This window comes from Emys orbicularis, chromosome 2 (assembly GCF_028017835.1).
Source record: "Emys orbicularis isolate rEmyOrb1 chromosome 2, rEmyOrb1.hap1, whole genome shotgun sequence".
Classification (NCBI taxonomy): domain Eukaryota; kingdom Metazoa; phylum Chordata; order Testudines; family Emydidae; genus Emys; species Emys orbicularis.
This window is the reverse complement of record NC_088684.1, coordinates 73,722,734-73,794,822: the sequence shown is the minus strand read 5'-3', so window position 1 is coordinate 73,794,822 and position 72,089 is coordinate 73,722,734. Positions and strand designations below refer to the sequence as shown.

Sequence of the window (72,089 nt, the reverse complement as noted above, 5' to 3'; positions counted from 1 at the left end):
ACAGATATGTTGGAGAGGGGATAGTCTACTGATCCAGCACATCCCAGGCAATGGAAAGCATGAAAGGAGGACCTTCTGTGGGCTTGTCTTCATTGCTAATAAATCTGCATGTCTTACTTCAGGGTAACTAATGTGAGTGAGCTATCCTGAGGTAAAAGGACAGTGAAGAATAGACACTTTAGTTTTACTATGAGGTAAACTCACTGATTTCAGCCATATACCCACATGTGGGATTGACCTCAGCAAGTTTACCTCATGTGCCTTGTCTTCACTGTGTTTTTACATTGGGAAAGCTCATACACATTTGTTACTATGCGGCGGAAAACAGAGCTGTTTTAACAGCGAAGACAAAGCCCTGTGCTGATAGTACAGAGGGATATATCTGAGGGCTTGTCTTCACTGCAGAGTTAACTTGAGTTATAAATGCAGTGTTGTCTCTAACTCATATCCCATTCATACACAAAAACCTTAACTCAAGCGTGGTGATGCTTTTTAACTCAAATTGGCTGACCCACAAGGGGTTCCTGGCTATAGCTCCAGTTAGTACAACTTGTCAGCTGCTGTAACAACCACTCAGTACTGCTAATACAATAGGCTGTTTAGCTCAAGTCTTATTTTGCAGTGTGGCAGCTCTCACTCAAGCTAGGCTAACTCAAGAGGAGTTAACTCGAGTGTAAATAACTTGAGCTTAGTCTGCAGTGAAGACATAGCCTGGGTGAGGTAAAAAAAGTGTTTTAATCCCCATTTGTCAGATGAGTAAACTGAGGCACTGAGCAGTAAAAGGATATATTTTCAGTTGGGTTAAATCCCAGACCCCTTCTTGCTGACACAATTTGCTCCCATACTTTTGTACCCTCACAATGAATTGAAGATGCAAATACCTCTATTTGATTGCAAGTACATATTAGGCAGTGTTACAAATATTCAGATTATTCCAATATTCAGAATATTCAGTTGAATTGAAAGTGATGTTTCATCATGTCAACAAAAATTTGGTGAAGGGAGGCCATTCTTTTGAAAATCTATGCCTAATGAATTGGCCAAGGTCATAAAGGAAGAGCTGGGGTTTCATGATCCCACAAGTCATTTTTTCTTTTTTCCGTGTTGTACCAGGATTAATTAAGTGGATATAAAGGAGACATTTCTTGTTCCTTAGTGGTGGCAAGTATTGTCTGAAATACCTTCACCCAATGCCTCCAATCAGCCCTTCTTTCTTTCCAGTCCATATGCTGCCCCACATATGGAGAGGTTTTTTTTCAGCTGTGCACATCATGTCTTCAGAAACATTGGTACATTTACAGTAGCTCACTGACAATCACTGAAGCTGGTGCGTGGTTAGGTGCCAGCCTAAACCCCTACACTCCATGAGAGGGCAGGTGCCCTGACGACAGGTGTTCTGATAGGGAAAGGTTAGCTTGAGCTTAGGGCTGTGGTTCCCTAACTGACCAAGGGATATGCTAAGTCAATCAGTCAAGTGGCCTGCTCCAGCTCCCATTGAAGTCAATGTAAGTTTTGCCACTGGCTTCACAGCAGGATGAGGTCTTTAATCAGGGGCATCATTTCAGAAAAATCTGGGGGTGGGGAGAGGGCAAAGTTGTGTCAGCATATAGAATATTATATGTGATTATATTATATCCAGCAAAGTTTGGGGACAAAAAGTGGAAGAGACAATGGAGCATACTGACTTTTGAAAAGTCAGAGTGGGGGCGGAGGGAGGAGAGTTATCAAACCAGTGTTGGGGATAGGGGGACAACTGCCTACTTGCCTCAGCAAATATTTCCCCTGGATTTAATATTGTTAATATCACAATTTCATTTTATCTGTCTATTCTTTTGGTATCGACATACTGGCTTTCTAGCTGCCCCAAAGCAGCAATGAGCTGACAATAGGGTACACACAAATACATATAGTACAGTTGCATTGGTGACCTGCCCCACATGGACTCATACAATTCTGCATTAGAGGCACCTAAGCCTGAGTTGTAAAATTGTCAATGTTAATTTATGCATTTCCTAGCACTTGTGTTTGTGTCAAAACCTTTCACCTGGTCTAAACATTGTTGTGCATTTATTTAATTTGTTTTTTCAAAAAAGACATAAATCTTTTATGAGTTGTGAAGCCAGACACATAGTTAGGCACAGGTGTTCCATGGATATTAAAAATGCATTATTATTATTGTCATCAAAAGCTGTTCTAAAGTTATATACTGTGGGTATTTCAGATTTTTTTTTAAAATTACAAAGCAACCAGCTTAATAGTCTAGTAGTATACCATTTTAAAAAAATCAACATTTATTTCCTATGGTAGGTTAATTTACTATGCTATTTTTAGTTCAATAATTATATATCTAGCACAATAACCATGAAACAGTCACATACCATAGTGTGGTAAATTATCACTACTTGTATGTTTGTTTTATAACAGCCACCACTTAGTACAATGTGAGGCCAGAGAGGCTGAGACATGTTTGAGGCTGAAGCTCAATTCCTTGCGATGATGCTGACAGGTTCAGAGCAATGGGGAAACAGTGTGTCTGATTCTCCTCTGCTACCCGTTTTACACAGTGTAGTACAGTAATTCCTGATTTACACTGGTGTGAGTGACAGGAGAATAAGTTGAATTGAGGTCAGCTGCTGGGAAGGAAGCAGCTTGAGTTCCTCTGTAATGATCCCTCTGGTTGAAGTAAGAAGCCTGGAGGGAGCTCCCTTCAGACCATCTCAGCTAGGAAGACTGGTCCAAATAAGGTAGGAGAGATTAGGAAAGGAGAAAATGGGGGGATTTTTTGGCCTTTGCAGACCTCTCTTCAAAAAGTACAAAAGGAAATTGGAGAGTTCATTGAACTCTGGTCACATTTCACTTTTACAACGGTGAGTACTTTAGTTCAGTTAGGACAAGAACTGATTAAAACAGATATTATGACTTATTTATATGGCACCAAAAGTGTTGTAAATTATATTATTTTATTTAGGTTTTTGACATGTTTTGTGAAAAGTGGCTGAATGACATAAAGAAGCCAGGTACTTACCTGGCCCTTGCGCCACAGCATCTGAGCACCTCGGAAACATTAATGATTTGATCCCCCTGATATCACTCCGAGGCAGGGGGAAGTACTCCATTTTACAGATGGAGAACTGAGACATATACTGGGCAAGGCCATGATTTTCAAAATGCTGAGTCATTTGGGTGCTCAACTTGAGACACCTTAAAGGGGCCTGATTTTCAGAAGATAAGTGATTGTTTTCTGAAATCAATTCCCTTTAAGAAGTCACAAGCTGGACTAAAAACGGAGGCATCTACCCCTATTGGTCACTTTTGAAAAAATCTTGTCCTCCATGACTTACCCAAGGTCACCATGAAGTTTGTCAGAGTTGGATACTGAACACAGATTTACTGAGTCCCAGTTTACTGCTTTAACCACATGACCATCCTTCATCTCTTTGTGATAAGGGAGCTTCTCCTGAACTCTTTTCCTCATGAAGCCATATTAAATCTATAACTTTAGGGAAGCCACCTAGTAAATAATAATGGGGGTGGAATGAGGAAAAATGTGTTTTGTATGCAGCCAAGAGGTAGTTGGAACCATTTTGTAACACCAGATAACTGTGAAGAACACCTAACATATTGTGGAATAAAACTCTCACCCCTTGAGGCTATCCCTTTATGCAATGAGCCTGTTAGATCTCACAAACTAAGATGGCTAGGTATTTGATTAAAAGAACTTCCAGGAACAGATAGGTGTTGCTCAAGTTAATATTGGTGACTCATGAGGTGGCAGTGTTTCCTCTGCTTTAGCATGGTGGAAGGGTCATTGTGCTGATGATCCGAAGAAGTGGGCTGTAGCCCACGAAAGCTTATGCTCAAATAAATTTGTTAGTCTCTAAGGTGCCACAAGTACTCCTGTTCTTTGTGCTGATGGAGATGCTGACTTTTTAACGAGACATAAAACCAACGTCCCTGCTACAGGTGGTCAATAAATAGCCCATGAGACATTTTATAATAGTAGAGGCCCTGGTCAAGTTCCAGCTCAGGTTGCTCCCTACATTTGAGTCCCATTTCTTCACAATTCAACCAACTCACCTTCTTGCATGTTTCATCTCCTTCAATTCCTAACCCCTCATTTCCCATATTTGATCCATATCTCTCCACATCTGAGCCCTCTCTACCCATAATCTCCATATTTTATCTCCTCACCCTTCCAGTGTGGTATGGGCTCTCTTCTCCTTCCTCAGCCCCACTGGTTCTGTTGCTGTTCCTTTCCTCCCATGCACAAGAGACACCTCTCCTTGCAAGGTTGGCTGCTACTATGGAGACAGCAGACAACCCTGCAGGTAGACCTGCGCTGCATCAGCTGAGGGGCCAGAGAGCAGTATTCATCAGTGATCTGTTGCTCATACTGCTTGTGTAACAGAAACCCAGTTTCTTTTTATGATTAAAATGAGTAAGTTACACTTCTTAGCACATTTTTACAATCTCCTCTTTGTCAATAGGATTTAGGCCATTGTAGCTACAAGTCTTTTAGGTATTGTGGTTTTGACAATCTGTGCAATGAGTTATGTTTTATTTTTGCTGTAATGCACCGAGGCAATATGTAACATATCAAACTCATTTTTTAAAGATGTTTTAAGTCACCAAAACGTTTGCAAAAGTAAAAAAGAAAGCGTGTGTAAACCTAACTCATGTTTTGTGCATTAAAACTACTTTTTGGAACACACAGATGTCCTGTCCTACAAAATAAAAACCAAATAGGAGCAGAGTTCATGGACAGTAACTCTTGTTTGAGTTGGAGACATCTCTTTAGACATGTTTATTATCAGTTTGTACTGACTCAACTTCAGGTTTAACAGCAAAATAAAAAGCTGTCTCGTTTAAAGGAAGATGTAACTCATTTCATGAACAGAACTCTATCCAACCACAAACAGCTGCTTCCATATGTTGCTATTAACAGGACATATTCTTTGTTAAGTGGCATCTTTAAGATTAAGTTGTGTGCTGAAAATAAACATAACAAAAGAGTGAAATGATTGAGGAGAATACTGACCTTCTCCAGGAGAAGATACATTTAGTTTTACTTGGTGACGAATCTGCATGACCCAGACAGGGTGTACTAATATTGGCTACCATTACATTGTGTGATATTTTTGAGGAACTAAATAAATGTCTCTGATAAAGGAGAAAAGTAACTTTGGCCCCATCTACACTGGTTTTAAACCAAATATAATATAGGCTAGAACACATTTTTTTAAATTAGTTTTTCTAACATAGTTTGGACCTGACCCTGCTCTCTGGACAAACTGTTAGAAACTGTTGTAATTGGAACCCTGTGTTAGCGAAGTTGAAATACAGTTTCTTATGGTATCATCATGTTCCCTTTGAAGTTTGAGTTTTGCCTTGACTTCAATGGGAGTAGGATCAGGCCACTAGGATTCAATCCATTAAGGTGCTAAGCATGCTGGCTTGATCTGCCGAACCACTTAAACACATGCTTAATTTTGACTAGGGTTTGAGGGTCTGTGCAAATCATGCCAAACTTTGATACTAACTTTGATACTGATGTATTTTTTTGCTTTATATCTATCATGATGAGAGAGAGAATGTGAATCTTTCCCCATAGTTACATACACCCCAGAGTTAAATGTTAGCTGTGGATATTGTATTTATTGATCTTTCTTCTACTCCTAAAGAATTCAAAAATAAAATGATGATTTGCGTGGTATAGAACAATCTGATTTAGGCTTCTTAAGCCCTTGGTTCCAGGATTTTGCTGTCTCCCTTACAATCTGATTCTAGTGATTGGTAGTATACTACTTCCTACCATGTGTCCATACTACTATCTTATTATGAGTCTATGTACCGTCTTCAATGGGCTTTGGATCAGACCCTTGGAAGATGGTACTTTTCATGTAATGCTCTTTGATTATAAAACTGGTATATAATTAAGTCTCTTCAATACGTATATCTTTTAATTTAACATAACTTGCAGTAATTTTTTTTCAAATTTTAAATGGTTTAAAGGACAATGAGCCATTTTTCATTTGGAGTCCTATAAAAATGGAAGATTATTGTTCTTCATCAACATATGAAACTCTATTGATGCCAGTATAGCCATAGTCAAGGCCGGATTAAGGCATAAGCACTGTATGCCTGTGCCTAGGGTCCAAGCCCCGGAGTCATGTGGTGACATGAGAATCTGAGCTTTCATTTAATATACACAATGTATTTTTCACCCTCATGGATGCAATGAAATGTAACTGACACCTGCCCGAGTTTGCAGAAAGCATGAAAGACCTTCAAGAGGTGTGAACTGCTCCATTTGGCTACACTCTGAAACTGCTGCCAAGGGGGACTGAGGCCACAGCATATGACAGGGCCATGAGACACCCTAAGCCAGTGGTGGGCAACCTGCGGCCCGTGGGCCACATGCGTCCCATCAGGGTAATCTGTTGGTGGGCTGCCAGACCATTTGTTTACATTTGCACGGCTGCCTGCAGCTTCCAGTGGCCACAGTTCTCCGTTCCTGGCCAATGGGAGCTACGGGAAGCGGCGGCCAGGCCCGTACCGCATCCCGCAGCTCCCAGTGGCCTGGAACTGCGAACCGTGGCCACTGGGAGCAAATGCAAATGTAAATAAATGGTCTGGCAGCCCACCAGCAGATTACCTTGCCCACCACTGCCCTAAGCGGAGTGTGCCTAGGTCACCTTAATTTGCCTTAGATAGAATATTCTGTTATTTCTAAAAGTATCAAAAGCAGCATATTTCAATGGACATTAGCTTTTATTCGACCACAATTATGTCGGTTTCCTAATTATGTCTCTTTTTTTACCCTGTCATCTCACTGCAATCAAATATATCCAGTTTGCATTCAGGCCTTTAGAATTCAGGACACGCTTTTTAGACTTTCGTTTATAAACTGAAGTGGGGAGAGGAGAGCCAAAATGTTAATAACTACTGTCATGTTTGTGTCCACTAGCTTTCACACAACCCCCTGCCTCCTCTCAGTTGTACTGGATAAAGCAGGGATGTGACATTTAAAAATCTACTTTTGGGGATGTTATTGGAAGAACTAAAATCCATGTTATGAATCACTTGCCAAAGCTACCAGAAGTAAACACATCCTTAATGTAGACTAGTACATCTTCACTTAAAACTCGTTTCCCACATCCCCTTTCCCCCCTTTCTTCCCCTCACCTCCCAGTTTCAACTTAGCCTAAGGCACTAAAATCTGTAAGCAGGGAGGGGGGCTCCTTAAACATGTTGTATATGAGATTATGTGACTTTATCATCTCTGTGCCTCATTTACAGTGAGACTTAGCAGCTGCTTCACAACCATGTGATACATTGAGCTTTGTATAATAGTTCACTTGAAGGTCTTTGCACAGTTCAGACATGTCAGCTGAGTAACTTCAAGCAGTGCAGGGACTTGTAATTAGACTGGCCTGAGGCTGCTATCCTTTCTGAGGGGGCTTTGTTTCCTCCTGCTTATCCAATTGGAGTCCTGTTTCCAGAGAATCTCTATCAGAATGCTCTAATAGAGGGTTGGTTGAGCGGGGGGGAACACGAAAAGTATGTCAGGAACTGAAAACAGGTATGAGAGCTCAAGCCTAGACAGAGGCCTCATTAGTCATTTTAACACACAACGTGCAGCACCTTGCCTCTTTGTTAGAGAGAGCAACAGGTAAATAAAGAGTCCCACTGTCTCAGTGTACTTTGCCTCAGAGTGGTTATATGCCAGTCTGTTTCCAAAGCAAATAATTCCGCAGGACTGCCATTAATGATTTTCCTCCCATCAAGTAAGCACTTGATGCAAAATTCTTGGACAGGATGTCTGTACAGTATCTATACCACTTTCCTGAATTTCATAAAATCTATGAGCAGAACACTCTATATAAATGAATAAGGATTACTTACAACAGAGTTTTTCTACAGGAATAATTTCTTGTCAGGCTGCCGTTTTCACAATCCTAGCTCTGTCAGAACTCCAGGTTCTCTAAATTAAAGAAAAAAATCTGTTCTGTGGATTATGATAAGTGAATGCATTTTTTCTGTTAAAAAGAGTCAGTATCTTTCATATTATCCACAATGTATCAATAATGACAATTGGGAGAGAAAACTATCATTGTTACTATTAAATAATAATGATCCAAATAGGTAACACAAATGTAGTCACTCTCATGCATAATAATTTCCCAACATACCTATTTAAAAATAGCACACAAATGCATTTTTGAAAGGGTGAGGGTTATTTTTGGTCAGAGGAATAAACACATTAATTATCGAAATAGTTATTTTAAATTACAGCATCACTTCCAAGCGATTTTGTAGCGTGTCCGCAAGTTCCCATCTAATTCTGACCAGACAATTTTTAAGGGATAGCATGAGGAAATTTGGAAGAATTAGTGTATGTCTAATATTCCTATATAACTTTTCCACTTCTACCATGCACTGAAGTGGGGGAAAAAAGGGAAATAGAGACTTTATACAGATACAGGTAAACACAACCTCATCCATCATTGCTTTGCAAAACTACTTCAAGTATAAGAGAATATTAAACTGCTAATCAGTCTGAAAAATTGCTAAAGCCTCTGTTCCAGAGACAAGATCACTGTTTTATCTCTTAAAAAGCTTACTTTTTTGGTGTGTGTTATAATTCTTTACAAGTGTAAGGTGGCACTCTGGCTTTGCCTGTCATTCTAGTTTCTGGGCTCTGTAATAAATCTAAATCAGTAGGCAAGAGATGACAGGTTTTAATGTCGGGAAGCATGTTTACCTGTTATTGCACCATATGGACATGCTTCACTCAGGAAAAATATTTCCAGCACCCAGACTCACCACTAAATAAGAAAGCAGTTTTATATACAGAGAGGGAGAGCAGCAGCATTGTTTTTGACTGTTCTTCAACATACAGAATAGCCCTCATTTCCTTCTGTCCCATACAAATTTACTAGACTTTGGGCCTGGTTGTACAATCCCTCTGACTATTTATACAAGTGCTGTTACCAACACTGAGTGAGGGTTGCACAATCAGGTTGGTAGGATGGTCACATTTTAAATAAATCTAAGGGATAAACTGTAGCTTTTAAGTAGGCTTAAAAGGATTCAATTTTTATCAGTAAATATCAGGGAACTTTGATTTCACCATACACACGCAAACCAATGCAAACAGCTTTCCACTGATAACAATCAAAATGTATAGATGGGCGCACAGTAAGAAGAATGCTGCTTGAGAACTTATTGGAGTTTAATTTAAGGATATTTACTTTGCATATTTTGAGATGTGATGTTGACAGTTTGTGTTTGAATGGTTATAGAGCTTTAACTTTTTGAATCTCAGCGTCTACTATCATTAAGTAATTATAGTCTGAATTTAAATTGATAAAAATGCTTAAAAATAAACATCGATATTTTCCATCAACATTAAAAAAAAAATCGAATTCTGCCAAGCCTCCTTCTACAACATGGTGCTGGATGGAGTCGCACCATCCCAGAAGAATAATGAAAACAGATAGTGACTCAAAGAGGCATAATCTCTTTCTCTGCTGCTCCTTACACACAGGAAGAGAGTAGATTTTTTTTCTTTCCAGTAAGATGGAGGAGATTGCGCCCCCCACCATGGGCTGCTGCAGAGGCAGGGTGGGGAACGGCACATCTGCGTCACTGCACATCTTCCCTGCCCTCTTTTCAGCATCTTGATTCCCAGGAAGAAGCATGAGTGAGGAGCACTCAGACACCCAGAGACTCACACACCTAGAGCCTGATTTTCAGGGGTATCAAACACCCATTGCTCCCATCTGCTTCATTTGTAATTGTAGGTGCTCAACACCTTCAAAAGCCAGGCTCCTTATGTCTCAAGTTAAGAATGAGACCCCCACTGGTATACACATTTGAAAATATTGTCCAAAAGGAATCAGCTTAGAGCTAGACTCGAACTCCAAACTCCTATTCCCAGGCTCATTCCACTAAGCACTGTAAATAACTGCACAAAGTAATTTATAAATTGAAGTTTTTTATAGGTAAAAAGAACCAAAAGAAACGAACAAACCAAAGGTATAGACTTGAAAATGTCCCAGAAATCAGGGATGAGTAGCCCTCTAAAGAATATGAGATTAGGATCAGTTCAGATAAGCACCCAGAACCTATGGATACTTATCCACACTTTACCCCAACTTGCTGAAATTCTAGTTTGCAAACCAGGACTAGCAATTGGGGGGGGGGGGATCCCTTTTTGTTTCTGTTGCTAAATTCCACTTCTGGAATAAGAAAATGCAGAGCTTAACAGAAATTAAAAATGGTCTGACAAAGAAACGAACTGAAGTTTCTGATCCTTAAAATATTAGAATCAAATTGTGATCCATGGGAGTTCTGGAAAATGGCTCAGGGAGGTTCTATTTTAGCCATAGTAATTTGCCCATTCCAAGGAGAACCCTAAAATAGAACCTCCCTGAGCCATCTTCCAGAACTTACATGGAGTCTGCTCTGAACTTTTTTTTTTAAGCTTTGAAAAGTCTGGTTAACTAAAACATTTAGAAGAGTTTCACAGCATTTACACAGCTCTGCCACTCCATGTCTAGAAGAGCCTATACTGTAACTGTTCATATGACATTTCCTGTCCAATTTTACAGCCCAAAGAAGTTTGGATACAGAGTATTTTTGGGGGGAGGGGGTACTTATCAGAACTAAACCTCAAAATGTTTTAAGGGTTATGACCACTGCCACCATTGCTAACAGCACATGGCAGTATCTTTGCGGACATTGGACTGGCCTATATATGCAGATCTCTGTGTTTTTGAGGGTAGGGAAGCCTGATTTAGGGGGAGATCTATTTATCTTGTCTGTCTATCCCTCTAGGTTCTTAGGTATGGCTTTTAGCTTCATGATTTGAGCTCTTTATAGTATTTTGAAAACTATGCCTCTGTTTATAAACTTGAGTGTCCTGGATCTTAGCTCATTGTGTTGTCACCTGGCCAACTTTGCTTTCATGGATAATATTTTATGAAGTTCTACATTTGGGTTATTTAATTGTTTCATATTTTCAGTGCTCCTTGAAATGAACGTTCCAGCAAAATGATCACAGAAGAGAAACCTATAAGTTCCCAGACACAATGCTTACAAATCTGGCATCCAATTCACTTAATTTTAACGCTGACAGTGGCTTTGAGCATTTCTCTAATTGACGTCAAAGGCAAAACTCCCATTGATTTCAATGGAAGCAGGATTGAGCCCATAATGCCTTGCATTCACTTTTTAAATGGGGTTCAAGTAAGCTCTACAACACTGAATAATTTAATGTTAAATTTCATAAGGCCCAACTTTATCTCATCATCTCAATACTTTAAGTTTACATGACTTCCTTTTTTCTCCCATCAACAAAGAATTATGCTGAATTACAGCTTTGTTGCTAAAGACAAGTTGTGTATTTGAGGTATATTTTTCATGTGCTGTGTTGGCCAAGTGGATGAGGTATTAATATAAGGAACTATAAACAAAACTTGGTTTTCTAAACTGCGATAGAGTGATGGGCTTAATTTGTTTCTATACACTGCCATCTTGAAAACTAAACTGAAGCATCCAAATTAAACAGGAGATGTAAATATTGGCCAGATGTTCCCTGGTGTCTCAACCTTTTTTTGTTTCTTTAATTCCATTAAATGGGTACATTTTGCATCCAACATAATACACTCTGTTTTGTTTTTTGGTCTGGGCCTAATGGCTTTATAGCATATGGCTGTGATATCATCCAATCATGTAAGCGTCATGAGATGCTGTTCAGCTTTGCTGGAGCACAAGTGGCAAACTACTTAGGTTAGGTTAGATCATTTGTCCAACTGTCTTAATGTAGGCAGTGAACACTTTAGGAAATGCCAACTGAGGCTGAGGGTTTAGTAAGCCAAGCAAAACAGAGCACTGCCCACAGGCTGGAACATTATAAAGCTCCTTAAGGGTTCCGTCAAAGGGAAATATAATCCTTATTTTTGCTATAGAAGTTGCAATAATTCTCTGGTGCAGTCAGTAGGATAGTAGCCTTGATAAGGATGGATAGGAAAATACAGGCACTTGACTTGAGTTTTACGTGATGATTTGAGTTAACTATAATTTGGTGAGTTGGATGGGAGGAATGGCTTCTGTCCTGCCCTTCAGATTTAATTCTACCAGATTACAGCAGCACCACATAATGCAGGGTTTAGCAGCCATATGAGGAAGATTTTCAATGTGATTCAAATGACAATCGCCTATTATAAAGCTTTGACACAACTGGGAAAAACAGACTGACACTGTTTTTTTTCCTGCTGCCTCAGTAGTTCCAATCAGGTAGGTTGGCACCTTTTCTCCACTAGAAATCCCAGATCTGTGAGACATCAAACACTGTGCAGATTGCTAAGGACCCTCAACTCTCATTTAAACCAATGGGAATTGAGGTCAACATTTCTCAGGATTGGGCCCTACATTTGTAGACAATCTTATTGTAGCTGAAATGGCTGGTTATTGTCTTTGAGGGTTTACTGCAACAATATTTACAGTAACTCTTATTTACTACTTCCTGAGCAGGGGCCCTATCCATCTCCATCTGTCCCAGGACTTGCTTGAGGAGATCAGCCTGCTCCTGAACTGATTTCTGCAGAAATTCTCATCACTTAGGTAAGCTAAGAATAGACTTGAGAAAGCCCTGGGGAATATTCTGCAGAGGGCAAATTTGCTCTGTTAGGGAGATGGACATGATAACTTTCAAATATTTATTTATTTATTTACCATGGTAGGGAAAAATGTGACCACTGTGTCATCTCTAGGATAACCATGGAACAGGATGAATTAAAATGAAATGCAACTCCAGTTTGAACTTTCCATCACAGTCAAGATAATGCGTTAAAAAATCAATTGGAAATGGCAGAGTAAAGCTATTATTTTTTATACATTACTAGTGAATTAATAAGAGGTTGATTTCATAGTACAGATTGTTCCTGCACAACAAGATCAGAAATAGTTTATCCTTCTAATTTATAATTTGTTTGAAACTGAGTTAAATTCACTAATTTTTCCGGTGCTTCCAAATCATACTTGCAAAACTAATTAAAATGTTTCATGTTTTTGACAGATATCAGGTATGAATTGCCCTTGGATGACATTGTCTTCATCCGTCTTTTCTGCCATATTAAGTGTTCACTCCTGTAAGGTTAAAAACAAGGGAGATGAGGTCGTTCAGACTCACAGAAAGTGTTCCTTAAGTTGCAGGATCAGACTTTTAATTTAGTGTAATTCTTTATTATCTGGGAAGGGCAAAAGAGATTAGGCTGTGTACCTGATAGTGAAAGCATTTATCCATTGAAACAAATGCAGCAGAGTGAATGGATCAAAATCTCGAAGAGCTTCTAATTTGGCTGCAGTTACTCAGCCCTTTTTACAGAAGTTAAAATGAGCAGAGCAGGCCTCCTGAACTTTAATGTTTGTGGGTTTTGTGCCTCAAGTAAAAAGCCATTGGTACATTTGTACTTTGACTGCCCATAGTAAAGCAGGTATAGAATTCATTCCAGATTACATGAACTGACATTTCCAAATTATCCCAAACATGTAAAACACTTTTACAGAATCACCAAGATGTGCACATGCCATGACTAAGTTCACAATCTTACCAGAATTTCCCTTCCCTCACCCTTCCCTGCCCCTTTTTGTTACTCTTCTTTTATGTCACGTCTAAGATTAAATTGTAAGCTCTTTGGGGCTGGGACCAGTTCAGTGAAGTGTCTAGTGCACGTCTGGATGCTATTAAATAATAGTCCACAGTGGACGATGTGTTAGGTCTGGGTAGAGGTTCTCATATTTTTGGACAGTTCTAAAGAACAGTATTTAATTCATGTTTGGTCACAGCATTGGTGCATGCAGAGTGCTCTCCTACACACCCCTTTGAAAAATGCATCCTATGGAGATGGAATTCCAAACAACATAGGAATAGCCTCTGGCCAAAGAGCATTTTCCCTGGGTTTGCTAAAAATCTTGCATGTGGTAGGAAATATCTTATTCAGATTGCATCAAATATAGCTCATTTGTTCTGCCTGGTTTGTATTTTTTATATTTGCTAAATATTTTAACAATGTTGTATCATCCATGCAGAAATGTTTCAAGAATCAAGATTAAAGCATGGTAAGAATGTCCTGTTAAAAGTATCTCCATACTAGTCTTGTTTCTGTAATGATAGCTTCTAGAATTATAGCACTTCTATTATCACAGGGCCTGTAATCAAAACAGTTCTTCAGTACTATTCCATTTAAGTGCTTGGTATAGAATTGCTACCAAAACAATGTGATAACAGACTGTCTTTTATTACAGACCTGCTTTCATGTAAAGACATTTACAACTAAGTGGTAAATCAACAAGAGGAAAAATAAAATAAAATATAATAAAAACACTTGAGAAATGAGGGCCTAACAAGAGAAATTGCACAACTGCAAGAGGATGATGTATGTTTCCCATGTTTATCCTATCCTATCTCCTAGAACTGGAAGGGGCCTTGAAAGGTCATCGAGTCCAGCCCCCTAGCAGGACCAAGTACTGATTTTGCCCCAGATCCCTAAGTGGCCCCGTCAAGGATTGAACTCACAATCCTGGGTTTAGCAGACCAATGCTCAAACCACTGAGCTATCCCTCCCCCATGATATGCATATAATTTTTATGCATCTCACATGGAAAGGTTTTGTTTTGGGTGTTGGATGCTCAACTCCAGTGAAGTGTTTGGAGAGCAGAATTGCTTACCTAGTTCTCAGGTATGCAGTGAGGATGACTTGTTAATGGTTGTACAGTACTCTGAAGCTGTAAAGCTCAATGGGTGAAATTCACCCATGTACAGAAGGTTAGCTGCACTTAAGCCCTGCATTGGGACTGCACAGGATGATGGGAGAGAGTGGTCAGGGACAACCCCAGCAGCAGCCTTCTGCATGAAGAGAAAATGATTTTTGGGTGAACACTGCATAGACAGTGTGGATGGAGTGGTGGGTAGAAAGCTGAGAGAGGATCTATGGGGTATTAGTTTGCTTAGACACACTAGCCTCAACACATGGGGCAAACTGCATGATCTAGCTGAAAGAGTTACTTAAACCCATATACTGGGCCACTTGGATGAAGCACTGAAGACCAGTGCCATGACCCCAATATGGGGGCTGGGTTTTGACTCTCCAACCTCCTCTTTGCCTATATCATGCTTTGTTACACAGGCTTCTTGTAGCTGAAGTGAACATCACTCTATAGGAATATCTATATTTATTATTACATGGAAATCTATACAAGAGATCACCTTCATTAGACAATCTCCTGTCTCTGAGAGACTGCCCCAATGTATCCCTAAATGGACTGAGTATAATTCTGTTCTGTCTATTTTTGTAAGGACTCTGAGTGGTCAGTTAAGGCAGGTGTCACTGTATTTATTATTATTATTGTTGTTGTTCTATAAAAAGTGCATGCATAACAAATATTACAGGTGGTCCCACTGATGCCAATGGGAGTTTTGTCTTTGATATCTATGGCACCATGATTTTACTTTAAATGTGTATGTGATGTGACAAAGACATACAGAAGATTTGACCTTTCTATAATTTTGTAAGTAATATAATTTACATTTGAACTTAGAGGAAAAATCTCATTTCAGGAATATGTGAGCATAAAAACCTTACATATAGTTATGAGACTGGTTTCTCTTATGATTGAATATTTTTGAGAAGTGTCAGATTTGACTTTTGGCTCTAATTATATTTTATTCAGAGTAGCATCTTTTGTATTTAAACTTGTTTTTGAGTTTCTTTCCCTTGATCAAATATAAAATTAGTAATATTCGTTTCATCAGTAGATCTCAAAGTGTTTTACAAAGGAGGCCAGTATCAGTATCCCCATTTTGCAGATGTGGAAAATAAGGCACAGAGAAGTGAAGTTACTTGCACAAGGTCACATGGAAGCCAGTGGCAGAGCTGGGACTTGAAACCAGGTCTCCTGAGTCCCAGTCCAATGCATTGTTCTGTTGAAATGCTGTAGGTTTTGTTAGACAACGGACATGAACATCATCATTCTATAACCTGCAACTTAATACAAATAAAAACATATTATTTTAAGAAAAAAATCCAAAATTGTACATGTTTTTTTTCCTTCCAGCTCTTTGCTATTAGTAATAGTCATAAATATCTCTATTATGTTGGGCCCCAAATGAGATTGGAGTCACAATATGCTGGATGCTGAGACAATCCGTGCCTGGGGAGTTACAGTCTAAAAGATGGAAGCAGACAAAAAGTGGGGATGGGAATGTAACATAGATGCAGATGACTATGGAGAGAAATTGGCAAAGCTTTGTTAGTTTTATGTACTGTTGTTGGTGGCCTTTTTTATTTATTTTTAACCATGTGATTATCCATTTTCTTATACACTTTGCCATACACTAAACTCTGCTCTTATAAGTTTGAAAAACTAGAGAACTTGAAGGGAATGTGGAAAATTAATCGTAACTATTGGACTAAAAATGGATTGTGGTGATACATTGCAATGCAATGAACGTTGTTTTCTGTAACATATTTCATACAAACCACTTTAAAGAGCCAGGAACTACAACTACAGGTTCACATTTTGCTGATTGCTGTCACACAAGTTGTCCCATTGAGTTCAGTGGATCCTATAAAAATCCAAAGTGTCATGTTAACTTTTGAGATTTATGCAGAATGCACTGCGTTATTGAGGTCAGTGGCTTGTATTTTTGATAATAATAATACTTTGCAATTCCTTAGTGTCTTCTGTCTGGGGGTCACAGAGTCCTTTACTTAAGGCTAATAGCATCCCGGGGAGAGGGTAACTGCTATCATCATTTTATAGTGGGGGGAACTGAGCTTCAGAAAGCTTAAGCAACTTGCTCAAGGGCACAGAGATATGCTATAGCAGAGCCACAAATAGAACCCAGAGCTCCCAGTTTCCACTCTCCTGCTTAACCACAAGACTACACTTCCCCCAGTCTACGCCAATAATTACATCAAGACATGTTTATCAGGTGCCCTTAGCCAAGCCTTTTGTGGGTTTATGTCTCTGCAGTTACTAAGTTACAGCTAGAGAATTTCTGTGGTCAGTTGCCATTAGGTTATCATAACTTTTTTAAACATGGATGAGTCAATGCATACACAATTGGTTTTTAAAAGAAATGAAAATCCTACTCAAGCATAAATAGAAGTGGAGACTTTTAATTAGGGATAACTGGAAGAAATCAAGACTACTATGGACGGGATTTCCTTCTTTAATAAGATCTCCTTCTTCCTTCTTTATATTCAGGTTACATATGACCTCATTATGAAATGCAGGGCTCAGTTCTCCCCTTGCATTGCCCCATGAGCACTCACTTACACATGTGCAAAGGGGGTGTAAAATGCCTCGCACAGGTGTAAATGTCTATACAAGGTTCAAGGCAGAGGAGAAGCGAGGCCCCAGTAGTCATAATGATTTTTAAAATGATTTCTGAGAAACTAAGTGATTAGAATTAGAGCCATTCATTATAGTCTAATGACCTGATTGTCAGATTATTTGTTGATATTTCACATAGAAGTAGAAATATAGTAGTTCCCAGAAATTGCTGTTCAATTGCTGTCCTGTGTTCCATTTTTTTCTTCCTCTTACTAAAACTGGAAGCTTTCCATATTTCCATAAATGATCAGGGGCCATAGGCTCAAATGTCTCCTGTGTCTGATTTCTGCTTGGCTCAGGGCAGTGCCAAATACTTATAGCAGATAAGGATCTGCGGATTAGGGGAATCCCTGAATGTTCACCCATCCCTCCCAGGCCTTATCGCAGACAGTGTCTGTCGGGAGGGGTCCATGACTAGGATACCTTATGCTCTAGTGATCCCTCGCTGCTGGAACAACTCCTTGGTGACTACTGGGAGCCAGCATAAATTAGCTGAGCTGCACTGGAAGTTTGGCCCTGAGTATCTGGCCCAGTGCTCCGTTACACTCCACTGTTGCTATAGCTACCATCCTTCTAGAGAGCCTTACTGTGCCGCTAGCCACAAAATGGCATCATTCTACTTCCACTTTGCACTCCCTTTCCACGGAAGTAACTGACAGCAAGACAGTGGAGAATCAGACCCCATAATTGTGTCTTGGGCACTGTGTCAGTGCTGTGATAGACTATCGATGGAATGGGTGTGGTTTGGAGAGGCAGAAGGTATTCAAGTAGTAATGGAGAGAGGTATTTTAAGACACGAGTCATAGTAAAAATGTTTTTTTAATGGCTGCTACTAAAAAACACTTGAGAAGAGGATCTGCAGCAGCCAAAAGGATAAAATAATGTAACAAAGAGCAAATTAACTGATTGCATGTTGAAAGGCATTCACTGAGTGGGTTGATACTATCTAATTAAGCAACATTGAACTATAGCTAGTGAAAACAGAGACAGCTTTCTATTTCACACACAAAATAATAAGAGCTAGGTTGTTTCCAGAGCCATTGTCTTTCCCAGGAGTCTAGAGCAATCACAGTCCCTGAATCTCCAGGATTCCTCCAAATTAGCACTTACATGGCCTTGAACCACAGTCCAGCAGTGCTAGCCCCTTGAAAGGCAATGGAGCTGCACACATTGAAGGGTGACATAGCAATCCAAATCCCCCAGCCTTCCAAGAGTTCCTGGTGAGGCAATCTGCCTTCATACTAGCTTCTGTCATCAATTCTGCTTTAAAGCAGTGGTTCTCAACCAAGGATATGCATACCCCTAGGGGGCACACAGAGGTCTTTCAGGGGGTACATCAACTCATCTAGATATTTGCCTAGTTTTACAACAGGCTACATAAAAAGCACTAGCAAAGTCAGTACAAACTGACATTTCATACATACAATGACTTGTTTATACTGCTCTATATACTATACACTGAAATGTAAGTACAATATTTATATTCCAATTGATTTATTTTATAATTACATAGTAAAAATGAGAAAGTAAGCCATTTTTCAGTAACAGCGTGTTGTGACCCTTTTGTATTTTTATGTCTGATTTTGTAAGCAAGTAGTTTTTAAGTGAGATGAAACTTGGGGTACACAAGACAAATCAGGGATACAGTAGTCTGTAAAGGTTGAGAACCACTGCTTTAAAGACACAGTTTTCCCTTAATTGTTTACTTTAAGCTTATTTTGATATAGGTATGGTGACAAATGCTACTTCCTCTTTTCTTGAGCTCACTGGTGCTTGGCATACAAAAGAATACAGTAGGCCGTAAAGGAAAACTGAAGTGTGTTGTGTGAACCTACACAACTGAAGTGTGTTGTGTGGTAGCCAGAGACAAAAGGGAGGCTGATGTATGGTGAATTTACTGTATACATGCTCAGTTCATTACTATTGCTGAGCAGCAAAGCAATCCTTGTGGTTTTATCAGGTGACCCCAAGGAAGCCCAATTTAGGGCAGGCCAGCACAGATGTGTGCTAAGCCTACCTGAAATGAAAGTCACATTTTTCATATCTTACAGGAATTGTGCCTAGGCAATATGATGTCTCATCAGTGGGGCCCACAGATATCTACTTGTGATTAAAGGAACCAACTAAAAGGCTAGATCCCGTGATCTGTTTTAGGAAGGTTGGCTAGGAAAATGTGAGCAACTCAAAGGCCTTGTCTTCTAAGTTATTCTTAGAAAGCAATAAGAGTGAATTTTACCATGAATATTTTTGGAGGATGTATTACTTTTGATACAGCTATCTGTTTCTCTTCAACAGCAAACAATCATCACCATTATGGTCACAATCTATCTGTCAGTCTGTCCATTAGTGTCTGTCTCTCTGTCATCTTCTTGAGCTACATCATATTTCACATTGTGTCTGGCCAGTGTTCAGATACCAAAATGATAGGTAACTTAGGTCTGGTCTACACACAGCTTTTGTACCAATTTAACTATTTCAGTTTGGGGTGCATATCAAAACAGTTAAATTGGTACCACCCCTAGTGTAGATGCAGTTTTGTAGGTGTAAACAAGTGTTTACATCAGTATAGATTATTCCTGTAACAGTGTAAGCACCAGTCTGTGGCCACACTAGGACAATATACTGCTTTAATGATATTGGTTTCTAAACTGATATAGTTAAGGTGGCACAAAAACTGTCTATAGTCAGGTCCTTAGTTTAAATAGGTACAGTAGTGGTGCAGGGTAATCCTTCATGATGATTTGAAATAATGCACATTTTAAAAAAATCAGTTGTTGGTTTCTTTTGTCTTTTGCGACTATGATTCAGCAAAGCATTTAAGCATGTGTATAACAATGGTAAAAATCGGCATGTGCTTAAATGCTAAGCTGAATTGGGAGTCTAAAAGGTCATGGTTTACAACAAGCAGTGAACTATGGATTCTGAGTCAAACATTGGCAGGTGCCCTAAATGGTGGTGTAATATATGGCTAGGTAGTTTGGTATGTCTCTGTTAATATATTCATTGTGTTCCTTTTCATCATTAAAGTTCTATAAAATTCAGAGGTCTTTTACTCCCTTCGTGAACTTTTTGGTTTGCATGGATTCCGCTCCAGAAGCTTTGTTTTCAGTTTTGATGTTCAAATGAATTCTGAAATTCAAAGTGAAACTCAATTAAAATTACGTATACATATTAACAGATATGATGTATCTGTGGAAGATGAGAGAGAGACTGATGGACTGACTGACAGATAGATAATGCTTTGCTGAATCAAGGACGTAAAAGACAAAAGAAACCAAAAGAAGGCTTCAGCACAAAGCAATGTATTTGTAGAGGAGTTTTTAAACTAAGAGCTGGGGGAAAGCCGACTGGTACAGAGGAGCATACAGTTTGGATAGACACATTCCATAGGGAAGGATTTATTAAAGGGAATACTCTATATCTTATAAAAAGAGGAGAGGATAGAAGTTGATAAAGTACAGGTAGGAACTGAAGACAAACAGTCAAACAAAACAGAGTCCCATTCAATTACATCACATGAAGCCAGACAACTAAATATTTACAATTTTTTATAAGTGCTTGTATACAAATGCTGAAAGTCTAAATACTTAGATGAGTGATCCCTGGTATTAAATGAGGATATTGATATTATAAGCATCACAGACACTTGGGGGTATGATGATAATCAATGGGACACGGTAATACCAGGGTACAAAATATATAGGAATCACAGAGGAGGTCACACTGGCAGGGGAGTGGCACTATATGTGAAAGAAAAGATAGAGTCAAATACGGTAGAAGTCTTAAATGAACCAAACATTCTCATTCATCTCTGTCTATGAATAGAGATTCCATGCTTGAATAATAAGAGTATAGCAGTAGGAATATACTTCCGATCACCTGACCAGGATGGTGATGGTGATTGTGAAATGCTCAGGGAGATTAGAGAGGTTATAAAAATAGAAAATCCAGTAATAATGGGGGATTTCAACTATCTCCATATTGACTGGGGAATGCAGAGATAAAATTTCTTCATACCATTAATGACTGCTTCTTGAAGCAGCTAGTCCTGAAAACCACAAGGGGAAAAGCAAATCTTGATTTAGTCTTAAGTGGTGCACAGGATCTGATCCAAGAGGTGAATACAGCAGAACTGCTTGGTAATTTTTGACCAAATTGTAACATCTTTGGAGTGGGGGAAATACCAAAGAAACCCACCACAGAAGCAATTAACTTCAAAAAGGGGAGCTACACAAAAAATGAGAAGGCTAGTTAAGTGGAAATAAAAAGAAACTGTCACAAGAATGAAATGCTTGTAAGCTGCATGGAAACTTTTTAAAAACACCATAATAGATGCTCTAATTATATTTATACCTCAAATTAAAAAAAAAAGTAAGAGAATCAAAAAATGCCACTGTGGCTAAACAACAGAGTGAAAGGCATTTAGAGACAAAAAGATATGTTTTAAAAATTGGAAGTCAAGTCCTACCGAGGAAAATAGAAAGGAATATAAAGTCTGGCAAGTGAAGTATAAAAGTATAATTAGGCAGGCCAAAAAAGAATTTGAAGAGCAACTAGCAAAAGACCCAAAAACTAACAACACATTTTTAAAATGTTGTATACATTTAAGTACATCTGAAGCAGGAAGTCTGCCAAACTATCAGTGAGGCCACTAGATTATTGAGGTGCTAAAGGAGCACTTAAGGAAGACAAGGCCATTGTGGAGAAACTAAATTACTCTTTGCATCTTTCACTGCAGAGGAGGTGAGGGAGATTCCCACATCAGAGCCATTCTTTTTAGGTGACAAATCTGAGGAACTATCCAAGGTGTCGATAGTTTTGGAACAAATTGATAAATCAAACAGTAATAAGTCACCAGGGCCCGATTGTATTCACCCAAGAGTTCTGAAGGGACTCATATGAAATTTCAGAACTACTAACTGTGGTATGTAACCTATCACTTAAATCAGCCTCTATACCGGATGACTGGAGGATAGCTAATCTAATGCTGATTTTTAAACAAGGCTCTAAAGGTGATCCTGATTATTACAGGCCAGTAAGCATAACTTTAGTAACAGGCAAAATGGTTGAAACTATAGTAAAGAACAGAATTATCAGACACGTAGATGAACACGATATGTTGGGGAAGAGTAACATGGCTTTTGTTAAGGAAAATCATGTCTCACCAATCTATTAGAATTCTTTGAGGGGGTCAACAAACATGTGGACCAGGGTGATCTAGTGGATATAGTGTACTTGGACTTTCAGAAAGATTTTGACAAGGTACCTCACTAAAGGCTCTTAAGCAAAGAAAGCCGTCATGGGCTAAACGGGAAGATCCTCTTATGGATCAGTAACTAGTTAAAAGATAGGAAACCAAGGATAGGAATAAATGGTGAATTCTCACAGTGGAGAAAAGTAAATAGTGGGGTCCCCCAGGGATCTGTACAGGGACTAGTGCTGTTCTACATATTTATAAATGATCTGGGAAAAGAGGTAAACAGTGAGGTGGTAAGTTTGCAGATGATACAAAATTACTTAAAATAGTTAAATCCAAAGGAGAATGCAAAGAATTACAATGGGATCTCACAAAACTATGTGACTGGGTGACAAAATGGCAGATGAAATTCAATGTTGATAAATACAAAGTAATGCACCCTGGAAAACATAATCCCAGCTATACATATAAATTGATGGGGTCTAAATTAGTGGTTACCACTCAAGAAAGAGATTTTGGAGTCATTGTGGATAGTTCTCTGAAAACTTCTGCTCAATGTGCAACAGCAGTCAAAAAAGCTAACAGTGTTAGGAACCATTAGGAAAGGGATAGTTAATAAGGCAGAAAATATCATAATATCACCATATAAATCCATGGTATGCCAACTCCTTGAATACTGCATGCAGTTCTGGTCATCACATCTCAAAAAAGATATATTAGAATTGGAAAAAATACAGAGAAGGGCAACAAATATGATTAGGAGTATGGAAAAGCTTCCATATAAGGGGAGATTAAAATAACCTGGACTATTCAGTTTAGAAAAGAGATACCTAAGGGGGGGATATGATACAGATGTATAAAATCATGAATGATGTGTAGAAACTGAATAAGGAAGTGTAATTTACCTCTTCACGTGCCACAAGAAGCAGGGACACCCAATGAAATTAATAGGCAGCAGGTTTAAAACAAACAATGCATAGTCAACCATTGCCAGGGGATGTTGTGAAGGCCAAAAGTATAAATGGTTAAAAAATAATTAGCTATGTTCCTGGAGGATAGGTCCATCAATGTCTATTAGCCAAGATGGTCAGGGCCTCACTCCCATGCTCTGGGAGTCCCTAACCTCTGACGGCCAGAAGCTGGGACTGGATAATGGGAGGGATCTCAATAAATTACCCTATTCTGTTCATTCCCTCTGAAGCATCTGCCACCACACCAGCTACTGTCAGAGAGGATACTGGGCTAGATGGACCATTGGTCATACCCAATATGGCCATTCTTACAGGTCTAGGGCTGAACCTGCACCGCTGCAGTCACTTGGAGCTGCATTAGGGCCATTATCAGCTTGGTCAGTTACTGGAAATATTAAAAAATAGTTTCACACCATGGCTACTCTGGATGAATTTATCAGACTACAGTATCTCCTGCACATGAATCCAGATATTTGAAAAGATATTGATCTGCCCAGGAAGACATGCTTATGAATGAAAGACCTGTTTTTCCAAACACATTATTAAGCTGATTTTATAAAAAGAGGCATAGCCAAATTCAGTTCCCTGTTATACCAATGTGCATCTGAATAAAATCCACTGAAGTCATTGGAACTATTCTGGATTTATACTGTCATAGCAGAGACAGCAGTATTTGGCTACAATCTTTATATGGAGATGTAGAACTGAATCCTGGTGAGTAAACAACTTGCTTTTGTACAAATAGATTACCAAACTGTATATATAGAAAGAGAATCCCTGCTTTCAAGCTGTCTTGCTCTGAAAAGGAGGTAAGTCTTCCTGACTGGATATGTGAAATCCTCTTGAATTTTGTGAATGTATAAATTTCTATCACTGCATAAACTTGAGTTTTTCTATATATATTCAGTTTTCTCTTTAATTTGTTTGCTTCTCAATGATTTAGTTTTAAAAGTATCTGGTCATCTGAACTATCTGATGCAATTTTAAAAAAAGCACTAAATATAATTAACACAGCTTGGTTCTGTTTTCTGGCAATTACCCTACAGGCAATGGAAAAGGAGCCCAGAAAACAACTTGTTTATTATAAGCAGGTCAGTCCTCCAGGGGACTCGTGGAATCACGCAGTGGGAGAGGACAATCACAGCACTGAAATGGTGGATAATTTTATTTGTTCCACTTGATGGTCACAGTGGCATCATGCTGGCCAATTACTCTTGAGTCAGCAGGTTTCAGAGGTTAAGACCCCCTTGTGGATTGCAGCACTGCAGGCAAAGTATTCAGGCCAAATTGAAACCATTTCAACCTCAGAGACGCCAGTCTTTTTCTCCCTTGGAGATCTCCTTTTTCATCTATATACAAGGCGTACATGTAATAGAATAAGCATGTCTTTAGCATCAAGACAACTTAATTGTGGAGAGTGGAAAAAATGCCAGCTTCAGATAAATAAAGAGAGGCAATAAACCAGAGAGGTATACTACACAATGGAGGCATGAAATGTACAAATATCGCAAACTTAAATGTTAGTTCCAAAGGAAAGAGCAGTCTGGGAACAGTCCTCATGCCAGCAACCTACTAATGTTTCGAAACAGCTGAACCTTTAACAATTTCTTCACATTTTTGTCAAGTGGAAATGTTTTAAGCCACTTCTTCAGTGATCTGTAATTCTAAGGGGGAAAACAGCAGAAAAAACATTTGTTTTAGTGGTAGATCTGCCACAAGTGATTGGGCAGAGGCGGATATGAAATCCAAGCTACTAGAAATAACCAGTGTCAGAAATATTTTGCTGCAAGAGCTATTCAGTTTCTGAAGGATGAACTGGGGAGCTAAGACATATGCTCTAATGTATTTGGCCAATTTTTTCCCAGTTTGCAGTTTCTGGAAAATGTCTCGAGAATCTCAGAACCAGGATGTAGATAAATTACTATGATTAATAGTGTTGCTAAGGTCCAGATACTGTCCATAGAGACAGAAATAATTGGTGCTGTTCTGCACTTTTGTGTGGCACTTCAGAAGTGGATAAAATGACCCCTGGGTGATAGTTAATCCAGGATTTGTAAATTTGCAAAACACATTGGGATCCACTGGAATGAAAGGCACTGTATAAATCTGTAACTATTTATTATCATTTTACTACTAACAATTATTAAATATTTCCCTAACAAACACCTGTATTAATAAATGGTACAAATGCTTCTGTTCGCTCTTTCAAATACTGAAGAATTGTTTTCTGGATGCCAAACTGCAACACATTTTGGCCCAACACAGCAAAGCACTGACACCCATGCTTAAAGTTAAGCACATTTTAAGTCCATTAAAGATAAGCATATCTCAAGTGCTTTGCTGATTCATGGCCTTTGTGAACTGGCACTCTTTGTTTTTCTGTTTCTAATGAAAAAAGGGCACAGAGTTCTTAACTGAAAGAGGGACACCTCTTCCTCCACATATCAAATATTATAATCTCATTCTAAAGAGGCTGGTATACCTGCAATAGTACCTTGCTTTCCATCTGATGATACCTAGCTACCCAAAATAATCTTAGCTGGGATTGGTGCTTAAACAGCTGGAAAGGTTTTAGCTTCAGGCTGGCCTAAAAATCAGGGTGAATAATTCATCTCGCAATAGAGCTTAAATCTATGATCCTTCTCACTAAGCGCAGAGTCTGAAAATCATTTGGGACTTTTAGAGGGTAGACTATCAGACAGAGCTCGGTGGGAAGATTAGAACTCTGGTCCTCCTTTGCTGATTAGGCAAATGTACAACTAATTGAGCTGAACAATTGATTCTACCTGCTCCAACTTATACATTTTTAAACCATTTCCTTGCACAACATTTGCAAAGTGATTACACGCAGGGAAAAATTGTGGCCTAGATCATCCCTCCTAGATCCATGCACAGAGGGGTCTTTCCACATGTGGACATCACCCATTCCATACAGAAGGGGGCTCAGCTGTTTCCACAGCCTCATTATCTCTCAACTCTCCTTCCAGGAGAAGCTAATACAGCGCCAGGAAGGTGTGGGTCCTTTGAGGGCTTTTTTGTGCTGGAAACTGATGCAATTGTGTGGAGCAATAGGATGTTCTTTATTTTTAAGAAATTCCATATTTCTGTATTGTTTAATAATGGGCAGTAAATGGAACCCAGGTGATTGTGTGGGTTCCTAATACATGTTTGTAGTAAAATAAATATATGGCAGCATTTCTTCATGGTCAAAGTAGGAAGAGCAAGGTACAAATAAGTTTAAAGTTATTAAAATGTTTCAGATTATATAACTCTTTGGTTTTCATGTTCAGTGGTCTCCACTCAGAGCTGAACCGGATTAATCTCTCTCCCTTTGCTACCCAGTTCAATCAGGAGAAAAAGGCCCTGATCCACCAAAGGACTTGTGTATTAGAGTAGTTCCAATGTGTGTTGGATAGTGACTTCAGTTGGAACTATTCACATGCTTAAAGTTATGCACACACTTGAGTGCTTTGCTGGATCACAGACAAATAATCCAGAAAAATATGTATGTGTTTCCATCTCATGGCAGAATTTTACTTCCTCTCTAATTATAATATGTCTTGTAAGTGGCTAATTCCTTAATCTTGTCAAGAGGAGGAGGAGGAGGTACTTCCAAGAGGTGAATAATTAGGTATATAGGGTTAGCTTAATATTCATTTGCATATGGGTCGGTGGACATCCTCATTTTTGGAAATTCTGTACCTAGGTATTTTCAAGGGTACCTGTGCATCTAGTCCACTGAGCAAGATGGTCTCTCTCTCTATTTTGAAGAGTTATTGTTTAAAATGTAAGCCTGTTAGAGAAAGTGCTCCATACTCTAGGGTTGCTGGAATCTTTTGTTTTAATAATGAAACACTACAAGAGCCATTCTCAGATGGTGTATATCAGGGCAGCACCATTGATTTCAATGGAACGACGTCAATTTACATAATCGGAGACACCGATTAACGTTAAATTAAAAAAAATAAATGTGCACCTGACACATAGATACTTCACTGTCCCCAGCCTGGGATTTTTCCATTCCTATTGTATTTTGCTGTTGTTGACCTCTGGGGTGCATGAAACTGGGGTGATGACTTGATAGCAACAATGAGTAAATAAATAAGAGAAACTCTGTGGCCTATGAGCAAGTGAAGCTGTAGCAATCCAGAGCACTCACCTGGGAAGCCACTCAATCTGGGCAGCACTCCCTCTCCCAACCATAACCACCCTGCCCCACCCCTTCAGCTCCCAGCCAACAAACACAGTAATTGCAAAGCATGCCTGTTTGCTTAGGGAAGTGTGTCATGGGGGGTCTGCTTCAATTTGACATGTTTGCTAAGAAAATATCCCATACTTATTTGAAAAGAGAAAAGGGAGACATGAATTGTGAATATGTATAATTTATCCCAAGCCAGCACAGTGAACTGCTTGCTACACTTTTTGTTGTGCCCCCCTCCCCCCATAAATAATGCACGAATCCTGCATAACCAAGAGGCAGGGATCTATTTTTAATGAATTGGGCCCTTTATTTCAATATTCAACTCTGAACCAATTTCCAACAAGGCTTGTCATTTGGAATCCTGCTTTAATAGCCTGCTCAAATTTAATGAGTTTCCTGGGTCCAGCATTTTAGAAATTCAGCAGCGATCCACAGTGAGAACACCCACATTGAACAAACCATCCTGTTGGGAAGTGGCAAGAGGAAGAGAAAAGGTGAGCATATAAGATTTTGTTGGGAGTGGCCATTTTATCACTAACACCGTAGGTTTTCATAGTTTGACAAATTAAAATAAAATAGGCTCTATTGGAGAGGAGACGGAACCCTTGAAGGTAGGTTGCAAAACAAGCCCTCTGCACTTCTTTGCTTTTATGAATTATATACTGTATAAATTACTAGGGCAAAATCTGTCAGGCAGAAAAGATATTTCAGCCCTTAGGTGTAGTTATTAATATGCAGAAACAACCTCAGGTGTGGAGACTGTAAGCAAATGGATGTAAACATGTGTCCTTGCATATGGATCTTCATGTATGTACAGGTTTAGATAGATATAGATCTACTAATGTAACTGCTTCAAAGGAAAACAAATCAGAACATTAAGCTGAATTTGAACACTTCTGGAAGCTATTTTCTTTAAGGCCACACGAAACCAGGTTGATAGCACATGAAATTAACCCAGCTTCTACATGTCTTATGCAAAACTGCACTGATACCACTACCATCAGTAATCAGATATGATCAAGGAGTCCCTTTTCAGGATGAAGAAAATCAGAAACACACAATCCCATAAAAATAGAGACCTCTGTGAGGAGCCCAAAGGTTGTTGAATGGCACATCTGAGGGGAAAATCACATAATTTCGTATGATGGTGTTCTGCCACACCTCCATTGAATCCAGCTTGCATCTTAGTGAAGTGAAAACTGTGGCCAGCATTTACAGAACAGCTCAGCAGGCAGCACTCACTGTTAGGGCCAGATTTTAAAATGAGCTCTACAGCCAATGTGCGCCCAGTGGTCTGAACTTTTTTGAAAATCTGGCCATAAGTGTCACAATGGGACCTGGTGGGCCCTGAGAACTATTTAAAACCTGGCCCTTATTTAGGTACCTATATGGTACCTGAGCTATTCTAAAAATCTGATCCCGATTGTGGGTGCTGAGCATTTGAATGTCTGGCCCTAAATGACCCACTGGTTTTGTGGTTCTCCTGTGTATGCTTGGAATGATATAGCCTAGAAGTCATGTCACAAATACACATCCGGTCAGTTATATTATTTTATTGACATGCATGCAAAATGGTAGAAAACGCATCAGTCTCTATTCTGTTCTTTTTGAATTCACTTTCTCAAGAGAAATGTCATATGATCTTTGGCCTATGTATAGTACATAAAATTTTTGGTAAACGTTGGGATATTTTATCATAGAACAATCTTTCAGCTCAACCACAGTCAGCTGGCTCTGCCAGTACAACTATAAGTGTGTTTCAGATATCAGTCTAATTTAGGATTCTGTTCTGTATACATTGAGGTAATGGGGAGTTAACGGAGAGAATCTGTGTATACCAGTTGGAGCAAGGCACACTGAAAAATCAAGTGTAAATCAAGCTCCAGATATGGGACTGGATGAACACTGACCATGCTCATTCTGTGGAGGGGCCGATGGTCATCCTCTAGCGATGATGCTCTGCTCCTGGAACTGAGTGGCAGACAGAAGGATTTGATCTGGGTTGTGCTGTCTTATGTGTGTACAGAAATCCACAGGCAAAGGACTAGCCCTGACAGGAGGGTTGCTCTCAAAAGACATAATCCTCCTCTGTGTTGCCTGGGTGCACTGCAGAGGAAGAGGACAGCCTCTTTCTTCCTGGAAAACCCCTGTAGGAGGAGGGCAGGGTTCCAGCTAAGTGCTCTCAAGAAGGGACGGGCTCACTAGTCTTCATCATCCAATAGGAGGCTTCTTCCACTAGTTTGAGAGCATGGCTACATCCCCTGATCTCCTTTCCCCGTGTTGCTATCAGCTGCAGGCATGTACGGCTCCTATGTAAAAGAGCAGTAAGATATTTTACACAGCATGTTCCCTCCAGGTCCCCTAGTCGTCCTGCCACGCACTGGTTGCATGGTTCTTGGTCCTACCCCCTAAGTACTGCTCTTCAACAACCCGCGCATGGATTTTGTGTCCCAAAAGTGGGGGGCAAACTGGAGGAAAAAAGCAGGAATATTTTTCCAGTCCCTGCTCACAAGCTATGCTTTGTTCTCATGAGATGCCCAAACAAAGTGCCGCTTGTAGCAGATTGTGCAGATTTTCAAAATACAATCATGCATGGTCTTCTGGACTCCAATGCATTTCTTGGGCTTGGTTGCCTTTCAGTGGGGTTTCTGGACTGCTCTGCTGGGCTCCTTGGGTGAGGCTTCCTGTCAGACACTCTGTTGATATCTGCTAGGCTCCTTGGGCTTGACAGCTTCTTGACTAAGGGCAGAAAAAAAGATGGTACATCTCTAAACCACCAGTTGAAGACACAAAAATGGAACATCTCTCTCAGTAGATCGTCTTCGCTCTCCCATGCTTTGATCAGCCATGGAATTGTTAACTGTGCTCACATTTATCATCTGATGACTGAGTTAGCACATTGCTTGGAGGAACAATCCATATCTCTCACAGCTATGGCTTCAGGCTGTCTGCAATTGAGGGCAGACAGCACTGCAGCCATTACACTCAGAGTTGTTTTTTGCAACCATTGGGACTAGAGACTTGCTTTTGTATTTTAAAATTCAAGTTCAGATTCTGGAATTTGTGATGATGGCAGCTCATGGGAGGTGGTTATGTGCCACAAATCCATAGCACTGCTCAAGGGAGTAAGGCTGGGCTATAAGTGCAGAATAAGTTTCAGTATATATAAAAGTTTCAAAAGTACTTCTTTTAAGCTGAAGATGAGAAGTTTTGGGGACCAGAGAGGGCATTTTACTCTGATGAGAATTTTGTTTTTGTTTTAAATCCAACCCTATCAGAAAGTCATTTATTACCCATTGTTTGTTTTTCTAAACAGACCAGGGCAGCACCATTTGCTGGCTAATCAACAATGCAACTCTCTTTTTACAACTTGGAATATAAGAACAGGAAGGTTGCCATTTACATCAATTACGAAGTCTACATGGGAAATCACCTGGAAGGTTTTATCTTTGGCAGAAGCAACTGGGAGAAGTTGAGACACCCGAAACTTTATAAAAATTGCAGCATATTCAGCTCAGCACTGGCCAAGATTTAGGCTCTGTACTTATGGCTATTTCCATTAAGCTGTATAAAATTAGATCAGAAAGATTAATTTTAAAAATACATTTCATTTTAATTCTCTATTTCCCCCCAACGTGTGTTGCTTTCTTCATGGGACAACTAAAGATTGTTTTATATTCTTCCATTAAAATGACAGCCACCCAGAGTTAATGAGATGGGCTTTTCAGCTGAGTTTCATACAGAGAAATCTGCAGCAAATCGGTCCTGATCCAACCAGTAAAGGTCACAGCAATTGTACTGAATTATTACTGCGGTGTTTCAACACATGGACATTATTCATTCTTGCTAAAAACAGGCAGGAAGAAAAAAACAAAAACAAAAAAGCAAACATGAAATTTATTATGTTTGCTTTCGCCTCTCAGTGAAAGTGACTCCTTCCCACGAGTCTTCCACCTCTCCCCTCCGGACACACTTCAACTCCTAATCCTGTCATTTAAACATTAAGAGCTGGATTGGACCTCCAGTGCCTAGGCCTGAGAGAGAGATGGTACATATGCAACCCCACCCCAGGAAGCACTATGCCTCTGGCCATATGACACAAGAAACATTTGTCAGCATAGTAATAACGATTAGATGGTGATTTTTTAAAATAACATTTCTATACTGGTCAAAGCCCTAGTGTAGACAATTATACTGGCATAAAAGTGCTTTGGCCAATAGAGCTTATTTCACTTGGGGAACTGCGGTAAGCTATCCCAGCAAAGGCACTTTTTTGCCGGTATAAACTGTGTCTACTCTAGGAGGGTTTGACAGCATAGCTATATTGGCAAACCTTTTCTAGTATAGACTAGTCCTCTTAGGTCTAATGGCCTCCCACTGACTTGCTCAAGTTGAGTCAAAATGGGGCAGAGTCATTTGTTGCTGTCTTGTATCAAGAACAAGTTGAGGATATCTCCCAGACTGGCTAAGTAGAGCTAATGAGTGTGGTGTGGGGCAGAGACAAAGCTTCATGTCTTCCCTGCCGTTCCCTGCCCACCTATGTTGCACATCTGGACCCAAGGCCTAGATACCCTAATTTAAGACTAATTTACTGTTCAAGACATCTAACTAAAATAGGGCCAGATTCTGCCACCTTTCCTCACACTGAATATCTCCTTACTTCACGAGGAGAATGGGACTGCATGTGTAATAAGGCATTACTGAATGGAAGTAAAAGAGGCATAAACTGGCCCCAAAGATTTAATCCATTGTAACTGGGAGACAGAAGAAATAAACCGTTGGGATGCTGTCTTATTTTGTTTGGGTAAATATACAGCCAGTATGACAAGAAAGGGCCTGGTTTTAAAAGCTTCAGAAACCCAAAGCCATGTGCAAAACATGTGTGCTTAATTTGTGCATCCAGTTACTGATTGTACACATAAACTGGGTGTTTGTTCACACAAATGGACAGTTGTATACCCAGCTAGTTCCCTATGTAGGCAAATAAGCCAATTTTCCCCCACAGCAGTGGTAATTAGGCCCATATATCTCACTAAATCAATTTCTTGCCATTGTAGAAGCCTTGGGCATTCGTGCACCATAATCCCTCCTGTATGGGTTGGGATTGGTGTGGAGGTGGCTGGGTGGCATTGGTGGCCTGTCATATACAAGAGGTCAGACTAGATGAGCTGGTGGTCCCTTCAGGCCTTAAACTCTGTGACTACATGACGTAGGGTGGCCAGGTGTCTGGTTTTCCACTGGAACGCCCAGTCGAAAAGGGATCCTGGCGGCTCTGGTCTGCACTGGTGACTAGGCCATTAAAAGTCTGGTCGGCGGCGCAGCGGGTCTAAGGCATGCTCCCTGCCTGCCATGGCTCTGCGTGGCTCCCCGGAAGCAGCGGCATGTCTCCCCTTCGGCTCCTGTGCATAGGGGCATCCAGGGGGCTTTGCACGCTGCCCCCGTCCCAAGCACTGGCTCTGCAGCTCCCATTGGCCGGGAACCATGGCCAATGGGAGCTGCGGGGGCGGCACCTGCTCCAGCCCTGATCCCCTCCCGCCCTCTGAACCTCTTGGTCCCAGCCCAAAGCACCCCCCTACACCCCAAACTCCTCATCCCCAGCCCCACCGCAGAGTCTGCACCCCCAGCTGGAGCCCTCACCCTCCCCCATACCCTGGCCCTCTGCCCCATCCCACACTCTGAACCCCCCAGCCCATAGCCCCCTCCTTCACCCCAAATCCCCCATCCCTGGTCCCACACCAGAGCCCTCACTCCCCGCACCTCAACCCCCTGAGCCAGCCAAGTGAAAATGAGCGAGTGAGTGAGGGTGGTGAGTGCAAGCGACAGAGGGACGGGGGTTGGTGTGAGCAGGGGGCGGGGCCTCAGAGAAGGGGCGGCATTGGAGGAGAGTTGGGGCAAGGGTGTTTGGTTTTGTGTGAGTAGAAAGTTGGCAACCCTAGTATGACATAGGCACACAATTGCAAACACGTTATTTCTTCATAGGGTTCTGACATTTCAGCTCCCGAGTTCCTAACTGATCAGGGTGCAAATAGATTGAAACTATAAAACTTCCATCTTTCAACATCTTCCATCTTTTTTCCTGATTCAAGTTTTATTAATGCTGGTACAAGGTCTCGAACATGAGCACAAGAGTAAGGTGCAGAGCGCTTTCATGGACCTTTCAGTCCTAGTTTTAATGTCTTCTAAAATAGAAATACATAAACAAGAAAGGCATTTGTCACTGACACAAAGAAAAGAGCTTCCCTGAAGAACAGAGACTCAGAGTTTAATATAAATACTATAATTCTCAGAAAGCTTGAGAGAAATGAATACCTTAAAAATAACTTGGTAGAAATAAATAATTAAAAAAAGGAAAACAGAATGCTTGTAAGGAAGTAAAAAAATATTCTGTAGGTGCAGAACTAACTATAGTAACTTGGAAAGTCACTATTGCACGCTCAGTTCATTAGCACAGGAACCTGCCATGCACACTGTAGCAATGCGAGAAAATGCCAGAGCTTGTTGCACTTTAGCAAGTTACAAATGAACACGACTCCCATCCAGTTTGTGCAATTAATCCAACACAAAAATGTCCAACTAACAAAATGGATCCATATAGCTCCAAATAGGGCAATGTTAGAGGAGACAAGATTCCTGTGCTTATAAAGTTCTGGCTCTATTTATCTCTTAACATTACAAACCAAAACGAATACCAAAACGTATGCTGACGTACTCTGACATAGGAACATAAGAATTGCCATACCAGATCAAAGCAGTTTTCCAACTAGTCCACTATCCTGTTTCTGACAGTGGCCAGTGCCAGATGTATTAGAGGAAAGTGCAAACACTCCTGTATTGGACAATTACAGAACAACCTGTGCACAGAGAAACTTTCACCCTAACAATGTCAAAGGCCTTTGTTGTGAAGCAGAAGAGTTTATTAGCAGGATTTTCAAAAGAGCTTGGATCTCAGTAGCTCCTATTGGGAGCTTTGTAAAGCTGGTCAGAAAATGGGAACTTTTTTTGCTAAAAGTTTTGTAGAAAAGTTATCCCTTTTAGTTGGTTGCAAATTTTCAAAACTTGCCATTTTTAAATGAGCTGGTCAAAAAATGGGATGATATTTAAGTCAAAAAATTTGAAATTCAAAATTTTTCCAACCGGCGTTAGGCATGAGATATTTGTCATATCTGGCCTATAGCTTTAATTTTGTTTAATAGTGTCAAACATGACCATGGATGTTTTTGTTGTTCACATGTTATCCTGGTTGTACATGCCTTATCCTTTTGAGAATAAAGAACGAGGAGTACTTGTGGCACCTTAGAGACTAACAAATTTATTTGAGCATAAGCTTTCGTGGACTAAAACCCTTATGCTCAAATAAATTTGTTAGTCTCTAAGGTGCCACAAGTACTCCTGTTCTTTTTGCTGATACAGACTAGCACGGCTACCACTCTGAAACCTTTTGAGAATGTTTTTAGCCTGAACCATAACTTGTGACAAGAAACGCTACAGGTTAATTATGGGTAGTGTTAAAAAGAATTTTCTTTTACAATTTCTAAATTAGATGCTTTCCAATTTAATTGAATGCCCTCCTGTTCTTTTATCAGGAGACAAGGAATTAAGTGCGCCTGATTAACCTTCTCCATACCATTCATAATTTTATATATATCTATTATGCCCCTTCCTATTAATCTCCTCGCCAAACTAAGCAGCACTGACCTTCTATGTGTCTCCTCATATAGAAGTCTAATATGGGAAGGTAATATTTAACTGGCTTTTAGTACTTATGTGGAAGGTGACAGTTTAACAACAACTGAAGCCCTCTCTTTACCCACAGAATATATATGCACAATGGAAAACCACTTAGTATGGCTGGTGTACCTCCTCTGTGACTCACTGAAACCTCCCCTTAGAAGTGAGAGGGTAGTTCAGTTTCCATCACCATTCAGTCATTGGTCTCCCTGCTGTGACTGTCAATGGGGGCCAAAGATTTTGGCAGTGATTTTGTGCAGTGTGCAGTGTGTGTGTAGAGCTAATCAGGAAATGATTCCACCCCTCCCCCCTCACACACACAAGTGAATTTCTTTGTCAGTTTTGTCTAATTTGGGGGGGAATGGGGCTTGCTAAAAAAAATTGAAATCTGAAAATGTTTTGTTTTTAGACAACTGTAAACCAAATAATCCAGTTAAAAACCGAAAAAGTTTGGATGGAAATTTTTCATCAGCTCTAGTTGTGGACTTTGTTCAACAGGAACTAGTCAGACCAGTTAGGAACTGGACTGAGACTGGCAAGTTATTTCACAGAGGCCACCAAACATCCAACAGAGACCAATGAATATCTATTGATTTCAGTCAACAACCTGGCCCAGATTCATAACAGTGACATGGATGGTGAAGATTCACTGATGAACCTTCCCACATGAAGTTGTGTGCTGTCCTCTAAAACATATTTTAATCACATCTCAAAATGTAAAAAGAAAATGTTATTAGTTTTACATAACCCAGTTGTGGCTTTCAAAGGACGATTTTATATATTTTTTACATGCCGTGCTATTAGTCATTATTTATTAGTTGTTAAGTGTCGATAATCAGCTCAGCACAGCACAAAACACAGAAGATGACAGTTTTTGCTCCAAGAGGCATACATTTTTAAGGCCATCCACAATATTTGAACTATTTTTGGCAGTGTACCTAGTATGTGCCATTTCACTGAGATTCTTCGCAGATGTCCATCACTCACTGATCTGCTGTTCATCACTTGTATTCTGCATTCAGGGAACTTACTAAGACATAAAAGTATTTTATTTGAGGGACTCAGTCGTGCATGGAATTGGTAATGAGATATGAAGCCTTTCATTTTAGGTCACTGCTTTTAATAAAGCATGAGATGGTAGAGGCTGGAAATTACTACCAACTGATGGATTTTTAGTGGCCCATATGTGACATGTTTTGTTGGTCTCAGTCCAAATTCTGGGGCTTGATTATAACAAGTGGCAGTCACAAAAAACAATTAGCAGTAAAGTTAGCATACTCAGCAGAAAGGTTAGGGACTCAATCAGCCTGCAGCCTGTTCTGAAGTGGTCCCTCCAAGTAAGGTTGCAGTGATTTTGCTTGCTCGTTTGAGTTCACAGATTGGTTAACTGCATGCCTGATTACCTGATGAGAATGTGCACATGCCTGTTTGTACACACAGCGGTCTGTGCATTCAATTTTGCAGGGGAAGCTGACTAAAAATCTGGTTCTGAGGGTACCGAATGCTGGGGGATTTTTCTGATCATTCCACCTCCTCTGTTCCCTACCCCAATGGACTTCCAGACTGGCACATCTTTTTAAAAGGACCTTTGGTTCCAAACAGCAAAGGTCCAACTAGAGGTGGCATCTATTGGGCATCTAGACAATTATTAGCTTTCCAAAAGCCCATGTTGTGAATGGCACTTATTCTCATTTGTACTAATGCTCCCTTAACTGCCGCAATCATGTAAAGGGGTCTTAAAGTGACTTTACACCAGATTAGTGTAAAGTGGCCTGAGCATAAATGAGAGGTACACAGAGTATCTTTTCCCTAAACAAAAGAGAGGGGAGGAGTGTCCTTTTATAGGACACTTGCCAGGCAGATTAAGGGCCTTATCCAGCCCTTCTTGCTTAGTGTTTGTCTACGCAGTTGGGTAATGTGCTTTATGGGGTGTGATTTCTAAAGTTCACTAACATGTTTCAAATTAATTGGCCTGAGTAGTCCTGCTGGTGGGCACTAAAGGTTCTCTAGTGCATTTTAATATAGTACTGTTTCAAACAGCATTTACATTACAGGACACCAGTTAATGCACAACACATTAGTGTGCTTTAGAAATCACACTTCAATCGAGCACAGTACCCCACCATGTAGACAAACCTGTGGTCTCTACACAGAGAAGACACTTGATGATGTCTATAGGGTAAAAGGGAATGGACACAAGAGAAAGGAAGAGTGGATCCAGTATACAGATAGCAGAGTGTACAAAAGAAACAGCATGAAGTTGGAGGCCAAAGTTGCATTTTCCAGTGCTTTTTGTCTTTCTGAGAGCTGAGGAAAGAGAAAAAGGGAAAGCCACCAAAAAAGCACTTGTATATGTTTTTGTTTCCAAAAAGCTGAGTGGAAGAGGAGGAAGCCACAAGACAGTATCAGTCTGGGTAACGTTCCTGGAGCACTGGCGAGACAGAAAGAAAAGAGATGCCTGAACCACCAAACAAAAAACAAACAAAATCAAAGATTTTTTGGCCAGATTGTAACTGACCTTGTATGGGTGTCCAGAGAGGGAGTGGAGGTGGGGAAGAGAGGATAGTGCAAAGACCGGTCCTTGCACTTAAGGGGAAAATATTGCAGGCTATTTGTACTTTGCATATTGTCCCAAAGAGGGCAGGAAGGAGGCAGGCTTTTTTCCCTCCACACTGGCAGAGCAAGCCAGGTGCACCTGGAGGAGGATGTAGCCTTTGCACTTATGTTACACACTGGGAACTTGGAGGGATTGTGTTTGCCTCAGATACAGTTATCTCTGCACTTCCCCTTTGGGCAATGTGACTCTCCCCCACCTCATACAGGCACAATCTAACCCTTTTCACTTATAAAGATTCCTGTTGGCAATGAGAGGGGAACAAGGGAATAGCACATACCCTAAATAATGCTGAGGAGGCAGATGGGGCATTAACTTTACGAAGAAGAAGGGACTGAGAATACAAGCATCCTTCATTTATACTTGTCATGCTCTGCTGTTATAGGATGGGCAATTCTCTGTCCTTTCTCTTCATATTATCTCATGATAGTTTCCAGAACTTTGACATAGCCCATCAGTGATGTATGGCATCAAGTCATTCACTTTATCTGTTTTTATTTCTTGTATTTAAAAATACATATACAAGTTGAAATGTTTCTCCTCTTCCACCTTCAAGGTTCCTGTCACATAGGATTGTAATTCATAGATTTAGTTACAAATTGCATTTTTAAAATGGTATTAAGATTTTAAATCATAGGACAATAAATAAATACAAACAAACAATTTTCAAAGGGATACAAATTTTAATTCCTTCTAAGAATAGAAATAGTATATTTCAATATGAAATACTGATTAGCCTTGTGGTTAAGGCCTTTGTAAGCATACACCCTCACCTCAAGGGCACACCCCTCATGCCTGGACATGGAACCCACTATTGAGCTCTGCCTCAGATCTGTATCTTCTCCAGACTCCCCTTCATGGTGCTCTGGGGCTTGGGCCTCCAGTCAGGTCAAGTCAAATTTCAAATCAAAGTCCAAACAAATCTTCAAACTCACAGACCTTCCACCCCTCTCAGGCATCACTGTAGTTCCCTTGTTGACCCTAATCCAGGGCTTCCCCTTCAGGAGCCTAATCTGCTCTGGTTGTGTTCTTCCTCTGTTGTTACCTGTGTGGTTATACCCTGTCACAGGTCTTTTCTCCACAAGAGAGACCTGTCTCTTCAGCAGTCCCTCCCCAACTTAGCTCCCTCAATCTACTTATAAGGCCTAGCTCTGCTTCCTCTAGCCATGAGGCAATTAGTTATTCACACCCCAAGTGCAGACTGTGACTACTCGGGGTTCTTTTTCTTGCCTGGCAGGTGGTGGGGGTCAGCTCCATCACAGCCTGGGACTCAAGAGATTGGGATTCAATTTCCAACTCCTCCATCATATGCTTTATCTGTTGGGGGGTAAGCTCTTTGGGGTTAGCTGCTGTTTCTTTATTATGTGATTGTATAGTTCCTAATGTAATAGGGCCTTGATCTTGGCTGAGGCTACCAAGCACTATCATAACATAAATAACAGTGAAATAAGAATATCTAAACACAAAGACTTCCTGGTGATTTATTCTGAGAGGTATGCCTCATCACTGCTCTAAACAACTTACTGCACGCTACAGAGACTCCAGTGAGTTGCCTTTCTAAACATTGGATTGGCTGAGAGACAAGACAGTTCTAGTGTGTTTGTGTTTGTTGTCGTCTTCTTCTTCTTCTTCTTCATCATCATCATCTTCTGTGAAGCACATGTTACTCTCTAAAGTGTTTGGGTTGAAAACAAATAAATAAATCCCTGTCACAAGTCTACTGGTATTTAACTAGTCGCTGGTGAACGGCAAGAGCAAAAGTATACGCAGCATGTAAGGATCACATCATGTCACTTTTATAGCTGAAGGTCCAAATAAGACCTCTCAGTATCTTTAGCCTCCAGGTAGGTTTGATAAGGGCCTATTTATATTTGAGAAAGAGAGATCATAACACTCGGGAATCCTGAAGATATTCAGATGCTTGCAAATACTGGCCTCTGCCATGCAGGCTGCTTTATACTAGTGGCTGGCTTATTGGTAGCCCCAACTCTCATTCAAAAAAACAGGACATTCAACTCTGGGCTTCTCAAAAGTGGAAAGCATTTGTCAAAATCAGGAGTTCAGAAAAGAGTAACAACAACTATAAGGGGGCTGGAACAATTGTCTTTCATAGAAATATTAAAAAAGCTAATTATGCATAGTAGGGATTAGAGATGTCTAGCAGGAACTATGATAATAGTCAGAAAGTATTGATGGGTAAAAGCACCAAGCACAGAGCCAAATTCTCCTGCAAACTCCCAGTAAGTCAGTGGGAATTGTATGCATGCATCTCAGAATAGAATTTGGTTCATGGAGTTGAATTATTTGGGCTGGAATAAGGAGCATAACTAGGAGTAATACAATGAAATTAAGAAAGGAATATTTTAGGCTAAATATTGTGGGAAACGTCCTGACAGAGTAGCATAATCTCTTACGAAAGTAGTGTCACTCCATTACCTGGAATACTTAAAACTAGACTGTATAAAGCACTAGCAATGCACTATTGGAACTATATTTTTGAAAGGAGGAATTAAAGGATGCAACAAGGCTTTTCCATCTCTCTGTTCTATGATTACATGCATGTTGGGCAGATAATCTTAATTTACACCTTCCAAAACAATCCAGTAGCTCTTGTGTACAGTTTAGCAAACTGTGTTTTAATGATGCTAAGGTTTGATCCTGTTCCCATTGAAGACAATGGCAACATTTTTGTTGAATTCAGTCGAAAAGGAGCTGGTCTTTAGCCTATTTAGTTTTACTGGGGGCCTAAAGAATTGAAAGTATAAGTGTGAATTGAAACAATGGAAAGTTCCTTTCTAAAGTCAGGTGCATGGAAGTAGAAGAGCAAAACCAATATGTTTGCAGTGAAAATAGGAACTAAAGCTACACAGAACACTTGTTTACTGTCAGAGCTTTACTTTCACACAGATAAACTTCACTCTGAAAAGGCAAAGCTGGCATGATCAAATTGCTTTCAGAGACTTAAGAACTTCAAAGTGAATAACGTGTAAGTGTAGATCAATAGAGTAACCACATGATACTTTTCAAGGGTATTTGATGCCTTCACAGGCTCATTTCAAAATGCTACCTCACAAATTCTCACTGATCCTCATTGCACTTAATTTTTAAATTTGCATACCTTGCTGCTTATCTTTCCTATGCTATCTAGCTACTTCCTGCAAAAATAATTTGCCCTAATGAAAGAAGACGGTAATGTTATTTTACAGCTGTTTGCTGTATATGAAAATCTTCATCCGAGTTAGGGTTACTGAAATGCAGTACTTCCTGTGGACAAAGCAACAGAGGGTCCTGTGGCACCTTTAAGACTAACAGAAGTATGTTAGTCAGATACTTCTGTTAGTCTTAAAGGTTCCACAGGACCCTCTGTTGCTTTTTACAGATTCAGACTAACACGGCTACCCCTCTGATACTTGACTTCCTGTGGACAGATATAAGATCTTTCACTGTGCAGATATGCACAAAGAAAATTCAAATGTAATATTCCAAATGCCCTATTAAAGTGCTCTATTATAGGAACTAAAGATGTAGATATGGTAAGAAATATGCTTATGTTGAAATGGCAACTTCTTATTCAAGAAATCTCTTCATTGTGTGCACTGTAAGTCTTGTCTGCTTTTTCTATTGATAATGTTATAATTTTACTACTTTTTACTCCTGTTAGCATGGTAGAGTATGTGTTACACCCTTGTAAATTAGATCCCAGTTTGTATTTATCTGAATCATAGCTGTGCATTTTATAAAATGTCCAATGTTATTTTGTATCAGTTAGTGTAATGGAACAGCATTTGTTTATGTCACGCTTTGTCACACTTTTAGAGTCAAATCCTGGAAATCTCAATTAATCCACCTAAGAAAAAATCATTACTGTTTATGGCTAGCTGTGAATCAGTATATATAATTATTTCTCTGATTTAGTAGCTCAGGGCTTCTTAGATTCTACATCTATAAATATATCCTCACCAATTCAGCTGATATAGTGTCAGATGTAAAGCATTATGACGACACTTTTGCTATCTATGAATATTTCATAAAAACAATTATTTAAAAAAACCCTTTGATGCAATTTATATTTCTGAAACCTTCTAATAAAATGTACAATATATTGTGACTGGAATACTATTCTTAAAGGCTATAATCTAAACTCCATGGAATTATGAAATACTCCCGTCGACTTCAGTGAACTTTGGATCAGGCCCAAATTTGTGAGCTCAACGTATAATGAAAAGATGGTCACAAAAGTGTGGTTATTGTAATGATCCTAATGTAATGGGAGCATCTTAACTCTTAAAATGAATAAAACAAAATGTTTCTCTTTTAATGAGGGCTCTTGGCAATACAGATATTGATTGGGTTAAAGAGAGTTTAATGGTGTTTTAAAGTAGACTCCTTAAATGCTTTGTAAAAAAAACATCCCCCAAAGGATCATTTTTCTTATTCATACTCAACAATCATGAACTAACAATTCATATTTGAAAATCAGTTTTCAGTTACATGTTTTTAATGAAAAAACAATTTCTTTCTTTGTATGTTTCATACTCTCAATAAGTCAGATAAAGTCTTTGCACTTAGAACAAACAACAGAGATCTTACTCAAAAATGTTTATTGTAAAAAAGTGACTAAAAAACAACATAACAAAATTCACTTCACACTTTCTTCAAGTTACCTATAGATGCTGCTATAGGCAACACTTCACTTTCATTCACAACACATTCAGTCATATAAAAATAAAAATATTTACATTATGTCCACATACTTTACAAAACCATTAATAGAAAAGGCACTTGGAGGGGCACTGCTGAAGATATTGCATTTCCTTTGTGCATTTCAAAAAAGTTTAAAAAAATCATTGTCAAACTCCCATGAACCCCCTCTTTTGCACTTATTCCCGTTTAAAAAAAAAAAGATTAAAGTTTAGAGGAATTATTCCATATTAAAAGATGGGTCAAGCATGCACCAGGAATGTTTGAAGCTACAGTCTTCTTTAAAGGCACAAACTTTTAAAACATGGCAGATAATTTTTCATACATTCTCTTATGTGTTTTTTCCTCCTCTTTGAACTATTCAGTTTTAAAGCATTTCAGATCATCAATAGAGGCCTTAGTTTTTAATTAAAAAAAAAAACTAGTAATATTAGACATTTACTAAAGTAAACTTAAAATACTTTATAAGGCACCTGAGATAAATGTTGTCTGGCAAATTCTCTTGGAGTAGGATTTTTATTATTATTTCCTCTTTAAATACTGTTTCTTTGGTTGAAATGGATTGGCAGGAATGTACTGTTAATCTTTGCAACTTTTCTTAGTAAGAAAAGTCTATGCACATTTGGCTTCATCGCTGAAGAAGGCTGATCATGCTTTTTCCTTATGATCTATTTGAAATGTCATGTATGGTTATTTCCCCCTCGTATTTCAGAATTCACACTTAAGTAATTTAGCAGAAATACTTAAGCTAATTTGTACTGACATAAGTTCTTCCACTTTTGGGGGGTGGACTAGGGTGAGGGGATGAGGTTAGGAAGCAGAAGAGAAAATGCCTTTCCGTTTCCACTTATCATTTGCAACAGGAGTGGAGAAATGCATTGGGTCCAGGTCAACATTGACTGCATGACTCAGTGTGCTACACAGCAGCCAGATTCCTCATGTTTGTGCAGAAGAGACATTCTGGAGAAAGTTTTGGAGCAATTTTTGCACTGGTATTTCTTCACATCTGAATGGGTCTGCAGATGAGCCCTCAGGTTCGATCTGTCTGCAAATGCTCTGTTGCAATGAGGGCATGAAAAAGGCTTCTCTCCTAAAAAACGTTATAAAAAAAAAAGAGTTAAGCATTTAAAACAATAAGTACCCCTGGGGACAGGTACAGCCCCATTTTCCCTTGGGAAACAAAAATGATTTGTTTAAATAATTGAAGTCTGTAATAAAAAGGTGAGCAGGCTGCAGATATTACAGTTACTTCTCACAGCACTGCTGACTGTGCTGAGACATTTCAGACTTGTCAGAGAATACTGCTTGGTGTGATCTTGAAAGACAAGCTGCTGACGCTTTCTGCCTCAACAGGTGCAGCCAGCGCCTGTAGGTTGGGCTCCTCCCAACATTTCCAAATGTTCCTTCTGTTCATTTTGGTTGTCCTATGTTATGTCTAGAGCGGCATAAATTACTTAAGATAGGGGCTACAACTAGAAATGCAGCAAACAGCTGTTCCGAAACAATACTGTGCCCAATGTTACACCAATATCATTGTCTTAGGAAACAAACTTTGGTAAGGATTTGTTTCTGTTAGCAACATTTGTATTCCTTGATTGCTTCACCGAGCAGACACTTGTATAACTTTTAGGGCTTGGGGTTTTCTTACTGATCCTTGGATAAAACTGAGCCTTGTATATATATACACAACACTTCCCAAAGCCTAAATGTGAGCCGGAAGTCACTATGGCCAAATCATCAGCTGGTGTAAATTGGCAAAAAATGACATTGACTTCAGTGGAGCTATGCTGATTTACACCAGTAGAGGCTCTGATCCACGAATGCGAGATATTGTTACAACAAAGTGTGAATTTTGTACTTTAATGATGCTTTAAAAATAGCTAGGAAATAACTGTCCAGGTAAATATCAATAACATGTTAGGGACCCTAGTAGTTGCCTAAGACAAAACACGAAAGTTAACAATATCCTGGTGGGATAAAATTCACACATTGCATTTCTAATAGATTTTCTTACCCGTGTGAGTTCTGATGTGTCCTTGAAGTAACCAGGGTCTAGAGAAAGCTTTGCCACAGATCTTGCAGACACAAGGTAGTGTGTGGGTCCTGATGTGCATCTTAAGGGCTCCCAGGCTTACATACTCCTTGTCACAGTATTTGCAGCTGAACGATTTCCTAGACTGGGCATCACAGTGCAGTTGCTTATGTTTGGCCAGCCCAGAGAAAGTTGAATAGGTCTTGTTGCATAAACTGCACTGAAACTTTTCAGCTTCAATTGCATGGGGATCTGAAAGCTTTGACTGGATTCTCTCTTCTTCATCGCTAATGGGACTTTCTGAGCCACTGTGATCCTTGGACGAGGTGTCAGAGGGTGGAGGTGGACTGACTCTTCCCAAGGATGAGGGGTATCCAGAAAGAGGAGAGAGGTCATTGGGTAACGGGGATGGTAGCAGCCCAGTTGTAGTCCACACAGTAATTGGATTGTAAGCTACTGAGCTCAGGATCTCTGGCTGTGGTATGATAGGCATTGGATAGCTCTCATACAGGTATGGGGAAATGATCACTGGAGAAAAAGAAAGAAGAAAGTATTAGGAAAAGTGGAAAATTACTTTAAAGGCAGTAAAATGAATGCCTATAAGTTCAATAAGTGCAGAAGTCAAACACCATGAACATGATCCAATTATATGTAAAGAGGATTAAATGAGTAAAAACTCTACACATATATACTGATGCACACATACATACATACAGTGAACTTAAACAAGCACAATGTGGTTTTGAGGTCTATTCAAAGAAACATGCTGTTTCTAAATTCATGCAGTTTAACACATTCAGCAGCCAAACTTTCAAACTGATTTGTATAGAAGTTAGAAATTCCATTAATAACATGCACAGAACAGTAAAAATGTAAACCCACATAAAATAATTGGGTTCAATTCAATGAGCAAACTTTTTAAAGTTGGCAGTGTATCATTTTGATTGGCACTTACATGTTTCTCAAAAATCAATCATTTTAAGCAGCTAGAAAATGCTAGGAACAAACCAAAACTTGCCCTGAAATATGAAAACTAAAAGGTAAACCCCTTCACTGCCAAGGAATAAAAACAACTTCAGCTTTCATTCACAGTGACATATGTTTTAATCTTATTACCTGTATGAGTGTCCAGTTTACTGTAATTTGGCTTCTTGGATGAATTGAAATGCTTCTTGACCAGGAAAGATCGTGGCATTTTGAATGCAGAATTTCTCCTTCTTCCAGAATCTCCTTTCAGTTTAGAATAACGGTCCCCAGATCGTGTGCAGCACACAGAATCACTGCTAGCACATTGGTCCCTATAGTATTGTCTACTCAGCTCAATCCATGCAGTAAAATTGTGTAGTGGCAGTGCAGAGAGGCTCCTTGAAAAGTGCTGTAAATATCCACTAGTCAGGTGCAGGAGGGGAGGGCCAAGGTTTTCTTTTCATCCAATCACTTCTGAATTTGCTCAAGCACTTTTACAAACTCAGCCTGTTTTGCTGGGAGGGTTTTCCTTCTCTTCACAAGAAGGATCCAATCCCTGCTACAAGTTAAGGATTTGGTTCAGGTTTCAGCTCCTCCCATTGGGACAGCTGTGAACAGAGGAAGAATCTGTTGTCAGAGTGAATTATTCTGGTGCAAAGTGGGTGCACATTGTTCTTTAGAATTTCTGTCTACAAAAATGTGTTAGTTAGAGTACTTTAAATAGGTGGTAATTTCACTGATTTAACTGCATTCTTCTCCTTTTTTCCCTAACAGGGAGCTGGATAAGTCATATGAACTAAAATGTCTCTTTAAAACAAGTCTGGCTTCCAGATGTTTGATAAAAGAAATACAATGGAACAAACTGTTCATTAAGGGCAGAAGGGGGGAACATTACAAGATAACAACTCAGCCTGCAGTGCTGATGAGAGACTTTGGTTAGGAGGTGCCTGATATGTTTGGAAACTGCACTTTGAAAAGTTTTAGTTGGCAAATTTTGTAGATTAACAAATACTTAACCCTCACCTTTTGAGAAATAACTGATAGCAAGGTACATTAGATGAGACAAAAGCAGCAGCAACAACAAATGGAAAAGCAGTGTTTCACAGCAGGATTCTGGGTTTTGTAAAACCCACGGACTGTGTTTCAGATTCTTACTACTGGGAATACTTTTTTAGTTTCAAACATCTTTAAAATGCAAAAACCTGCCATTTCCTGCCTTGTGGAGATTGAGTAATCATGTCACTCCTTTAACTGCTCTAGCACAGAATGAAATATTTTCTGCCAGTGAAATACTCCTGATTAGCCAAGGACATTGAAACATGTACAGATAATAAGCAATAGCAAAAATGATAGCCAGGGTAATCTAAAACCTTATTAGACACACTTCCTTATGGGATTTTTATAGAAAACACAAGGATACTGCAGGCTTTATATAAAAGCATAATCTTTGTTGTGTATTTCATTCAGGATAAAAGTCTTTTAAATGTGTCTTAGTTTTTGTTAATTACCTGGATTGCTTTAGAAAAGCCATTCAGTTACAAGTATGCTTAAGATTTAAAATACATACATATGAAAACCTGGAAAAAGCCTAGAACTTCTAGACACCTGAAGATGTGACAAACCTTCCAAGCTGGATATTATATATACATTACAAACAGTGTTTTGGGGGCTGTTCTGAATAATTTATATATATATATATATATGTATGTATTAACAGGAGGAGGGGCAGAGGGAAGTTATATTGAGACCACCCCAGCCTTTTTGCAACAGGTGTTGGAATGGAGATATGGAGGGAAAAAATCCCTGTGGGTCTGTTAAGACTTGTAGGAGCAAAGTGCTTTGTCAAGCTACGTGACTTCTTAATCTCGAAGATGCCAAAACAAGTGCAGAGAAAAAGTTCACTGTTTGCAAGAACTGATTTAAAAGATTCAGTTGTTAACAGTGTCTAACTCCAGTGTGTATCAGCGAGAGCCAGCACTTGTATTTTCAAACTATAGGAAACACCTACTCTAAAACAGCTAAGCTAAAGAAGGAGGAAGGAAGAGTTGTAACAAAAGACAACAAGAAACGTTCAGGTTTCTCTAATACCTTCAAGTGTTTTTGCCTAAGTACAGTTCAGAGCAGGATTTTGGGGGCTGGTTCATAGCTGGAGGGTAGGTGTAGACTGGAATCCTGGTTTTTAGAGGGAATGCAATAAGTGCAATGACAAACAAGCACGTTTCTTCCTTGACTCTACAGAAAATTTGAAATTTCCAACTAATTTTTAGCAACCATCCACAACACTGAAAAGCTCTAGGAAAATCTTTTCAGCTGTGGTCCATTTAAGACATTTCCATAAACTTTGTTGAATCTTGTATTTCAGGAGGATCTGGAATAGCTGATGTAAAGTTCTGTTTTATATATAATCAACCCTTTGTAGAAACTATGGTCTGGAGCCTCACCTGGTGTGAATTGGTCTCGCTCCATTGAAATGAATGGAGCCATGCCGATTTACACAGTTCAAAATATGACCTTATATATTTTTTAAAAGCAAGGGGCCTGATTCACCACTGAGTTACTCCAGTTTCCATTGGAGTTGCACCTTCATAATAATGGGGTAAAGCAGTATAAATTAATTGCATTTATATAAATTACAAAATCTTGATGTTATCCCAGTGACTGGACTGCTTGAATGACGTTGGGAATTGGGTGTAAGGCATGTTATTACATGGTTCTGAATGGAAATTAACAGCATGTAATATTTGATTGAGGTCTGCTGTCAAAAATTGGGAGAGTCTGAATGAGGACTGGGTGAATCAGAGTAAGCAGGTGTTCTGCATGTTTATGCGAACATGGATGATAGAGCGCTTGCAGACATCCAGCACCAATGTGCTAGAAAGGAAGATTTGAGCTAAAGGAAATACAAAGGTCGAGTACAAGTTCTAGCTAAGACAGAAGATTTCCTTTCATTCTGGAAGCTGGTGGCTCCAGTATTCTGGAGTGAGATAAATGTTTCTGGCTGCTATTTCAATTGGGAGGCAAAACATTGCACCCATTTCTATAATAACTATCCTTTAATACTTCACCTTTAATGCCTCTCCTGCATAAAGTTATCTGTTAGTTAAATATACTGTTACTGCTGCTGTACAAAACAGGCATATGAAAAACCATCATAGCATTCCAGCGCCTGAAAACATGTACAAATAAAATGTTTAGTCCAAGATTTTCAAAAATATGAACCTGAAGGTAAGTTTCTACAACCATATTTAGGCACCTACATCAGGCTACTTATTTATGTATCCTAATAAAGACGTAGGAGCCTACATTTAGGCTCCTATTTTTGAAAATCTTGGCCTAAATCCTTTCCTCTAATCTGGACAAATGGGGTAGAGATGCAGAGAATTTTCACTCTTTGAACACGGTATATGTATCCTGAGTCATTCAGTGATTCACACAGAAGTGTGACACTTTCTGAGAACCAGTGCAACTTCTCATACTTCACTTTTTGGACATGGGCCAATGCCAGCACTAGTACATCAAAGGAATAGTATGGAAAAAAATAAAAACAATCCACCTGGCAACTCCTCCAAAGAAACAGTTCATCCCCTCTCTAAGCATCAATTATTAGCAAGATCATGGATTGGAAAATAATAATTAACTGCATGAAATATAACAGTAGTTATAATCAACTTTAAACCTTCAAAACAGTCATTGTATGTTCAGTTAGCACCTGTAAAGTAAAATATTTTTCTCTGATACCAGACCCAAACCTTCAAAGTGCTGAGCACCTCACAGACAGCGCTCAGCATCGTCAAATTCCACATAAGTCAATATTGCAAGGTACTAAGCCTAGATAGCCAAGAGGCACTCAGCAGCTCATAGGATCAGGCCTCATGGTGTGTACCAAATGTACTACATTAGATTTAATCATGCAGGTGCTCACTTCATCCCAGAAGGGGATAAAAACAAAAGTATCTGGTAAATGACTGTTTTGACTGCAATGTAGCTCTTCTATTTTGCAAGTCTTTTCAAACTTTTAGGAAAATTCTGTAGCTCTAATATGAAATATGTATGGTGTTGTAACGCTGATGAGTCCCCTGTTACCTGAAAATAGGATCAGTTTTCAAAAGCCAGTTGAGCTGTAGAACATATCCATCAAGTGTTGTACTTAATCCGTGCTTTCATATTTCTCCTATAGCACCAGCATTTATATTCTCGGAAAGAAGAACAGTGACGTGGGTGTTGGAAGCAATAAAAATTGGCCCATTATTGAAATAAGTGTGAGCTGCAAATCCAAACTGCCTCTGTGTTTTGGGCAGTTCAGATTTATGGTTCCGGTTGAGGCCTATTACAGAGATAGTGGCTGAGCCACAAGTCTCAGATCAGAGTCTCAACTTTTGAAAAGTTAAAGGGGCTTTGAATCTGGGGTACTGGTTGGAGCCTATCTCTAGTATTCAGAGCTATAAATACTGATTGCTTAGAAGAGACTTGCCTTTATTAATAAGATGCAATATTTGTTAGTTATTCCGTTACTCAATTTGTAGCAGATAGCTTCAATAAGGCTAACTTCTGCACTCTCTCATTTATACTTGTGCGACTTCACTGACTTCAGAGGATGTAATTTAGAGCAGATTTTAGCCCATAATGAATGAAACTTGTCACAGTGCAAATTTTCCTCCAGAGTTGTTTCTACACAGGGATATTTTTAACAATGGACTAAATTCTGCTCTCATTTCCATCTGTGTAAATCGATATAATTCCATTGGCTTCTGCTGAGTTACTCCAGATTTACAAATGCATAACTGAAATCTGATTCTAGCCCAATGCATTCTAAATCTGTGTATATCTATAGTACCTATGTGACAAGTATTCATTAAACAGACGTGTTCTATGTCAGAGTGAAATAATTTACTATGAAAAGCAATGCTTTCTGCATCATATTGACTTTTACTAATCTTCCAGTATGCAATTGGTAATTGTTTCATAAGACGAACAAAGGGTTTGAAAATGCTGAACCTGTAAAATCCTTTACAGAATAAACAGTTAAATAAATATTACATGGTTGGAAAGAGACATCTGCTGGACATAACTACAACATTCAACTTCTCTGTCTCTAAGGGAACATCTGTGCCAGTCATACCACTCAGTGGCCGATGAATGCATTGCACTTACATAATCATCAAAGTATAGTCAGATCCAGTATAAATTGGAACCTGATTTGCTAGAGAGCAGAACTTGTTTTGCCAAATATTGAATCCATTCACAAATCCTTAACTTAAAAAGTGGAGCATGATTTAAAATATTCGAGATTACATTAGCGGAATGTTTTTGAACGTTTGACTCTGGTATAAAGTGAGTTCTGAGCTACTGCGTGTTTCTTTTGTTGTTGTCTGGTATTTCTAGGAGAAAGACAAGAATTGCATTCAGTCTGGCATCAGAGGGCCAGAATCTGCTCTCAGCTACACAAGTGTAAAGCTGCAATAATGTAATTTACATCAATTTAATTACAAATACCTAGTATGGTGTTGCTTGAGAAATCTCTGCCCTGCATTAGGCTTTGTCATCCAATTTACTGGGCACTCAAAATCACCACATTTCGAGTCACACTGTGCACTTCAAAGGTATTTACACTGTTGAAGAGAAAGACTCTGAATACAGAAAAATTCAGAAAGATGAAAATTGTACTGTTGGCAACAAACAGGAACTAAATAGATGATCTAATACATCCCGTATCATATGTCACCTCTATGAATTTTTGCAATTATGATTGTTATTATTTATTATGTATATTAGAGTAGCCTCCAAAGGCCCCATTGATTGGGCCCCATTGTGCTAGGCACTATAGACCTACATAGTGATAGACAATCCCTACCTCAAAGGGCTCAGTGTCCAAATAGACAAGACAGGTAATGGGTTGGGGAAAGGAAGTATTATTATCCCCATTTTTAAAATTAGGAACTGATGCAAAGAGAAATTAAGAGTGAAATTTTCAAAAGTGCCTATGTGACTTAGGAGCCTAAATCCCATTTGCAAAAGTTACATATGGTACAATTTTCAAAAAAGTGCCTAAATGACTTTTCCGAGGTCAGACAGGGAGTCTGTGGCCGCACTGAGAACTGAATTCAGATCTCTTGAGTCCCATTCTGGTGCCTTAACCATCTTAACCCCCCCCACCTCCATGTTTACATATTTATGTATTTCAATATATACTCATACACACGCACCTCTACAGTAATTGCTTTCAGCACTTTTATGATCATTAGAATTGCACTATCAAAAATAAGTTAGCATATATATAATGAAAACATAACATGGCATAAATAATATAATAATGTGCCCTGTGCAACAAAAAAATAAAAAATTGTTTAGTAATAAATAATAAATCAGCTAAAATCCCTTAATCCTGCCCCAAACCCCTCCTCCTGAAATGTATCTATTATTTTATGTGTTTATTTAGCTCAAATGTTAAAAAGTCCAGGACTCTAGGTGACTTTGACATATACTAAAAATACAATCCAGCTAGTACAAACAAAAATAAATGCAGTGGCCTCCCCAAAGGGAAAAAAATAAATTAAACTCCCACCACAGATTTCAACCCTCAGCACACAAATCCCAGTACTCTGTGAACTCCTCACTTCCCCTAAGACCTGGGAAAAGGAGTGTGCCCTGAAGGTCAACTGATTTGGACTATAAGCGAGCCCCAGACTTGAAGATCCCTCACGAAGAAAGACATACCAATGGCTGCCTTCCTTTTAAACCAAAGGAGAACCAGCTCAAGCACCTCTGCAGCCAGCTAGGACTTCACAGGTCAAAACCAAAACCTGAAACTGGGTCTGTGCCATGGCTTAGGAAGGTGATCTCTTAGTGAACAGGGCCCCAGAACATTTAAAGGTTTATAGATTGCTTTGCATTGTATTTGGATATAAAGAAGTAGGCAGGGCAGATAGCAGAGCACAGATGTTATGTACTCATAGCAGCTCAAGAGCTGAATTGTTACATTTTTATCTTCCTGTATCTTTGAAGTTCTTTGCAACACAACCCAAAGCAGAGTTTGTTGCAGTAATCTAGCCCAGTGGCTACAAAGAAATGGTTCACAGTGTTGTGGTACCCATTAGGTAGGAACTCTTATAGCTTCCAGGCCAACCATAAATGGGAAAGGTACTGCATGCTGTAACTGCCATCTGCAAAACCAGGATGAGCAATATAGCTCAGAGATTTAAGCATACTGTCTAGAACTGGTTGAAAAAAAAGTGCAAATTTACTGTCTCCGGTTTTACCACCTGAAATTTCAGAATTCATAATCCCAATGAAATTTCAAAATTCAAACAATTTCAACCACTTCTGCTGTTACACTCTCAATAAAAGGTGCACTCACAACCTTCATTCATTCATCCAAATGCATTCAGCTAATATCATTTTTGTCTTACCTGAGTGGAGTTTATGCCAATTTGCCCCATCCACATTCCCACCTTTGTCAGCCAATGGGGAAAAAATAAAAAATAATAAATTGATTTTTTAAAAACTAAGATTTAGATTTAAGTGTCACCCCCATATGGATGCAATTGGAGACCCAACACCTCCCTGTCTCTCTTGGTGGATGAGTATGCATGTAGAACAGGCAGGATGACAAGAGGACACTGTGCAGAGCCCCACATTATGAGCTCCCACAGGGAGGAGAGGATGTAGCCACTGTGACGTTCTGGGGCCTCTTGAGCAGGAATTACCCAACAAGGCTGCAGTCACCTTAGCAAAACGACACACTCAGTAGGCTGCTGGTTGAACTAACAAAACCAGCAATCTGTGGTTGATGATTTACTTCTGTAAAGTATGATATGTATCCATTGCTAGACGTCAATGAACAGTCACAGACAAGAATACTGCTCCATGCTGTACCCTGTCCTGCACTGCGGGGAGATTTTCAGTGGTATCCCTCATTAGGGTATGCTGAAGAAGATGAGAGAATCAGTGATGTGTGAACCTCTCAAGATTCCCATCCCTAACTTCCACAGGTTATCTAAACCCCTTTGCTTCTACATGGGGCCAGGGTCAGGATTTACAGAGAAATGATGTTCCAGTGATTGGGACACTAGCCTAGGACTTGGGAGACCTGAATTCAAGACTCTGCTCTATCACAGGCTTCCTGTGTGACTTTGGGCAAGCCACTTAGCCTCTCTCTGCCTCAGTTCCCCATCTGTACAATGGGGATAATAGCATTTCCCTGCCTCACAGTGGTGCTGTGAGAATAGATCCATTAAAGATTGGGAAGTATTATCATAATGGGGCCATATAAATACCTTAGATTAATTGGATTTACAAAGTCTGGGACACAGTTTAAAAGTGGAGCAAGCATGCGACTGGGTAACTGAGGCAGGGAGAATGGGAAGACAGAGTCACAGCAAAGGTTCTGGAGTTTTCCTTCCACTATCTGGTTCTCCAGTTGCTGAAGAAAAAGTGGTGCAGCACCCTGCTGCCCCCCATTCTCTGTCACACCACCACTCACCCACGCACTTCTCAGTCTACTGCCAGGAGATGTCAGAACATGTGTGGGGAGGTGTGACGGAGGTGGGCCCTGGATGTTGAAACTTGGCCTTTGGTCATGTGCCTCACATCAGAGCTGAGAGATAGCCCCGACAAAGTACCATCCCTATCATGTGTGTATTGCTTAACTTCATGTGTTGAAATAAAAACAGCATTTTTGTTGCAACCACAAAGATCAACAGAAGAAATGTACCTGGCAGGATTTACTTCAAAGCAGTTACAAGAAGGGATCATAGAGAAGACAGGCAGCCAGCTCTTTAAAAAATCCAATTCTCAATTATTTTTCACATTTATTACCATTTTATTTTCCTCACTTGTAATGTTTTAATTAGTGGGTAAATATTTGTGTGGGTGATGTAAGGCACTGACTGTGCTAGGAGCCTGAAGCTGTCTATTTATTCATAGTTTATTTACCTTTGTCCAGGGTTGACTGCTTTGACGTGAGGTGCAGCCGCATTGCTCTGTCAGTGACATCAGTGGGCTGGAGAGAATGTTCCCTAGGGAGGTGAAAGGTAATTCAGGCTTAAGTTTAACTTGGTCCTGATACTCTGTCAGCAGTGACTTCCAGACTACATAAAATCTGTGGGGTGACTTTTATTACTTGACCACTTATCCTTAAAAAGTTATCTGAGGAGCCCAAACATAACTATGTGGCTTAGGACAGTGTCAATAAATACATGAATTAATAGAGAAATGCATTTAGAACATACTGGAAATCGGAATGAGAGGCACTTTGTGAAGGTAAACCTCCACCGTTCTATAAAACCCCTATAAGTCATCTGGGTCCGATATACAATCCAGAAATTTATTTAGGGTTTATTGTTTGTAGATCGCTTAGTTGGGAATGTAGCCAGACAACTGAGCAGCTTTTATGTTGAGGACACTATACAAACATTTAATGTGAATAAGACTTCCCGAAGGGGGGGAGGGGGCAGGAAAAGGATATATGGGGAAAGCACATATGTGAGCAGGAAATGCCAGCAAACTGAATACAAGCAAAAGGGACACATTTAGAGAACAAAGTCTACCAAAAAAATGTGGGGCTCTTTCATGGCAGGTTCCAAATCAACCAATCCATTCAATTCTGGCTGAATTCAGTGTCTTCCCTTTGTCCCCGATCCTGCAAAGACTTAACGTACGTACACTCTGCAGAGTTAACTTGCATTAGCTACACTCAAGTTACTCCTCATGTGTTAGCTTAGTTTGAGTGAGAGCAGCCACTCTGCAAAATTACACTCACGCTGCACAGCGGGGTTGTGTTAGCCGCTGACGAGTTGTGCTGATGCAAGCTGTAGCCTGCATCCCTCGATAGGCCAGCCAGCCTGAGTTAAAAGCACCACATGATCAAATTAAAGGGCTCTGTGTGTGGATGGGACTTGAATTAGAGGCAACACTTGAGTTATAACTGTAGTAAAGACAAACTCTTAAACCCATGCTTAATTTTAAGCATGAGTAGTGAAGTCAATAGGGCTATTCACATGCTTTAATCATTGCAGGATTGGCGCTTCACTTCCTTCAAATCCCTCCTAAAAACCCACTGTTTCAAGGACTCCTTCTTTCCCAATCCTCTTGATCATCAAACTCTACATTCCCTCTTTCCTAAACTTGCATTGATTAGTCTTGTCTTTTTTTATTTTTTTATTTTTTTTTAGTTTTAGTTTTAGTTTTAACTGTGCACTGGCAGGTGCAGATTTTACTGAATGGAGAAAGCACTGAGTAAATGTACAGCACCATATAAATCTATCTATCTTAGGTACTTATATGACCCCATTATCATAATATCTGAGCTCATCACAATCTTTAATGCATCTATTCTCACAACACCCTGCAATGTAGGGAAGTACCCCTACCCCCATTTTACAGATGGGGACCTGAGGCACAGAGACCTGGATCCACAAAGGGACTTAGGCATTGTAACACAGAGCATTGCAAGGTCTAACCTGTAGGCAGCTAGAAAATCACTGGAACAACACTGTGATCCACAAAGCCCGAGTTAGGTATGTACGCTTCCTATACAATGCCTGGGGAGAGACAAGTGCCTAAGAATGGGATCCAGAAAAACAAGTACACTATGTGGGGAGCTGCTAGCCAGTGAGAAATGCTGAGGAGAGGGGTATATCATAAGCCCTACCCCTCTCAGGGAGGTAGGTTACTAAGTCTGGGATGCAGGGAGGTGCCTATTGCTGCTAGCAAGCCACGGCTGGAAACCCTCTCCTGGAATCACATGCCTTAGGTGACTAAGCTGCATCTGCAAGAAATGCGAGAGAAGAAGATGGTGCTACTGTCTTCCTTTTAACTTTTAGGCCAGTGGTTACAGCACTTGTCCAGGTTGTGGGAGACCTAGGCTTAATTCCCCTTTTTGCCTGATGGGAGGAAGTATTTGAACAGGAGCCTCCCACCTCCGAGTGCTTTATCCCCTGAGCCATGGGATGTTCTGATGTGGGTCTCCCACAATCTCTTCTGCTGAAGCTGTTGCACTTCGGATAAACAATTAAATAGTCAGTGGAGCGGGGACCCTGGGTCTCCCAAATCCCAGGTGAGTGCGCCAACCACTGGGCTAACAGTTCTAAGGCAGTAGCACCACTTCCTCATCCTCCAGTGGCTGGATTTTGAATGGGGCCTGATTCAGTGCACATGCTCAGAGGATGCCTACTGGATAGATAGGCAATCACCAGCCTATCTTCCCCTGGGTTGTGGGTCATGGTGGGGTTTAGGTACAACATAGTTGTTTGCATGCCTAGAGGAGGGCAGCAGTGTGCGTGCCCAGAAGCAGAAATGTAGGTGTCTAGGGAAGTTTTACAGCTGAAGTATAGGCAGTGAGTGAGTTTAGGCACTGATGGGGTTAGATAGCAGCTGAACAAGGCTTTTATGGATCACGCTGGATCTAAATCTAGGCTTTAGGCACCTATTAGGGGGAAATAACCAGTCCCTTTGTGGCTCAAGGCCTCATAGGAAGTCTGTGGTGACTCAGGGAATTGAATCCAGGTTTTCCAAGACCCAGGCTTGTGCCCTACCTGCTGGACCAGCCTTTCTCTTTATCCCATTTCCCAAAGAAAAGCTGTAAAAACTGGGCCAGAGGTTCACTACACACTATCAGTTGCTCAGTAGCAAAGGAAGAGGGATCCATGGCAAATGAGTTCTTCAGAGGCACAGTGACTGACTAATACATTTTGCACAAATTAGATCAGGGAATCACATTACTCAGTTATTTCTTACTGCTACCTGGGACATCAATTGACATGAAGAAATCAGGTAAGAACTTAGAGAAGCAATCTGCTTTCAGGATATGAAGGGATCTCAGGGGGAGGGATAGCTCAGTGGTTTGAGCATTGGCCTGCTAACCCCAGGATTGTGAGTTCAATCCTTGGGAGGACCACTTAGGGATCTGGGGCAAAATCAGCACTTGGTCCTGCTAGTGAAGGCAGGGGGCTGGACTTGATGACCTTTCAAGGTCCCTTCCAGTTCTAGGAGATAGGATATCTGAGGAGACATAATAGTGCTAAAGATCAAGGGAGTCTGCTGTTAAATACCATCAGCACTGTTAACAAAATTACCAATGAAGAAGAAATGAATCCATGATGAATAATAATATACTGTATAAGTCAGAGCCATTGTCTCTGCAGTAATTAACTGCTTGGATGATATGTGCTGGTAATGTAACCAGAACATTACACTTGCTTCAGATTGAACAGAAACAGCTGTTTGGTGCTGTAGGTAAATTAAATGTACTAGTCAGTCAGTTGTAAAGTTCCAATTTTAAAGTGAATCCATAGTGTCACAAGAAGATGAGTGTGCAGGCTGAATGTTTAAGGAGCTGATTCTGCAAAAAGATATTGCCACTTCGTGAATGCTGACCCCTTCTTTGGGAAACCGCCTGGGTGGGGGCTCGAGGGGAGGAGGTTCTCCTCAGGGAGTTTTCTCACCAATTGTTCTGCTGAAGGGAGCAGAAGGCTGAAATAGGATTTGTTTCCCCCCAATATGGAAAAAAGTTGTCATGCTGGCCTCTATATCCTGCAAATATATCCCAGCTCTCAGGGTTCCCAGGGAATCAGTCATAGATCTGGGCCATCTGTTCAGAGGAAAGGGGCCTCGTGCAGCCAGTAGCAGCCCCCAGGAATACCTTTAAAGGGAATCAAGGAAGAAGGGCAAAACTAATACAGCGTAGGTCTATATTATCATTCCAGCATGAACTCTGCAGAGGGGGATTCTTCATGGGCCCCTCTAACCCTAACTCTAGTTTAAATTCTCCCCACGTTGGTCCACCCTGATATATCCACTACATTGAGGGCTGGGAGTGGGGCTGGAATAAAGCTGCTCTGGCACCTCATTTTATTAGCTTTCCCATATCTCTGGGTCCTGACACCTAGCACAGGACAAAGAATATCCAGCATTGTTTAATCTTATGTGATACCTTATGGCCTCTAGCTCTACTCCCAGGAATGGTAAGTAAAGGGGTATCATTGACACAAGAAAGAAAGGAGAGCAGCAGAATACGGACCCTGGACTTCAGAAAAGCAGACTTTGACTCCCTCAGGGAACAGATGGGCAGGATCCCCTGGGAGAATAACATGAAGGGCAAAGGGGTCCAGGAGAGCTGGCTGTATTTTAAAGAATCCTTATTGCGGTTGCAGGAACAAACCATCCTGATGTGTAGAAAGAATAGTAAATATGGCAGGCGACCAGCTTGGCTAAACAGTGAAATCCTTGCTGATCTTAAACGCAAAGAAGAAGCTTACAAGAAGTGGAAGATTGGACAAATGACCAGGGAGGAATATAAAAATATTGCTCAGGCATGCAGGAGTGAAATCAGGAAGGCCAAATCACACTTGGAGTTGCAGCTAGCAAGAGATGTTAAGAGTAACAAGAAGGGTTTCTTCAGGTATGTTAGCAACAAGAAGAAAGTCAAGGAAAGTGTGGGCCCCTTACTGAATGAGGGAGGCAACCTAGTGACCGAGGATGTGGAAAAAGCTAATGTACTCAATGCTTTTTTTGCCTCTGTCTTCACAAACAAGGTCAGCTCCCAGACTGCTGCACTGGGCAGCACAATATGGGGAGAAGGTGACCAGCCCTCTGTGGAGAAAGAAGTGGTTTGGGACTATTTAGAAAAACTGGACGTGCACAAGTCCATGGGGCCGGATGCGCTGCATCCGAGGGTGCTAAAGGAGTTGGCGGATGAGATTGCAGAGCCATTAGCCATTATTTTTGAAAACTCATGGCGATCGGGGGAGGTCCCGGATGACTGGAAAAAGGCTAATGTAGTGCCCATCTTTAAAAAAGGGAAGAAGGAGGATCCGGGGAACTACAGGCCAGTCAGCCTCACCTCAGTCCCTGGAAAAATCATGGAGCAGGTCCTCAAGGAATCAATTATGAAACACTTAGAGGAGAGGAAAGTGATCAGGAACAGTCAGCATGGATTCACCAAGGGGAAGTCGTGCCTGACTAACCTAATTGCCTTCTATGATGAGATAACTGGCTCTGTGGATGAGGGGAAAGCAGTGGATGTGTTATTCCTTGACTTTAGCAAAGCTTTTGATACGGTCTCCCACAGTATTCTTGCTGCCAAGTTAAAGAAGTATGGGCTGGATGAATGGACTGTAAGGTGGATAGAAAGCTGGCTAGATCGTCGGGCTCAACGGGTAGTGATCAATGGCTCCATGTCTAGTTGGCAGCCAGTTTCAAGCGAAGTGCCCCAAGGGTCGGTCCTGGGGCCGGTTTTGTTTAATATCTTTATTAATGATCTGGAGGATGGTGTGGACTGCACTCTCAGCAAGTTTGCCGATGACACTAAACTAGGAGGCGTGGTAGATACACTAGAGGGCAGGGATCGGATACAGAGGGACCTAGATAAATTAGAGGATTGGGCCAAAAGAAACCTGATGAGGTTCAACAAGGACAAGTGCAGAGTCCTGCACTTAGGACGGAAGAATCCCATGCACAGCTACGGACTAGGGACCGAATGGCTAGGTAGCAGTTCTGCAGAAAAGGACCTAGGGGTCACAGTGGACGAGAAGCTGGATATGAGTCAACAGTGTGCTCTTGTTGCCAAGAAGGCTAACGGCATTTTGGGCTGTATAAGTAGGGGCATTGCCAGCAGATCGAGGGACGTGATCGTTCCCCTTTATTCGACATTGGTGAGGCCTCATCTGGAGTACTGTGTCCAGTTTTGGGCCCCACACTACAAGAAGGATGTGGAAAAATTGGAAAGAGTCCAGCGGAGGGCAACAAAAATGTTTAGGGGTCTGGAGCGCATGACTTATGAGGAGAGGCTGAGGGAACTGGGATTGTTTAGTCTCCAGAAGAGAAGAATGAGGGGGGATTTGATAGCAGCCTTCAACTACCTCAAGGGGGGTTCCAAAGAGGATGGAACTCGGCTGTTCTCAATGGTGGCAGATGACAGAACAAGGAGCAATGGTCTCAAGTTGCAGTGGGGGAGGTCTAGGTTGGATATTAGGAAACACTATTTCACTAGGAGGGTGGTGAAGCACTGGAATGCGTTACCTAGGGAGGTGGTGGAGTCTCCTTCCTTGGAGGTTTTTAAGGCCCGGCTTGACAAAGCCCTGGCTGGGATGATTTAGTTGGGAATTGGTCCTGCTTTGAGCAGGGGGTTGGACTAGATGACCTCCTGAGGTCCCTTCCAACCCTGATATTCTATGATTCTATGATTCTATGATTGATCTCTCTGATCGCAGGAGTCACCACAGCTACCTGCCCTCACTGCACAGGGACTGCCAAGACTCAGTCAGGGGAAACATGCTTGGACTCAGCTGGGGCTCATTCTCCTATTAGGGGGAAATAACCAGGAAGTATAAAAAGGAAGAGCATGAGTTATTTGCTTTTCAAAGAGTTAGACCTAGTTGTGAATCAAAGCCTCCCTGAGATGATAGGTGGTTCTAGGAATCATTGTCTATCACACTCTGGGTACAAGCTTTTTGCTGTTGTTGGGGGAGGGGGAGTTTCTTTTCCTGCTTATGTACCTGCCTTGAACTCCTACACACTCATATACGTTTCTTAAGCAACATAGTTTATAGAGATGTTTTTGAAGCCCAATAACCCCCCGCTCCTGGAAAAACCAATGAACAAATGAGGAATCCACTTAGTTTCTATTTATTATAATTTCCAGCTGAATGACAAGTGACCGGTCCCTGCTCTGAGGGGTTTGTAATTTAAGTTGTAGGTGCAGTCTTAGCTGATCTCTAGTAATAAGTGTGTTTGGTCCTTCAATTTACTCCAGTTAATGCAATAGGTTTCCTTGACAGTCATGGAGAACCTTTGATTAATCTTACCATAAAAGGGAATGGTGGATAACCCTTCTGAGCTGCCCTTTGAAAATGAATGTGGTCACTTACTGTGATCGGTTAGCACACACTGAAATCACTAATCTGTGCATGTGCAGGGAATATGCTGCTGAAAGGCCCCAGGCACAACATTCAAATCTATATCCAAACTTCAGTGGTTGTTCGGAACCAGGGTTTTGACGTGGCTAGCTCAGTGGGGGGAGGGATAGCTCAGTGGTTTGAGCATTGGCCTGCTAAACCCAGGGTTGTGAGTTCAGTCCTTGAGGGGGCCACTTAGGGATCTGGGGCAAAATCAGTACTTGGTCCTGCTAGTGAAGGCAGGGGTCTGGACTCAATGGCCTTTCAAGGTCCCTTCCACTTCTAGGAGATAGGATATCTCCATTTATTTATATGTAAAATAATTAGATTTTAGGTGCATTAACGTGCATGCAATGTTATCTGATATGCTGAATAGCAAAATAAAAAAGTGTCAGGAGTGTAGAAATTAAAGATGAAAAAGACAATTCATTTTCTTGTCAATGCAGGATTGTTTCTTTTGTTGGCTTTGGAAGTCGGGTAAATTGGATACATTAAACACGGGCAGCCCTCATAGCATCAGTTGGCAAATGTCTGGTCTATATCTCCTCTGAAGCAAGAGACCCATGCTTCAGTCCTTTGCTAGGGAATCAGCTGTTGCACTTCCAATATAAGACTGGAACAGGATTCAGTTTACCATCTTAGTCAGGACACTTGGAATTAGGGTGACTTTGTAGTCCTTTCAAATTAACCTTTCATAGCATAACAGCTTCTGTGCAGGCTGACACTCCCATGGAAGTAAGTAGGAGAGGGCAGAAATAGTTTAGAAAACTCACTGCACTCAAATCCCCTAAAACCTCCTTTTGTTGGAATGCATAGTACAAAGCTTTCAGCATGTGAGAACAGAAGAAAAAGTGACAGTCTCATCCTAGATTGAATAAGCTTCTTTTTCCAAATCATGGACATGTGGTCTTCTAGAATTGGGCTAAATTGTGTCCCATGTGAAACAAACATTCATTGGTATCAGGAAATTGTGCGGTTCTCTTTGCATTGCTTCCTGAGAGTAAAAATCTGCAGTCTTGAAAGTGATTGTTAAGCACATTTTCACTGCTTGGTCCCTACATGCTGCAGAGACAGTTAGGTAAAACTATGCTAAAACACAGATGGGTTGCGGGGAAGAGAACACAAATTCAGAAAGAAGAGAGAGAGAGCCTTGCCACATCTAGACAGAAGATTAGAGAGAAGGAGTGAAGGTCTGGAGTGCCCTGCCCAAATTATCATCCATAGGGACAAAACAGAGTCTCTGCACCAAGGCAGTCCATTTTTAGGCTGGAAAAGAAGAGAGGACCAGTCCCCTCAGCTCAACATTTCTTGGCCCCTTCAGCAGAGCCTGGATCTATCTCCTGTTCAGAACCATCTACCTAGCTACATTAGGCACAACTGTGTAAGTAGAGAATGCAGTTCAAGGCTAAGTCAGTGTGGAGAAGGAGCAAAGACAGAAGCATCTTTTCTCTCTTCCTTTTACGTTAAATCCCTCATTCTTCTGCAAAACCTTTCAACACTCTCTCCCCAAGATCTACTACATGTAAAGGTTATGTTGCATGTGTCTGAGCAGTGTTCTCTGTGTCTGTATTAAGACTGCAAGCTCCTTGGTGTAAGCACTGTGTCTCATTTGGTTGTATAGCATTACATATACTGTCACCCCATTATAAAAATGATGGGCTTATATATAGTTTCTAAGTAGGCCAATTTTTAAACCTAAAAACCTTTCAGTTACCCTGTATATTCATAATAGGTTTGAAATTTAAATAAACGCCTTGATATTTTCTTCACAAAACTAATATTAGGCTAAGATTACTAAAATGACAAGCAGCAGATATGATACCTACCTTGAAATGGTTAAAATATCCTCAGATGAAAAGAAAGGATGTGAAAACAAAGTTGAAAGAAGAGAACCTGAAAGGAAAAGGAAACAAAATGAGGAAAATAATTTTAAAAACTAGTAAAACAGCAATGTCAATGAGAATGAATGAAGTGGGCAAAACCAGTGTAGGGAATGCAAATTAAAGTAAGGGAAAACAGAATTCAGAGAGATGGGGAACACAAAGTAGAATGATGTCAAAGGAAAACAATATACCAGGATGCCAAAGGATGGTGGAAGGAAACAATGTGAAGATGGATGAAAATGAAACAGTGTGAAAGAAAATGAAAAGAAATAATGCCAAAGAAAGTTAAGATGAAATGAGGAAGGTTTAGAATGGAAGAACGCCAGGCACACAAAATGCAAGTGATGGAGAAGAAAATGTAAGGAGACTGATATCTCACAGAACTGAAATATAATGATTCACTAAAGTAAAAAATAAATAAATGCATGGACTGATGTGCAATAAATACATGGACTAGTAGGAAAGTGGAAAAGGAACAACACTGAAGTAATTTTAACATAGTGAATAGTTTAACTGCAATAGAAAGGGGATATTTTACTCTCTTCTACAGAAAGAGAGAAGAGAAACTGAAGGAGAAATGAAGGCTCTAAGTTTACTTTGCCTCATAGTAGTCTAATAGTGATAGGCTTATATTTTTCATTGGCAGAATAATATACATCTTTTTATCAACCATTAATCAAGGCGTAAATTTAAAAGCAGAAAAGAAATATAGAGGATATGGTATTGTCAATCATTTAACTCAAGAGACCACTATGTAAGTCAGTGAACAATGGGCTATAGGTGAAAGGAGCTCTAATATCTCAAGCAGTCGACTATGGATGTATCTATACACCACATAGCCTTTACACAATGGATACAACTCATCACATTTGGCAGACCCTGCTTTTAAGAGGCCTAAGGTTGTAATAAAAGAGATGCTGGAAGTCAAGACTGAGGTGCTATGGCATAGCTATGTTGCGGGTGGTTCTCACAAGACATGGCCTTGCTACCTTTGACACTGTTAACACTACATCTAATGTAGTTCCCCATGGACTTTTTTTCACTAAGCACTCAAAGTCACCAAAATTATTCACTATAAAATAACATGAAAGCACATATCACAGTTCTATTGTATGAGGTAATAACACTACCTTTCTATGATAAGGAGGTTCTGTAGAAAATTATGAGTTGTGGTCACTTAGCAAAATGATCAGGAATCAAAGTTTACATTATTATAGACAGCTACATTTTTTCCATTAAAATGAAAAGTTGGGCTCTTGCATTCTGTATTTTGAAACTAAGGTATGAGTAGTCTTGCTAGCATATGACTGTCTTATGATTCTGATATCACATGACTTCTGTCTAAATCTGATAGAACTATTTAATTTTTTTGATGGTTTTATGGCGGTGAAAAGCCTTATGACTCATAAAATACATAAACACATTGCCATAAATAGGCAAGTGATGTATTTATATTAGACACCCTTTCATGTTTTCCATATGCAAAAAAGCAACATGTACTCTCAATCTGGATAGCTTTTATTTTATATTAAAGGACAACAAAAACAGAATATATGTAAAGTTTCTTTGTGAGAGTGCAGTGTTTAGGTCTCAGTCTGTAGTAGCAGCCATCTTGAATTACCTCATAGACCTTGCTTTTCAGGATACAATCAGAGTGATTCTCTATATTTCAAGGTACACAGAAAATGGAGACATAACAGTTATATAGCTACACATACCACAAACATAAGCACATGTAAAATAATTATAGGAAAATATAATTGTTTGTTCCACTCAAGCCTAAAAAAGGTGTATTGTTAAAAACAACCACCTCATCTTCACCTTCATCGACAAATGACAGATAACTCACAAAGATAGGAATAGTGAGGACTGGTGTTTTACTATGTATCTTGAACTTTCTAGCCAATGTTAAAAACAAATAAAAAAACCCCCATCATAGAAATGTAGGGATGGAAGGGACCTTGAGAGGTCATCAGGTCCATCCCCCTGCACTGAGGTAGGACCAAGTATACCTAGACCATCCCTGAGAAGATGTTTGTCTAAACCATTCTTAAAAACCTCCAATGAGGAGGATTCTACAATCTCCCTTGAAAGCCTATTCCAGAACTTAATTATCCTTGCAGTTAGAAAGTTTTTCCTAATATCTAACCTAAATCTCCCTTGCTCCAGAGTAAGCCCATTACTTCTTCTCCTATCTTCAGTGAACATTGAGAACAATTGATCACTATCCTCTTTATAACAGACCTTAACATATTTAAAGACTTCTATCAGCTCCCCGCTCCTTCAGTCTTCTTTTCTCAAAACTAAATGTGCCCAGTTTTTTTAGCTTATCCTCATAGGTCATGTTTTCTAAACTTGCTATCATTTTTGTTGCTTTCTTCAATTTGTCCACTTCTTTCTTAAAGTATGGTGCCCCAAACTGGGCACAGTACCCAAGCTGAAGCCTCACCAGTATTGAGTAAAGCAGACCAATTACCTCCTGTGTCTTACGTACTATACTCCTGTTAATACAGCCCAGAATGATATTTGCCTTTTGCAATCATCACATTGTGACTTATATTCAATTTGCGATGCAAACTAACACCCAGATTCTTTTCTTCAGTATTACTGCCTACCTATTTCCCATTTTGTATTTGATTTTTCCTTCCTCAGTGGAGTCCTTTACTCTTGTCTTTATTGAGTTACATTTTGTTAATTTCAGACTAATCCTCCAATTTATCAAGATAATTTTGAATTTCAATCCTGTCTTCCAAAGTGCTTGCAACTCCTCCAAGTCTGGAGTCATCGGCAAATTTTATAAGTGTATTCTCCAATCCATCACCCAAGTCATTAATGAAAATATTGAATAGTACCAGATGCATGCAGGTACCCATTAGATCAGTCCTCCCAGTATGGCAGCAAACCACCGATAACTACTTTTTGAGTGCAGTTTTTCAGCCTGTTGTGCACGTATCTTAATTTCATCTAGACCACACAAGTGTGCACTACTGAATTAGGACCCCTATGCTGAACCCAGGTGTGCTGGGTCCATAGACAGCAACCTTAGCCTATGGACTGCCGTGGTGCACTGAACCACTGCCCCGACCAACAGCCTTAGGCCTTGTCTACACTGCAGAATTTTGTTGGCAAAAGGCAGTTTTTGGCAACGAAACAGTGGAGGTGTACACTACTGCAATGCCATTTTTGGCAACAAAACTCTTCAGTTTCAGTGACAAAATAAAACCACCATGACGCGAGGCATAAAGCTTTTTGCGGCAAACTTAAAGTGACAACTGCCGTTCAGTTATAGCACCATAACTGACCTCCCACAATGCCCGCCGTGACCGCTCTGCTCACTGTTTTGAACTCAGCTGCCCTGCAGGCATGCACCCCTCCCTTTTCAAAGCTCCAGGAAGCTCTGACAGTTGAGCGTGCTGCTCTGTCTTAAGAGAAGCATGCTGACACAATCACTGTCCCTCAACACACACTCTATCTCTCTCACATACACTCCCCCCCACTCTCTCACTCACTCCCCCAACACGCACTCTGTCTGCCTCCCCCCACACACATGCTCCCTGTCACACACTCTCCCCCCGCCCTCCCCCCACTTCAGTTGAAAAGCAGCTGGCAATCTAGTAGGATGTCTTTGGAACAATGGGATTTAGAAACCTGCATCATGTGATGCTGTACCTGCCTCCATGAGGCACTGCAAACCCTTCCTAAAGCATCATGTGGCCAGTTGCACAGTGGGACAGCTACTCATGGTGCACTGCTCTCTGTGTCGATGCAAGAGCTGCTAGTGTGGATGCACTCTGCCGACACAAGGAGAACAGTGTGGAAATGCAACAGCGGTTTAATTAAAGCACTTTAATTAAAATAGCATAACTTTTAGTGACAAATCTCTGCAGTATAGACATAGCCTTAGTGATAAAGGCCTACAGCCCCACAGCAGCCACACCCGGCAGGACAGAGAGCATTCTCATTGGGTACCTGATCTTCTAACATGAAGAGGAAGCTGGCTGGGCAACAGGCTGTTGTCCACTGACTGCTGCCTAGACCGCCTTGACTGTACCTGTCTGTCCTGCTGCTTCCCCTGACCATGCCTTGCTGCTCTGCTGCTTCCACTGACACTTCCTTGCCATCTCGCATGACCGTGCCTCCCTAACCAGCTGAGCCAGCTCCTTTGATTGGATCTTCCAGCTACTGACCCCGGCGAGAACTCCGACCATTGCTTCAGACTGCCTCTGATACAGATTGACCTCCTGGCTATCAAATCACCTGTGCACACCTGACCACTGCCGTGGACTGCCTCTTAGCCCACCTTGGCCACCGGGCATTACAGCTGACTATCAGTGCATCACTGTCTATCATGCCTGGCCCAAAATCTATATATGAGTAGTGTAGATTTCAATACAGTGTACATAATCTGCATCATACGGCATAATATACAGTACTTAAGTTACATAGGGTTGAAACTGAAGCTGGATTTTGTTGTTGCACTAATGTTTTATGCTGTTTGTTTATCAATGAACTTTAGTAACTTTCAATTATGGTAGACAGAAATTCAAGCTCTCCCAGCATTTTGAATATGATACTGATAAAGAATTGGTGAATGCAATATGATTTTCGCAGGCCTTTGGGTTTTTGGGAATTCCCCTCTTCTTGCATAAAAGTTATGGATGTAGGATTTCTGACAAGGGGACTGGACCAGACAAGTCTTATCAATTTGGATGCAGTCTGCAATTATGTATCAGCATTATTGACTCCTTTTGATCAGTTCTAATTTCTGTAGTGAAGCTGGCAAGCCGCTCAAAATGGCACCCACAGGCTCTAACTTATGCCAGCTGCCTGTGGCTCCGAAGCAGGAGCCCTTCAGGGGTGAGTCAAGCCAGCTTTAGGGCTGTTTTGTGATGCCTTCTCCCTCCTTGCTCTTTCATTGCGCTTCCTCTATGCAGATATAAACATGGCCTTTATTTTTTTCGTAAGAGGCTCCAAAGGGGCACACCATTCTGTCAGTTCACTGGCATGCTCTGTTACTCCATTCCCCCCATCCTGTCTAGTTCTGTCTTCATTTTGAGAATAGCAAGATTGTCACCTTCTGGGCCATGCTGAATATAGTCCTCTCTTTCAATGGGATCTGCACTTTCTCGTTCAAGCAAGCCATTTTTGCTAAATACCATTCCAACTTCCTTATATGTCTCATCTGAATGACTGTGGTCTAGTTTAGGAGGTTACTTGTGGGGCCCCATTACCGGCAAAGTTGTCAAACACGTACTTGTTGCCTTTGTAACTTGTAGAAACTTTGAACTGACCCGGGCATCTTATCTGAGCATAACCGTAGTCAGCTTCAGCCTAGGGCCCATCTCCCTATTCGTCTGTTTATAAATCACAGCCACCTCTGCTCCTAAATCAATTTTAAATGTTATAACAGTATTGCAAATCATGGGATAATTGCCAAGATTGCTTATGAATGCTATCTTTGGACACAGGTCCCAAAAATCAGCATCATTCACCCTGATTCCTTTGCTTCAGCAGATACACTTCCAAAGCCCTTTTTTTCTTACAGACTGTGCAAAAGTTTCCACTGATTGGCAGTTCTTCCTATGAAGCATCTGGTGCTAGCCACTGCCAGAGACAGGATACTGAATGTTGGATTTGATCAAGTATAGTAAATCCTGTGTTCTCCTTTGCTACACATGCTACATTGGTAACCAATGGGTCTTTAGTGCTTTTCTGAGTAACTGTATTATGGTGCTGTGACACATCCCTAGGGTACAACCTGGAACTGTAGGACCACTGTGCCCTCTTAACACTCCAGCCTGGGCTGTCTCTCCCAATGCTTTGCTAGTGACAAGCAGCAAACCCCTCCAGGTGCTGTGATCACTCAGCCACCAGCATGTAGAGGCAAACCCAGCTAAATTGCATGAATGCCACTCATGAACTATAGACAGGGAAGCACCAGCAAATCTCCTAAGCCCCCAGCCTTGCACCCCAGAAATACACACTCTGCTCAAGACCTTCTCTTGAACAGTGCAAGCTCATTAATCAGTTCGCCATTTTGTCAAAGGAAAGTGGACATGCACCAGCCTTTGTAATCTGAGCAGCTTCCCAAGCACTTTAGACCAACTCACTGGTAAAGATAAAACATTAAAATAAGTTTATTAATGACAGAAAACTAGATTATAAGTGATTATAAGTGATAGGCATAAAGGTCAAAGATAGTTACCTTAAGAAAATAAAAAGTAAACATGCATTCTAAATCCTGAACTTTCAGACTAAGCAAGAGTTGAATCAAACAGCTTTTCTCACCCCACTGGATGTTGTAGTTAGGTTATAGTTCTTAATACACAGGCTGAATTTCCTTCTCAGCCTGGGACCAGTCTTCTCAGTTCAAAGTCATTGTTTTCCCGGTGTTCTTGTAGCCTTCAGCATGGGTGCAGGAGGAGAGAAGTGGTCTCATGATGCCACTGTCCCTTATTTTATGTTTCAGGGAAAATACTGGCCTAGACATGTCCTGGTGGGCCTTGCTGAGTCACAAAGTTGAGCAATCCTCATTGTGTGGTGCTTGCCAGATCCTCAGCTGGTATAAGTGGGCAGTGTTCCAAGTTGCTGCAACCAAGATTAGATATTTTTTCTAGAAAATATGCTCTAGGAATTATTTTGGGGAAGTTCTATGGCCAGTGTTATATGGGAGGTCTGACTAGATGATTACACCGGTCTCTTCTGGCCTCAGGATCTTTGAGCATACACTTAAGGTTCTGATCTACTCAACTGTAAATTTTGACATATAAAACTATATCAGATGTAGGCCAGTAAATGTAAACCTATTTAGCATTTAATATAATAAACAGTTTTTTTCTAATGCTGCAATAAAAAGGTTAATCAGTAAATCATCCTGGGAAACACTGTAAGCAATTTGGGGCAGGAACCATCTTTTTAAATTGTATCCATAACAATCTGAGGTTCCCTTTTAGCCAGTCACAGTACTGCAGATGCCACTGGAGAACACATAGGAGAGTGAGAAGTCAAAGTGATCCTGTTCCCCAGTTTCTCCATCTGTTTTGGACACAACTGAAGATAGAGGCCCAGACAATACATTCTGATTAGCTCTCACATGCCCAGCCATGTCCCTGATACGTTCGTGCCCCTTGCTCCTCCCAAGCTCTAACCTTCTTTGGCGGTCTTCTTCCCAACTCATGGCTTCTGCAGTAGCTTTTGTACAGTTCACAAAATTTACTATAACTCCCCACGATCTACCATTGATGTGCAGAACGTACAGAGGTGCAGCATTCACAACCATTTCTCTTTTTTAAATTGCTACAATTAGTTGTTCTAAGTTACTAAACAACATTATTAAATGAGCTTAGTCTTTCCTGCATCTTTCCTTTCTCTTACCCTTCAGTCCATTGTTCTGCGAGTATCTCTCCCATCTTTTTCAATGTCAGTTCTTCCACAGTGTAAGTTTTGACTTCACATCTTCCCTTATTCCCCTTTCCTCCCTTTGATTCCTTGTGTTGTACCCTTCCTCTTTACTGCACATGCTTGCATTCTCTCCTTCCTTCCCTCTTTATCCTCACTCTTTCCCCCACCTCTCCCAGCCAAAGTGTCTTCTCTACCCATCTCTTTCAAACTGTTCTCTGCCACTCAGACACACAGGTACCACTCCCCAATGTACACTATTACTATAATGACAGAAGAGGAGCTTTGCCTGGAATATCTCCTGAGCCAGGTATGTAGGGTAGGGGGAAATACTTCGGTGCCCAGTAATCCAATCTAGTGCTGCTTTTGGCATCAAGGAAGTAACACTGGCCATACAATACAATTGTCTCCCTCTCTTTGCCCTCCTGATGCCCCTTAGGAGATAATTCTGAGATGAAGATAGAGGCAAGTGAACAAGAATACTAATATCCATTTGAAACTTTAGGCTTTAGGGGTGGGGGAATTGAGGGAGAATGGATTTTGGCCACAGTAACATGACTTACACTTACTTTCATGAAAATTGCTGGCAGTTATTGGTCGGAGTGTTATAATAAATCAGTAAAATTACAAAATATATTTCCCCCCTGGCAAACTCTATGTACATGGCTGCACATGGATTCCTCCAACGTTGCAAACAAGTTTGCATGAGTGCCTGTCTGTCTTCATTTGGGTATGTATGTATATGTGTACCTTCATGTTTCCCAAATAAAGAGTGCACAACTACCACCTAAATATTGTATTAGACTCTAAATCTTTACAATTTAGAGAGCTGTGGTAATCGTTTTGGGATAAGTAGTAGCATATCACAGGCAAACTGTGACTGATGTTTGCACAAGTTCATGGAGATGCACAAATGCCTGTCAGATATAGTTCCTGCACTGGAGAAATGCAAAGATTGCTTCTTTGATGCACCCTTGAGGGTATTCAAAGGAGCATAGGTGCTGGAACTAAGGGTGCGGGGGGTGCTGCAGCTTGAAATGGTTTCCATGATATACAGGGTTTACAGTTTGGGTCAATAGATCTCAGCACCCCCACTATAAAA

At 40.4% G+C, this 72,089-nt stretch overlaps 1 protein-coding gene across 1 annotated transcript; it reads right to left on the bottom strand.

Moving 5' to 3' along the window:
- Positions 1-43,726: 43,726 nt before the first annotated feature.
- SNAI2 (snail family transcriptional repressor 2) lies at positions 43,727-46,045 on the bottom strand. Its single transcript, XM_065399640.1, has 3 exons — positions 45,967-46,045; positions 44,833-45,378; positions 43,727-43,908 (listed from the first exon to the last, which is right to left on the bottom strand). Exons 1-3 carry the CDS (start codon positions 46,043-46,045, stop codon positions 43,727-43,729), a joined length of 807 nt encoding a protein of 268 aa, XP_065255712.1.
- Between the last annotated feature and the right edge of the window lie 26,044 nt (positions 46,046-72,089).

What these genes read in the sequence shown, in the direction of transcription:
- SNAI2 (XM_065399640.1), bottom strand. Translation starts at nt 46,045, where the DNA reads ATGCCACGATCTTTCCTGGTCAAGAAGCATTTCAATTCATCCAAGAAG. An exon ending in TAAACTGGACACTCATACAG is followed by an intron (nt 45,379 to 45,966) that starts GTAATAAGATTA and finishes CTTTTTCTCCAG; the next exon opens with TGATCATTTCCCCATACCTG. An exon ending in ACACATCAGAACTCACACGG is followed by an intron (nt 43,909 to 44,832) that starts GTAAGAAAATCT and finishes AACGTTTTTTAG; the next exon opens with GAGAGAAGCCTTTTTCATGC.